The sequence below is a fragment of the Cetorhinus maximus genome, chromosome 24 (genome assembly GCF_964194155.1).
Source record: "Cetorhinus maximus chromosome 24, sCetMax3.hap1.1, whole genome shotgun sequence".
Taxonomy (NCBI): Eukaryota; Metazoa; Chordata; class Chondrichthyes; order Lamniformes; family Cetorhinidae; genus Cetorhinus; species Cetorhinus maximus.
Window position 1 is genome coordinate 19,050,428 of NC_135902.1, and position 72,089 is coordinate 19,122,516.

Genomic DNA, 72,089 nt, shown 5'->3' on the forward strand with positions numbered 1-72,089 from the left:
TGAATGTGATTCTGCAGAGGTAAATATACAAAACTAAACATTGGTTTAACTTCACTTTGGCTTAGTCTGTTTGGGGAAAAAAAACAAATTTTGACAATACTTTGGGACCTTGCAATTTAAAGTATCTGCGAGTTTCCATTTCCACCAGGAGATTTAATGTAAAGATCATTCTGGGTTTCAGTGTGCCATTGCCATTGGGAATGTCACTGTTAAAATTATGTACTGTATGTTGGAAAATATCAAAGGCAAAAGGCTGTCAAAGAAATCAGATCTTGAGCTGAGGGAGGAGAGGTAAGCAAGGGGCAGGGACCATTAACATTTGAAAAGCAATCTAAATACCTCATTTTAACCAATAGATCTATGCCACAAGATTTCACTTTTTTTTAAACAAAACAAATTTTATTGTATATAAAAGAATTAAATAAATTAACAAGCAAGGGGCACAGGGAGGGGAGAGAGGAGAGGGTGTAAAGTGAATGGAGGTTAGTTGGAAGAAGAATCATAGCCCAGAATTCTGTCCTCGTCGGGCAGGCTCGGCAGGGGCGAGTGGCAGTGGTCAGGAAGCCAACCGCTGCCCGTGATCAGGCCGCAACCGCGATTTCACGCTGGCAGGCCAATTAAGACCCGCTCAGCATGAAACGCATGCCGCAGCACTCAGCTGCTGTGTGGGGGTGGGGGAGGAGGGCAAGCGGGGAACTTCACACATGTATGCGGGTGCACGCAGGAAAAGTTCTCTGAGCACAGAGCTGCCACATGGAGATGAAAATTTTTAACATTAAAAATAAAGAATTTTAGAATGTAAAAAAAAGTTCCCTCATGTGACTCTGTCACATGAGCATGGACATGTTATTAATGAAATGTTTAAATAATTATTAATTTTTAATAGCTGTTGGAAACCTCATCCCAAACCTCATCCTAAAAAATCCAAAGGCTGCTTGGCTTTTTCGCCTGCCCACCAACCATAAGGCTGGACAGGCAGTGAAAAATTTAATTCAATTATAACTTTAATGCCCTTAATAGGCTTGTTAATTGTCTGCGGGTGCGCTGCCGACTCCCGTGCATGCCCGCCGACCGAAATATCGTGCCAGTGCGTGATGATGTCAGGATGCTCACTTGACGTCATCGCGTTTCATTTTACACTCAAGCAGGTTGGGCACACGCTCGCCCGACGAGTGAAAAATTATGGCCATAGAATCATAGAATAGTACAGCACAGAAAGAGGTTGTTTGGCCCATCGAGTCTGCGCCAGCTCTTTCTAAGAGCAACCCAGTTAGTCCCACTCCCCAACTCTTTCCCCATATCCCTGAAGAACCAGATCATTCCATAACCACCCTTCCTGCAGACTATAGACAATCGCAGTCCTTTTTAAACATTACATTAAAGTTATATCTCTGAAAACAACATTTTGTTCTTAATGCTCTGGAAATCTTATGCTGCCTTCCAGAGTATGATATCCTCAAGCAGTCACCGTGAGTGACAACCACATTAAATTTTTAAGTTGCAGGCTGTTTCCAGATGACTTCTGCCAGACCAATCAATATGCAATGGATTCTGAAAGTTGAGATGCTTGGCGTGGCAGGGCACTCAGGTTATCTCCTTTGGTAATAGTGCCAGGCAGGCAAAAAAAACTGCTGAGCAAATTTTCTAGGTTTGACAAAAGATATTGCCTGTATTTATACAGCACTTTTTACGATTTCAGGGCAACATTAAGCACTTCAGTCAAGTATTTTTGAATTGTAATTGGTGATGATATACAGGAAAATCCACAGCCAATTAGTGCACGCAAGCCTCAAACAAGAAGATATTTGCCAGATAATACATTTTTGTGATGCTTGAGGGCTAAATATTGGCCAGGACACAGGAGAACTCCCCTACTCTTCTTCAAAATATTGCTATGGGATCTTTTGCATCTACCTGAGAGGGCAAACTTGGCCTCAGTTTAACACCTTATCTGAAAGATGCTACCTCCAATGGTGTAGCACTCCCTCAGTACTGCACTGAAGATTTTGTGCTCAAGTTTCTGGATTGGGACTCAAATTCATACCCTCTTGACACAGAGGTAAGAGTACAATCACTGAGCCAAGGCTGACACTTACAAGAGTACTTGGGGTTATTGATCATATTGATGCGTTAATATGAGCCTTGAATGTGAAATCTCACCATTTCATCAACTGAAAGGGATTTAATTCTTCGAAGATTTAATTGGTATGTACTTAAGAAAAAAGCTTTAGTCACATCATTGCCAAATATGTAGAAAGCTACTATGACTCCTTTATCCCAATTCAACTCTTCTGTCCTTGTTCAAGAGTAAGTGACAAAATGTGATAATGGTTACCCAATCCTCCCTGCATTTTGAGACCACTGCAATGGAACATTGGTGCAGCTGAGGAACACTGCAATCTGCACACACATCAGGACTGAGCAAGCAATTGGTATGCTGAAGATCTGGTGAGCCATTGCAGTATACAGCAAACGCTGGGTCTTCTAGACAGAAAGGCAGAAAATGCAGGAAATAATCAGTAGGTCATACAGCATCTAGAATTGACATCTGTAAATAAGCTTGCAGATTGACATCACTGAGGAGAATAAATAGGCAGAGACTGAAACCTGTGACGCAGAATATCAAGAACATGAAGAGCAAGCAGCATCATCACAATCAGAAGAAGGTAGGAAGCTGTGAAGTAACCTGCTCTGTGATCCCCGCTGCCAGGTATGATCCAATCATTAACATTGTATCACTCTAATCACCAAGGTAAATTCTCTCCATCTTAAATTGCACCACTCATTTACATTCACAGTTCCAGTGCAGTTTAACTTATACTGATGCAAACACAACCCAAGAAACATTAATAACAGCAATAGAAAGTGCAGGAATACTCAGCAGGTCTGGCATGAACTGTCATGAGTAAAAAACAAAGTTAATGTTTCAGGTCAATGACCATCCATCAGAAAGAAACACTAGCTAGAATTCACCACCATGCCTAATCCTGTTCACACGTCAATTTATCCCTTGGCCAATTCTTAGACTTTTTCCAAGAACCCGTGATCTGAGAAATGGACAACTGCTTACATCTGCAACAAATCAAGGGATAGAGTGGATCTCTGTCGAGGTTGCTGAATTCTGGGATGGATCCACAGTCAGCTATATCTGTAGGAGTGACTATTGGATATGCAGAGTTACTCTACTTATGAAGGTATCTGAGGGGACTGACTGTATTATAGTCCTCCAGTTTTGGCCTCCTGTGCATACCTGATTTTCATCGTCTCACCAGTGGTGGCTGTGCCTTCAGTTGCCTAGTTCCTAAGCTCTAGAATTCTCTTGCTAAATATTTCCATATCCCTACCTCTCTCACCTTTAAGTCACCCCTTAAAACCTGCTTCATCATCTGTGCTAATATATCCTTAAGTGGCTCCATGTAATGTAAGGAACATATCATTCTATTTCTGTTGGACTGTTGCAAAGAACATATCGTTTTATTTTCTGTTGGACTGTGGATTAGAATTACAATGGCTGCAGGTTGAAAGATATGTCAACTGGAACAGGATGAGAGATATATACTATGTCATATATACAATATATATACATATACATGCAATATATACAGTCCTTGAACAGAGTGTGCCATGAAAGACAGGATGGTGCCAGAAAGGAGTCCTGGACCAAGGGAGCTGCCAGACAACAGCATTTTAATTGGCTCCTGACCAGGTGACCATGTTTTGTATGACAGCAGAGCAGAGTAGCGCCTAGCCTGAAAGTAACAAGACCTAAATCCTCTTTCTCCTGTGTGTGGAAGATTCCAATAATTCCAAAATAATAGCTAGCTGTTTTTTTTCTCTTCGTATCTCTATAACCTGCTCTCTCTCTCTCGCTCTCTGAAAACCCCTGTTAAGAGGCAAAGGGGAAAATCACTGTAAGAGACATTCAAAGGCAAGTACTCAACCAGTGAACTAAGTTCTGCAAGACCACCTCATGTCATCAATAAGAACTTAAAGGAATTTAAAAGACATCGATCAAAATAAACCCACCGAATCCTGTATTCTGGATTGGTGCTATTGAACTGTTTTATCCCAGCCTTAAAATCCATGTTTTGTGCATCTTGTGTGTATGTGTATGTGTGTGTGTCTGTGTGTATATAGGGATGTAAGAAGGGGGTAGAGTTTAAGTTAAAGTGTTAGAAGTTAGCAGTTCATATTTCTTTCTTTTGCCACTAGTTAAAGACAATTTGTTCAATAAACAGTTAATTACTTATTAAGTTTACAAACCTGGTGCTCGTATTCTGTTAACCTAAATTAAACAGTTAGGTAGAATTGGGGCAATCTGGTGGTTTGGTCAAACTTTTCACATTGGTTGCGGCTCAAGGAACAATGGGGCTTGATATTATAGTGCACTATCTTCGGTGAGATGTGACAGTAAAACCTTGTTTGATTCCTCTCCTGTGATTCACCTTTGGATGTTTTATTATGTTAAAGGTGCTATATAAATGAAAGTTGTTGTTATGAAGAGAAGGTTACTTGGATGCTTCTGCTATCCCTTTATAGCAAGGGAACTCAATATTATTGACCAGATATGTGAGAGAGCAGACCCAGTGAATTCACTGAGACCCTCCAATGCTCGGTATTATATCCAATATTTTCTAAACCCTTTGAGTTACTGCTTTGGACAAATTGGATATGATAATCTTCAATATCCCCATTTCCATTCAATCTCCCTAGGACTGCATATCAGAGACACTAATTCACCTGGGGGACTTCTTGCTGTGGGAATATTTACAGACATTGGTGGCATTCATACCAGAAACATGCATGTCACACAAGTGCAAGGTATTGACTATCTCTGGCAAGAGAGAGTCTAATGCTCCATGATGTTCAGCAACATTACCATCAGTGAATCTGCCACCATCAACATCCCGTGGGATACCATTGACCAGGAACTGAACTGGACCAGCTATATATGGCTACATATGGCTATATATTGCTACAAGAATGGCTCGGAGGCTGGGAATTCTGCACTAACTCACCTACTGTCTCCTCAAAGCCAGCCCACCATCTACAAGGCACAAGTCAGAAGAGTGATAGAATACTCTCTACTGGCCTTGTCTCCAGGGAGCAGACTCGGAGGGAGGAGCACCGGAGCGGTGAGTTTAAATCTAACTTAACTCGGGGATTCGTGGCCTTGACTCCAGGGAGCAGACTCAGAGGGAGGAGCAGTGGCCTGGTAAGTATAAATCTAGCTTACCTCGGGGATTTGCGGCCTTGTCTCCAGGGAGCAGACTCGGAGGGAGCAGCACCGGAGCGGTGAGTATAAATCTAGCTTACCTCGGGGATTCACAACCTTGTCTCCAGGGAGCAGACTCAGAGGGAGGAGCAGCGGAGCGGTGAGTATAAATCTAGCTTACCTCAGGGAATCGCGGCCTTGTCTCCAGGGAGCAGACTCTGAGGGAGGAGCAGCGGAGCGGTGAGTATAAATCTAGCTTACCTCGGGGATTTGCAACCTTGTCTCCATGGAGCAGACTCGGAGGGAGGATCACCGGAGCGGTGAGTATAAATCTAGCATACCTCGGGGATTCGCGGCCTTGTCTCAAGGGAGCAGACTCGGAGGGAGGCTGCATAAAGCAGTGGGAAGAGGCCCTGGATTGAGACACCTGCCTTTGTCTTGTGCCGAAAGGTTTCACATCTGAGTGATACGAGCATTGCTCATCTGAACAAGGAGCCATAGGCAGGCAGTTGTTCTTCAGAGTTTATTGGCAATAGTGAACATTCTGTAGAAGGGATTAACACCCATGCCCAGGCTGTGCAACGATATCTTAACCTCCCTAACGCTGCCGCGACATCTCGATGTTACCCGGACATCCACAGTGAAGGCGGAGGCAGCCTGCTGACTGCTATACCCTGTCTGTGATGACCTTGACGGGTGTCCTCTGGAGGGCAGAAACATGGAGGGCCTCAGCCTGCTTTCAGGGACCTGCTGTGTGTGTGGCAGTGGCACTCTCCTCAAGCCTGAGGGCCCCTGGAGTCCTTGAGGAGAAGGGTTAGCTGGAGTGAGATCAAGCTGCCCCACACTCCTCTCTTGTACACACTGTTGCAGGCTAACTTTTTCATTAGCCCGTGCAGCAGTGCAGGTGTGATGTCCTGGTCAAGGTCTACATGGTGGCCGCCATCCTACCAGTGTTGACCTCAGTGCATTGGCATGCCAGCGCTATCACCTCAGCCTGAAGGCAGATGGACTCCTCCATTGTGCCTTGCAATCTGAGGAGTGCAGCGGACATCCTTTCCTGGTGTTCCCGAGCTTGCCTTTGCAGCTCCAGCAACTGTGACATGACCGAGTCCAGCAAATTTCAGGCCTCCAGCAGTCCTCTGAGTGCTGGAAACCTCGGAAGTCCCTGCTGCTGCCTGTTGTGGATCAGAAAGTGTGATGTGATCACCAGATTGTGATCCTGAGGCTACTCTAAAGTTAGGAGCCACCAAAGTGTGTGCCTCTGCGCTGGTGGAGGATATGGGTGAGCGCTGTGACAGGACTTCAAGGAGGGTGCCTTCAGATTCCTCTTCAGATATTTCTTCGGGGCTTGATTGGACGCTCTGGATCATGGGCTCTGTTTGCTGTTTAGCAGATGTGCCTGTGAAAGCAAAGAGAGATAAATAGTGCATGGCAGTGCCCTGTGAAACAGGACATGTCACTCACAGCATGGTTGTCTGATGGATGTTGCACTGCTGGATCCTCGCTTGGTGGAGCACCGCAGACCTCACCGTCAGCACAGGAATGGTCCAGATCCTTACTGGCCAGCTGGATGGCTCTGTTGCAAAGTTCGTGAAGACCTTGATTTCAGGCATTCCTCCACTGGTCTGCATTCTCTCCCTCCTGTTGTGTGCCAGCTTGTCCTGCAAATACAGAGATGGAGAGTATGTAAGCAGGATGCCTGCCAGGCCAGATGATAAGTGTGCTTGCCACATGTGGGTGGTGATTGGTCCCATGGATGGGATGAGGACAATGAAGGTATGTGTGAGAAAGTGAATGATGATGTACCTTGAGCCGGCAGTGAGTGGGGGCCCTGTGAATATGTGATGGATTTGTGAGTTAAGAATGATGAGGAGAGTGACTTACCCTGGCGGCACAGAGAAGATCATTCATCCTCTTATGGCACTGGGTGGCTGTCCTCTTTTGCAGGGCGTTAGCACTGACCACTACTGCCATCGCCTACCAAGCCGGAAATAGTGAGGTTGCTGCCCATCCTGCGGCCAGAGTAGGGGTAGAGGACATCATGCAAGCCTCCACTGCATCCAAAAGATGCTCGAGGGATGCATCATTGAACCTGGGGGCTGCAGTCTTTTTGCCCTACAAGGCCATGTCTTCTTACAGCAGTCGTGGGCTGGAAGCACTGAGATGTGTGTGCACGGCTGCATTTTAAATATGGCGCCCGGTGTGATGAAGCGAGATGATGGTGTGGCTGGCGAATGAGAGCCATAATTAACGTGGCTGGTTTGGAACGACACGGCGTGAAAGGCCGTCATTGCGGCCGGCAGGTAAAACATCATTTTACCCACCCGCTGCCACCCTCTGCCTCTCCTCATTACCATAGTTTCCCATCTCTAGCATCTGCCTGGTGAATCCACACTGGTCATTCTCTATGGCTTTATTATCCTTCCTAAAATGGGATGCCCAAGCTTTACACAGTATTCTAAACATTGCCTTGTACAAATGCATCACTGCCTCTCTATTCTTGGAACCTGTGTCCCTACTTATAGAACACAAATGCAATTAGTTTTCTCTCCTAGCATTCAAACTCCCAGTGAACCATGTATTTGACCTGATGGACTGAAGTGAGTGGTCTGCCAAGGGCGGGAGCAAATCTGCCCGCCTCTCCAACCAATCAGGCATGGGTGGAAGTGGCCAAGGAAGTGAGCAGCGGGACTATTGTTCCTCAAACCTGGAGACGGTGCCCCAGGAAATTCAAGCACCTCAGTAGGGAAGGAAAGGTGAGTGGCATAAGTTGCACACTCCAAATTTCTCAACATTCAGGAAAGTTTATGAAAATGATTCCAGGGATGAGGGACTTCAGTTACGAGAAGAGACTGGAGAAGGTTATTCTTCTTGGAGAATAAAAGGCTGAGATGAGATTTGATAGAGATGTTCAAAATCATGAGGGGCCTGGGCAGAGTAGACAGGGAGAAACTGTTGCCAGTGATGGAAGAGTCATGAGCTTCAGGACAAATTGGCCAAAGAACCAGAGGTGACATGAGGAAAGACATTACTACACAGCGAGTGCTTAGGATCTGGAATGCACTTCCTGAGAATGTGGTGGTGGCAGATTCAATCATAGCTTTCCAAAGAGAATTGGATCATTATATGAAGAGAAAAAAATTGCAGTGCTATGGGAAGGAATGGGGGAGTGGGACTAGCTGAGTCACTCCTATAGAAAGCTGGCACAAATATAGCAAGTTGAATGGCCACCTACTGTGCTATAACTATTCTATAATTCTATGATTCTACCAGACAGCTCCACAACGGTTCCACTCTTGCCTATAAACCCGCCTGGGTTAAACCTGGAAATGGGTGGGAATATGTCAAGCCACATTTTGGGCTTTAACCCCAGCCAACGCCCAAACCCAAACCCATCTTCCCCTGCAGTTAAAACTCTGCCCAATGTTTCAGGTCAATAACCATTCATCAGAACTGATCAGCTTCTACCGAAAGGTTCCCAATCTGAAATGTTAACTCTGCTTCTCTCTCCACAGGTGCTGCCAGGCCCGCTGAATATTTGTTGTATTTTATGTTTTTTATTTCAACTATTGGCACTTCTGACTGGCCTCACATTTTCTGCCCTCAATAAACTTGATCTCATCCAGAACTCTGCAGCCAGTATCTTAACTTGCGCAAAGTACTGGTCACCCATTAACTCTGTGCTTGTTTACATATGATTGCCTGGATCTTCCAAACAGCAGCAATAAACAGTCGGATTGCCACTGCAAAGAAGTGTTGGAGCCCTCTGGTGTCTCTGTGTGATACAACATTTTAAGATGCCAGAGGACAAAGACTGAATGGTTCACAATTGTATCTGTGTTTTCTTGATCAGCAAGTCTGAATACTCTGCTGATTGCTGCTTCTCACTACAATATATTTTCAATATCAACTATGCAAAAAATTTTATCATGATATTTCGATACCTCAAAAACTCATAAAAGGACCCTTTATGGTAAAAGCCCTTTATGCTGTTTCTCTGGAATGTCAATGGGTTTTTTGCCAAAGTTACAATGGATGATTGGGAATCCCCATCCCCAGAGAAATTTTAGTCCCACAGTGTGACCATCTTCTGCTAGATTTTAAACAGGAAGGCGCAGCATTGGGTGAACCTAGGATGGAGTAACGATTTGTAAAACCTTTCTTTGAACACTCTCTTAGTAACAAATTGGGATTTCATTCCCAGACTTTGCAAGGGGAATAATACAGGTGATAGTGAGTCAACACCCTGTTTTACACCACTCCTAGTTTTTAGTTTCTTACATTTACTTTGATGGGGCCCAAGATCCTCAAGTCTCTGGTACATCAACATAGCATGTCATCAGAATTATGTCTACTTTAAGGCGTAATAAAAATTTAGACTGCAATATATATGCTGGTTTAAATTCAAAAGAGAATTTTGAGAAGTGTACAGTATTTAATTTTATGGTACTAAACCTTAAAAGTGACTTCCCCATCCTCAACACCACCCCCCCAGCTCACCACACCAACACCCCCATCCCCATCCCCCAACCTCCTTCTCCCCAACCTGCCCCCCACTCCTCCCCCAACCTCCGCCCACTCCCCTCTGACCTACCCCCACCCCCTAACCCCTAACCTCCCCCCCGCCCACACAGACGCACAGCATTCAATTAGTTCTAAAATTACAGGGATGTCCCTTAAAATTTTTCAGCCAAGAACATTCTTAGTTGCTGTGCTGCTTCTGACCTTTGGGCAGCTTAGTGGTTTTCTGGTGGGCTTTTCAAAAAAATAAATCAGAACCATGAAGCATCAGCACTGAACTAGTGAAACTGAACTGACAGCCCAGCTTTAAAAAAGTCAAAACCTTCAGCCTGACAGTTCCTATTTTTTTAAGCCGTCTTTCAGGTCTAAAGCTCTGGCTGCTCAGTGTGGACGAAGAGAACCCCATTTAAAACACCATGCCTGGGCCCATTGAACCCCCGGTTCCAAGTGTTCGGCATTGTTTGCAAACCCCTCTCCCAGGCCCTGAACACATCCCGTGCCCTAGCCCTGAACGCGCACCTTTCTCTTGTTTCTTTCCTCTTTCCCCTCATGCCCTCTACAAACTCATTTTGTCCATGAGTCCCACATCCTGCTCCCTTGACCCTTTCCCCATTAAACTGCTGACAACCCAACCTCCCTTCCTGGTCCCCACGTTAGCCAATATTGTTAATGGTCTCTGCTTTCAATCTGCCATCATCACCCCTCTCCTCAGAATAATAGTCTTTGATTCCAGCATCCTTGCAAACTACTTCCCATCTCCAATCTCTTTTTCCCCTTCCAAGTCCTTGGACTTGTTGTTGCCTCCCAAATCCAATTTCCTGGAACTCATATTTGAATCCCTCCAATCAGGTTTTCTCAGTGCCAAAACAGTTTTTTATCAAAGTCACAAATGACATCCTATATGACTGTGACAAAGGTAAACTTGCCCTCTTCATCCTTCTTGATCTATCTGCAACCTTTGACACAGTTGACCATACCATCCTTGTCCAATGATTCTCCACTGTCATTAGGCTGGGCAGGACTTCTCTCACGTGGTTCCATTCTTTTCTAATCATTGCCAGAGCGTGCAATAGCTTTTCTTCCTGCTCCCATATAAGAACAAAAGTACTCAAGAAATAGGAGCAGGGGTAGACCACATGGCCCGTCAAGCCTGCCAGTCAATACGATAATGGATCATCTTGGCTTCAAGGCCACTTTCCTGCCTGCTCCCCATATCCCTTGATTCTTTGAGAGGCCAAAAATCTGTCTATTCCAGCCTTAAACAATGGAGCTTCCACAATCCTCAGGGGTGGAGAATTCCAAAGATTCACAACCTTTTGAGTGAAGTAATTTCTCCTCACCTCAGTCCTAAATGATCAGCCCCTTATCCTGAGACTGTACCCTTGTGTTTTAGATTCCCCAACCCGAGGAAGCAGTCTTTCAATGTCCACCCTTTTAAAGCCCCTTCAAAATCTAGTATGCTTCAATGAGATTGCCCCTCATTCTTCTAAACTCCAGAGAATAGAGGCCCAACTTACTCAGCCTCTCATTATAGGACAACATTCTCATCCCAGGGACCATGAAGTGAACCTTCGCTGCACCACCTCTCATGCAAATATATTATTTCCAAAATATGGAGGCCAAAACTGCACAGTACTCGAGATGTTTCTCACCAAAACACTGTACAATTGTAGCAATACTTCTTTATTCCTGTACTTTAGTTCCCTTGCAATAGAGGCCAACATGCCATTTGCCGTCCTAATTTCTTGCTGTACCTGCATGCTGACTTCTGCATTCCTTGCACAAGCACACCTATGTCTCTTTGAACATTAACACTTACACGTTTCATAGCTTTTTTAAAAAATTCTGCTTTTCTATTCTTATGACCAAAGTGAATAACTTCACACTTCCTTACTCCGTCTGTCATCTTGTTGCTCACTCACTTAACCTGTCTATATATCTTTTCAGCCTCTGTGTCCTCCCCACAGCTTACTTTTCCACCTAGCTTTGTATCATCAGCAAACTTAGATACATTACTCTATGTCTCTTCATCTAAGTAATTAATACAGATTATAAATAGCCAAGGCTCCGGCACAGATCCTTGCAGCACTCCACTACTCACTGCCTGCCAACTTGAACATGCCCTGTTTATGCCCACTCTCTGCTTCCTGTCCATTAACCAATCCTCTATCCCTGCTAATGTATTACCCCAACTCCATGAACCCTTATATTGCTTATTAACCTTTTATGTGTCACCTTATTGAATGCCTTTTAGAAATTGAGGTATACTATATCTACTGGTTCTCCTTTATCTACCCTGCTAGTTGCATCCTCAAAAAACTCTAATAAATTTGTCAAACAGGATTCCCTTCTAATGACTTGTTCTAGTCATATTATGCATTTCTAAGTGCATTGTTAGGCCTTCCTTCATAATAGATTCCAGCTTTTTTCCAACAACTGATATTCAGCTAACTGACCAAAAGTTCTCTGTCTTATCTCTCCCTGCTTTCTTGAAAAACGCTGTAACATTTGTCAACTTCTAATCTGATGGGGCTGTTCCAGAATCTAAGGAATTTTGGAAAATCATAGCTAGCACATCCACTATCTCTTCAGTTATCTCTTTTAGAACCCTAAAATGTAGGCCCATCAGGTCCTGGGGATTTGTCAGATTTAAATCCCTTAATTTTCTCCAATACTTTTTCTCTGCTGATATTAATTTCCTTAATTTCCACAATCATTTTTAGCCCCTAGGTGACCATCTATTTCTGGTATGAAACATGTGTCTTCTACTATTCAAAAATATTTGTTCAATGCCTCTGCCATTTCTTTATTTTTCATAATTTCTTCTGTCTCTGCTTCTAAAGGACCAATGTTTACTTCAGTGGTGGTGTAGTGATAATGTCATTGGCCTAGTAATCCAGAGGCTCTGCCTGAGGGACATGGGACCAAATCCCACCATGGCAGCTGGTGCAATTTAAATTTAATTAATAAATAAAATAATTGGGAACTAAAATGGCCACAAAACTATCGGATTCTGGTACAAAGCCATTTGATTCACTCATGCCCTTTTCCTACCAGAAAATTCTGACATTGATTCTACATTCAATTGCACTACAGTCAAGGCATCATCTGACATCAAACGGTGTAATTTGAGGTGAGTCTTGATCGCAAAAACAGTGCTTATTGTCATCAACTAAGTTCTCAATTAACATCCTGATCCTCCTACTCCAGGAGTCAATCAATGAGCTTAAAAGTCTTCAAAAGCCATCACAGCTTGTTAAACTTGTGGAAGCAAATATTCCTGTTCAAAAGCGATCATTAGGCATTATAGGCATCAAGTGCATTCATTAGGCATCAAAGGAGGCTATCTGTGCAGCTTCCAAATGTTATGATGAAAAAAATAAACTAATCTTACCGCTTATTTCCAAAATTTTTCCCAAGAACTTCCCTCACCCATTCCATTTCAGCTGTCATGTTACCCCTTCCTTCTGATCATTCTCCAGTGCTTCTGCTGGGCCGACTACACCAGGGTCACCAACTCTGGGAGAAAAATAAGGGACGCTTTGCCTGGGGGCAAATAATTAGTCAACAATGTAAGTAACAAAGTAAAGTGGCAACATTAAGAAATAGTACTGCAGTGGAATTAAACTTAAAAGTGTGTAATGAAATAAGAAAGCTACCAATTCACCAAGGCTCCTCAACAATACCTTCCAAACCAGTGATCTCTACCACCCAGAAGGACAAGGGCACAACAGGTGCATGGAAACACCATTACCTGCAAATTCCACTCCAAACCACACACATTCTGATTTAAAACTGTATCACTGTTACTTCACTGTTGCTGGGTCAAAATCCTGGAACTCCCTGCTGCTGTTCTTGAGTACCTGATTGCCGAGGTCTGGGAGCTGACAGGCAATGTGGCTCAGGACAACAAGACCCGCATCATCCTCCATCACCTGCAGCTCGCCATTCACAACAACGAGGGAGTCAACAAGCTGCTGGGAGGAGTCACCATAGCCCAGGTGGGGTCCTGCCACCTAGGTATGCTACTGCCCAAGAAGACTAGACATTCCAGCAAGGTTTATGTCTGAAGGGGAAAGATCAGAAAAAGGTAAAACATATCATGAATAAAAAATTTAGAAAGAAAAAATATACTGCCAATGCATGGCTAAAAACCACAATCTTGTGGTACACCTCCCGCCCCTCAGTTCTTCCCTGATCCCACTTCCCCTGCTGGAAGTCAGCAACACCCAGCTCTCAGATTGGCCCAGACCCTTCCCCTCACCCTCAGACCTGCCAGAAATATGCCAGCCCCCTTCCTTGTCTTGGGGAATACACATTTAAGTATCTGAATGAAGGAGGCCACACACTAAAGCTGGAAAACTCAGATGCCAGATTAAAGACATATACTGGCAAAAACATACGAGTGAAAGGTATATGCAAGTATCCAGTACAATATGAAAGCCAGTCTGCTAACCTACCCCTGGTAGTGGCAGCAGGGGAGGGTCCAACTCTACTTGGTAGGAACTGGTTTAAGGAAATAAAGTTGGAGTGGACTGAGATTTTTCAATTCAGAATGAAAGATCTGCAAGAATTATTACAGAAGTATGCCCCTGTGTTCAGGGAAGAGCTCGGGAAGATTCAGAGGTTGCAAGCTAAAATCCACGTGGATCCTGGAGCAACCCCCAGATATTTGAAGGCGAGGCCAGTCCCCTATGCATTGCGAGAAAAGGTGGATATGGAATTGAGCAGGCTGGAAAGGTTGGGAGTCTTACAACCTGTACAATTTTCCGAATGGGCGGCGCCCCTAGTTCTAGTATTAAAGCCTGACCAGATGCCGCGAATATGCAGGGACTACAAGTTGACCGTTAACAAAGTAGCCAGACTTTATAGGCACCGTATATCAAAAATTGATGAATTGCACTCCATGCTGGCGGGGGGGACTGCATATACGAAACTTGACATGAGCCCCGCTTACCAGCAAGTCGAGCTAGAAAAGGCCTCTTGTGATTTTGTGACTATCAACACACATAGCGGGTTATATTAGTATACCAGGTCACCCTTCAGAGTGTCCTCGGCTTGCGCCATTTTCCAACGGACTATGGAAAATTTACTTCAAGGTCTACCCCATATGGTGGTTTATCTCGATGATGTCCTAGTAACAAGGACTAACTGATGAAGAACACCTAGCTAACTTGGAAGTGGTATTGAAGTGTTTCTCAAAGCCAGAGCACGCTCAAATAGGGAAAAATGTATTTTCCAAGCAAAAGAAGTGATTTACCTGGGTTGTAGCGTCGGCTCGCAGGGCCTTCACCCAGCAGAAGACAAGGTGACAGCTATTCGTGAGGTGCCAGTCCTAAAAAATGCCACAGAACCCAAGTCCTTCTTGGGAATGGTTAACTACTATGGTCATTTTCTCCCAAATTTGTCAACAGTACTGGCTCCATTATACGTGTTACTCAAGAAAAGCCACAGTGGGACTTGGCAAGCCCTACAACAATAGGCTTTTACAGCAGTAAAGCAGTTACTACATTCATCAGCCCTGTTGGTACATTTTGACACAAAGAAGATTTGATTTTAATATGCGATGCATCGCTTTACAGAGTAGAAGCAGTACTCTCCCACCAGATGTTGATGGCTCCGAACGGCCCATTGGCTACATCTCAAGAACACTCTGTGTGGCAGAACAAAGATACTCACAAATAGGGGAAAAAGGCTTATCCATTGTATTTGGCGTTAAGAAATTCCACCAACACATCCATGATCACCACATCACCATATTATCCGACCACAAGCCACTACTAGGCTTGTTTGGGGAAGATAAGGCAATACCCCCAATCGCCTCAGCATGCATCCAAAGATGGGCGCACATGCCTTGTTATTAAGCTTTCTGGATTCATAACCAGTGAATGCCAAACAGTCAGAGAATGGACAGACCGTGATCCAGTTTTGTCTCACGTCAGGGAACAAGTCTTGCAGGGATGGTCTAACAAGCCAAAGTCGGATGAAATGGTCAAGTGCTGCATGCAGTGCCAACAGGTGCAGAAATTGCCTGCTTCTGCTCCACTGCATCCTTGCGAATGGCCAGGAAGGCCATGGGTCTGCCTCCTCGTTGACTACATGCGGCCTTTTTTGGGCACAATGTTCCTCTTACTTATCGATTCCCACTTCAAATGGATGGATGCATATGAAGTGCGATCACCCACATCTACCACCACCATAGACAGATTGTGTCAGAGTTTTGCGATACACAGTTTACTAGAAATAATGGTGTCTGATAATGGAACAGCATTCACTAGTGGGGAATTCCAAAGGTTTACAAGCTTCAATGGCAAAACACATGTTAAGACCTCACCATACCACCCTGCATCCAATGGATTGGCCAAGCGGGTAGCCCAGGCCTTCAAGGCTGGAATCAAAAAGCTAGAGGGGGACTCTATAACAATGAAGTTATCACATTTCCTGCTTAGCTACAGAACCACGCCACATACGACCACTACTATTGCCCCTGCAGGGTTATTAATAAAGAGACGTCTCAGGTCACGGTTAAGCCTCATAAGGCCAAATTTAGGAGGAAGGGAAGAGAGAAGTCAGGAGGCCCAGAAAAATGAACACAGTGACCACAGTCGTGAAAGAAGCTTCATTGTAGGAGAAGCAATTTTTGCAAAGAACTTTGGAGATGGGCCCAAATGGCTATCAGATGAAGTCAGTGCAGTGACAGGACCCCTGTTCTACCATATATCAGTTGGTCGGATAATCAGGAGACATGTAGATCACCTCAGGAAAAGGGGAACAGATCCACAAGAAAAGGTGCACCAAACATTCCCATTGGAGTCTACGCCACAGGTAGAGTGATCTCCTCTTGCTTTGAAGCACCTGCAGAACCCGTTGAGCCTGAGGGAGTCCAAGAGGCAAACTTACAGGTTCCTACTGGGGTGTCTCATGGATAGATAACTCCTGAGAGGGAGGCCTCAGATAAACCATCCAAAGTCATAGAACTACAATGGTCGGCACATTTGAAAAAGCCTCCTGAGAGACAGGATTTGTAAATAGTTCATTTTTGTAAATAGCTAATCTATTGTAAATTGTGCTTTCAAGTAAAGGGGGAGGGATGTGGTAACCTGAGGTGTAATACACCTTTAAGAGAATGTGAGCAGATTGACCACGTAATTGTAAGACCCAATAGCTGCATAGCATGGGCTACCATGTTAATGTTAGTCTAGAGTAGGGTCTGGTTCGGGACGCACACATCATGTTAGTGCTCTGTTGTTTGTATAAATAATTAGTGGCCAGAATTTTTCCGTCGGCAAGTTGGGGGCGGGTCCCGCTCACCGACGTGAAAATGACGCGGGTTCCCCTCGACGTCATCCCGCCCCATTTAAATATTCAGGAAGGAGGGCAGACAGCGAAATCAGCTGTCTGCCCGCCGACCTGTCAATGGCCAATTGAAGACATTGACAGGATAATTAAGGCAATTAAAGGCCCTCCCGTCCAACCTTAAGGTTGGCGGGCAGGCCAGGAGCCCCAGCGGGCTTCTGAAAAGACATGAAACCTCATCCACTGGCAGGATGAGGTTTCATGTCAGTTTTTAAAAAGTTTAATAAAGTTTTAGTCATATTTATTAACATGTCCCATTCGTGTGACATTGTCACATGAGGGGGACATGGTGACAATTTTTTTATTTTTCTATTTTTTAAGTTTATCAAACTGTCAGCGATCTCCCTGAGACAGCACTCAGTCTCAGGAAGCAGTGCACTCTTTCGCGCGCATGCGCCAAACAGCGCACTTTGACAGTTGGGGAATCCCTCCCCCCCCCCGGCACAGGAAGCGCATAGCGCTTCCCGTCAGGTGGCCCGCTGGGCGGGCCTTAATTGGCCTGCCCACTCAAAATGGCGGCGGGGCTCATTTTGGCGGTGGAGGTCAGCTGGCCACCTGCCGCCGAGCCAGTGGGGCCCGCCCGCCCATCGAGGGCTAAATTCTGCCCAGTATGTGCTTCATTTCTTATTGGCCTCTGCGTCTGGAGCATATTGTAATCGACTTACCTGCTGACAGATAAGCATGCAACCGGTTCGTGAGCAAAGCAACCCCTTACTAAAACATAACACCCAAGCTTTCTTCCACCCCCAGCCTCTCCCTCTCTCTCTCTCTCTCCTTTCTCTAACTCCCCCAGTCCTTCTTTATCCCTCCCCCAATCTTTCTTACACTCGCCCCAGTCTCTCTCTCCCTTTCTTCAGTCTCTCTCTCTCTTTCTACACCAGTCTCTCTCTCCTTCTCCCAGTTTTCGCTCTCACTCTCCCCAGTCTCTATCTCTCACTCCCCAGCCTCTTTCTCTCTCTCCCAAAGTCACTCTCTCCACCCCCAAGTCTCTCTCCCGCCCGTCTCCCTCTCCATCCCCCTGCTTTCTCCCACCACCAGCCTCTCCCTCTCTCTCCCCACTTCTCTCTCACTCCCCCAGTTTCTCTCTCTCCCTGATTCCCCAATCTGCCTCTCTATCCCCTTCTTTGCCCCAGTCTCTCTCACTCCCCCAGTCTCTTTTTCTCCCTCCCTGTCTCTAAGTCTCCCCCTCAGTCTCTCTCTGCCTCCCCCTCCCCTGTCTCTCTCTCTCTCTCCCTCCCCCCCCCTTCCAGTCTCGCTCTTCCTCCCCCTCCAGTCTCTCTCTGGAGGGGTGGGGGTGGGGGGGTGGGGGGTGGTGGGGGTGGGTGAGGTGGGGGTGGGGGGAGTGGGGTGGTGAGTGGGGGGAGTGGGTTGGGGGGTGGTGGTTGGATGGGGAGGGGGGTGGTTGGGGAACTGGGGAGGGTTCAGGAGTGGGGCATGGAGGGTTTAAGGGGTGGGGAGAGGTTCAGGAGGTGGGTTTGAGGGGAGATTAAGGAGGAGGGTGGGTGTTTCAAGGAGGGGACTGGGAGCCTAGTTGGGGAGGGTGGGAGTTTGTCAAGTGTTTGGGGGGTGTAGTCGGTCGGGGAGGGGGCGGTCAGTGGTGGGGGTCCAGCGGGGGTTTGTGGGCGGATCGGTGCCATAGTTAGCCAGGAGTTAGAAGTGGTTTTAATGCTTCTAACATTTCCTGGATAACTTTCTGCTAAGAAAATGAAAGCAAAATACTACAGAAGCTGGAAATAAAAACAAAAAATGCTGGAAAAAGTAGGTCAGAATCATATTGGACTCTCTCCACAGAAGCTGCCAGACCTGCTGAGTTTTCCCAGCATTTTCTATTTTTATTCTGCAGAAAGTTAGAACAATCCAAAGTCTCCGATTTAACTCAGAATTTCAGAGTGTTCCAGGTGCAGGGTAATTGCCCATCAGAGGTTTAAGCTTCCTGGGCAATTCCTGTGCAGTCCTTGTCTGGTGGACTTCCAGGGTGACCTCAGTGCATCTTCCGGGGCACCTCTGGGGTATACGTCCCAATTAATTTTAAAATCTGTTAATGTGTCCTGATTCAACATACCTTTTATATTATGATACTGATTTCATGTTACTTTACCCTTCAGGACAAAAATCACCCAAAAGTTGGGAGATGGAGGTGTTCACACCACATAATAATCACTACAGTGAGTGTGCACTGATGTTAAACAATCTACACACTGGAGACTTAGACAAATATGATGTCTGTTAACTGCTAATACTTCCCACAACCAATTTTGAGGTATCAGTGATGCCTTTGCTGATGCTATTGGTAATGTTTCGGCTTCATTCCATGTCAGTTGAACACCAATGATGTCAGTTGAATGCTTCTGATTGCTTTGAAGTTTAGGAATTGATGTGCTTTGAGCACTGTGTGACTTCATTTCAGGTCAGTGGTTTCACTTGATCACTATTAGATGTCAAATGATGCCTGAGAGATCTCATTGGAATGCAGATCATCATAGATGAATACAAATAAACACTGTTGTACACAGAATGTAGTCAACATTTTCGCATAGGGAATGCAGAAAATCTTCTGTCCTTCCCCGGTCTGGCCTATATATGACTCCAGACCGACAGCAATGTGATTGACTCTTAACTGCCCTCTGAAATCTATTGAGTTGTACCAAACTACTACAGAAAAGTCCCACCGGCAGGACAGACCCAGCAGTGACACTGCGGTATACAGTCAGGAGAGAGCGGCCCTGGGAATCCTCAACATTGACTCTAGATCCCATGATGCATTAGCACAAACATGGACATGGAAATCTCCTGCTGATTACCACCTACTGTCCCCCCTCAACTGATGAATCAGTACTCATCCATGTTGAACACCACTAAAAAGTACGGAGGGTGGCAAGAGCACAGAATGTACCCTGGGTGGGGAAATTCAATGGCCATCACCAAGCAGCACTATTGAGCAAGCAGGCTGAGTCCTGAAGGACATATCTGCCAGACTTGAAAGCTAGGAAGGGAACCAACAAAGGGAAAAAGCTACTTGACCACATCCTCACCAATCCACCTGTCACAAGTGCATCTGACCATGACAGTAGTCCTTGTGAAGATGAAGTCTCATCTTCACACTGAAGGCTGAATTTTACATGGCCCTGCTGGACTTTTCAGCGGTGGAGTGGGAGGGGTGGTAGGGCATGTAAATTAGGGTGGGTGCCAAACCCGCCCACCCCCGAGCTCACCTCCATAATACTATTTGAATAATTTATATTTAAATAAAAAATCAAATGTCAATTGAGCTTGTTAACAAAACTAAACTAAAATGACTAATAACTAAAATGACCCTGATAGTATGCTGTCCATGGCATAAGATGGCTGGTGTGGGCAGCCAGGCGGGAGCAGGCAGGCTGCCTTTTTAAAATATTTATTAAAAGCAAGGGAAGAAAGGTGAGGTACTATCTTTGGGATTGCCTTTTGCTCATTGGGGGGGCAGCCCCCAAAGATAGTAACACCCTTTCTTCCTACACGTCTGCTCTATAACCCCCAAACACCTCCCTCCCTAAACTGCCCTAACCCCTCCTACCCAAGATCCTGGACTTACCTGGCTCTGGGATCCATGGGCCTTCACCTTGGAACTGCTTGCAGTCCCGGCAGTGCCCGCTAATGTGCTCTTGACGCTGCCGGGACTGCTGGAGCTGCCAGCCAATCTGAGTGGCCGGCAGCTCAAGACAGTGGGATTTCCTTTCCAGTGAGGGGTGGAAGTCCCATTGGCAGCCTACTTAACCCAACCGCAGTGCATAATGGCTGCTGCAGGGCGGGCTGGCATGCAGCAAGTTAGCTCCACATTGACTTTGCTTCTGGGGAGACAAGCCGCTGCTGCCCAACTGCACCTCCACCCCCATCGCATATTATGCTGCCCTGAAGATACCTTCATCATATTGTGCGGCACTGTGCCAAATGGGATAGACTCAGTACAGATTTAGTGGCTCAAACTGGCCATCATATGGACTGTCGACTGTCAGCTATGGCAGAATTGTATTCAATCATAATCTGTAATCTCATGGCCTGGCATTTCCCCACTCTACCATTACCATCAAGCCAGGGGATCAATCCTAGTTCAATGAGGAGTGCAGGAGAGTATGCCAGGAACAGCACCAGGCATAGCTAAAAATAAGGTGCCAACCTGGTGAAGCTACAAAAAAGGACCATATGCATGCTTGACAGCAGAAGCAGCATGCGATAGACAGAGCTAAATGATTTCTATAACCAATGCATCATACCTGAGCACTGCAGTCCTGCCACATCCTGTCATGAACGGTGATGGACAATTAAACAACTAGCCGGAAGAGGAGGCTCCACAAATATCCCTATCATCAACGATGGGGGAGCCCAGCACATTAGTGGAAAAGACACTGCTGAAGCACTTGCAAACATTTTCAACCAGATGTGCTGAGAGGATGATTCATCTCTGCCTCGATCCTCCTGAGCTCCCCAGCATCACAGATGTCAGTTTTCAACCAATTTAATTCACCCCACGTGATATCAAGAAGGGGCTAAAGGCATTGGATATTACAAACTCCAGCAGAAAACCTCAAAACTTGTGCTCCAGAACTAGTCACGCTCCTCGCCAACCTTGTTCAGTCAACTACAACAGTAGCATCTGCCTGGCAATGTGGAAAATTGCCCAGGTATGCCCTGTCCACAAAAAGCAGGACAAGTCCAACCCTCAATCTACCCAATTACCACCCCTCAATCTACTCTTGATCATCAGTGAACACTGCTAACAAGTGGCATTTGTACTGCAGTAACATGCTCACTGATGCTCAGTTTGGGTTCTGCTTCGGGCCACTCAGCTCTTGACCTCATTACAACCTGGTTGGTCCAACTTTGGTCCAAATATGGATAAAAGAGGTGACCTCAGTAGGTGAGGTGAGAGTGGCTGCCCTTGACATCAAGACAGCATTTTACTACATGTGGTATCAAGGAGCGCTGGCAAAATTGAAGTCAATGGGAATCAGGGGGAAAACTCTCCACTGGTTGAAGCCATACCTAGCACAAAGGAAGATGGTTGTGGTCATTAGAGGCCAATCATCTCATCCCAAGGACATCACTCCAGGAGTTCCTCAGGGTAGTGCCCTAGACCCAACCATCTGCAGTTACTTCATCAATGACCTTCCCTCCATCTTAAGGTCCAGAAATGGGAATGTTCATTTGGTTGCACAATGTGCAATACCATTTAGAGCCATAGGACCATAGAAAAGTTACAGCACCGAAGGGGGCCATTCGGCCCACCTTGTCCATGCCAGCCCAAGGACACCCAGGTGCCCTTTCTAATCCCACCTTCCTGCACCCGGCCCATAGCCCTGCAGCTTACAACACTTTAGGTGCAGATCCAGGTACTTTTTAAAAGAGTTTAGAGTTTCTGCCTCTACCACCAACTTGGGCAGCGAATTCCAGACACCCACTACCGTCTGCGTAAAAAAGTTCTTCCTCATGTCCCCCCTACACCTTCTGCCACTTATCTTGAATCTATGTCCCCTGGTTCTAGAATTCTCAATCAAGGGAAACAATTTTATCCTGTCCACTCTATTCCCCTCATAATTTTGTACACCTCAATCAAGTCACTTCTCGGCCTTCTTTATTCTAAGGAAAATAACCCCAACCTATCCAATCTCTCCTCGTAGCTACACTTTTCCAACCCTGATAACATTCTTGTAAACCTCCTCTGCACTCTCTCCAGAGCTATTATGTCCTTCCTGTAATGTGGTGACCAGAATTGCACATAATACTCCAGTTGTGGTCTCACCAGTGTTATATACAATTCCAACATTATATCCTTACTTTCATATTCTATACCTCTGCCAATGAAGGAGAGCATTCCATATGCCTTCTTTACAACCTTGTCTACTTGAACTGCTGCCTTCAGGGACCTGTGTACTTGTACACCAAGTTCTCTCACTTTATTTCATTTGTGACTCTTCAGATACTAAAGCAGTCGGTGTCCATATGCAGCAAGACCTGGACAACATTCAGATTTGGGCTGATAAATGGGAAGTAGCATTCACGCCACATAAGTGTTAGGCAATGACCATCACCAACAACAGAGAATCTAACCACCTTCCCTTGACATTCAAAGACATTACCATCACTGAATGCTCCACTATCAGCATCATTGGGGTACCATTGACCAGAAACTGAACTGGACCAGCCATATAAATAGTGTGCCTGCAAGAACAGCTCAGAGGCTGTGAATTCTGTGGCAAGTACCTCACCTACTGACTCCCCAAAGCCTGTCCATTACAAGGCACAAATCAAAAATGTGATTGACTTCTTTCCACTTGCCTGGATGAATGCTGCTCCAACAACATTCAAGAAGCTTGACACCATCCAGCATAGATCAACTTGCTTGATCAGCATCCCATTCATCACCTTAAACATTCACTGCATCCACCACCGATACACCACAGTATCAGCAGTGTATACCATCTACAAGATGCACTGCAATGACTTGCCAAGCCTCCTTCGACAGCACCTTTCAAACCTGCGACCTCGAGGAAGGACAAAGGAAGGAGACTCATGGGAACACCACCAGTACATTAGATGGACTGTAAAGGTGACACGCCACCACCTTCTCAAGAACAATTAAAGATGGGCCACAAATGCTGACCTTGCCAGTGATGCTCATCCCATGAAACAATCAAAAAAAAATCCCAATCCAAGTGCCCAGTTTTGCTAAGGCTTTGACAGCAGGAGATGGAATGACATATTCCCATCATTAACATATTATTTTAACAGGCCCTGCCTACAATTTAATGGCTATATTGAATGTGATAACACTCCTGTGAAGAATCTTGGAATGTTTTATCACATTAGAACGGTTAGATAAATACAAGCTGCTGTTCTCCACCAACATTTTTAGCATGAAATCTTGGAAAGAGTGGCAGAGGCACAGGGTTACTGGTTTTCTGGCCCTTCTATTACCACTTACCACCTGCTGCTGCCAGATATCCAATGGTAACAGTCAAAAATTTAGCCAAGAACAACAGCTTACGTTTATACAGCACTTCAATGTAGTAAAATGTCCAATGGTGCTTCACAGAAGCATTATAGAAAGCACATTTACATTGAACTACAGAAGAAGATTTTGGGGTCAAAAGCTTGATCAAAGAGGTAGGTTTTAAGAAGCAACTTAAAGGAGGAAAAGGAGGAAGAGATCGGAGATGTTTAGGTTGGGAATTCCAGAGCCTACGGCCTAGGCAGCTGAAAGCATGACCGCCAATGGTTAAGGGACTGGGAGTTGCACAAGAGGCCCTGGAGATATAAGCTTACAATCTAAGAATAGCTGTTTGAGTGAGGTAGTCAATCCTTAGTGGAATATACCTCAGAAACAACTAAAGCAGAAACAGAAGCATAAATCAGTAACATCAGGTGAGAACAGAATAAAACTGGAGAAAGAAAATACATAATGGATGGATAATTTTAAGAGGTTATCAGAATATAATCACATGAACAACTGATTCGACAACATCAGTTTCCATCAGTTGGTTAGGTTAAAATTAGTCCTAAATTGAAAACATGAAATAGATATTTTAATGAGGTCTGTTTCAGGCAACCCTAAACCTTTGAGTTCAAGCTCTCTGTGAAGACTATTGACAAGGAATGTCAGTGAAATGCAAGATTGATGGTCTTTGACTGCATGATCCTGAAGCTGGCAGACAGGCAGGTAAGAGTTCGAAAGCCTTTCAACATGTCTCAACAAAGTGTCACTCAGTCCCCATCCAGTAGTGTATTGGAGCTTGATGAGGGCATGTGGTGCTGATAATTTGTGTAAATCCCAGAGCCCAACCTCAATTAAAGAGAAATGAAAGGCACCAGAATGCCCACAGTCATGGTTCAGCAAGGCTCGAGGCAATTAGAACAAGTTATTGCTAATGTGGTGTCACTCAGGGCATAGTGAGCTCCCCATCATTTATTGCAATCCTGCGGGTAGTACATGCTTTTTAACACAGTGCAGCCTAGTCACTGTCAGCCCATTTACTGGAACCAAATCACCCATCATTTTGGTGCATCAGACAGTTTCAGGTCATGCTAGTTCGTTAAAGTAAGGGATACGATTGGTGGCATCACAATAGTGTAAAAGCTGGCTTTCCAAACACAAGCTCATTACTTAAAGATTTACAACCTGGAGTAAGAGACTTAAGCCAGAAATCACAACCTCTCTCTTCGTTTCAGTCTTTTCTGAGTTCCTCTATTTCCTCAATGCAGCTTTCTCCCTTTCTCCTCTTTTTGATACTTCTCCATTCCAACTAGCCCTTCATACACTCTTCCCTGTCTTACATCCTGATGGTTATCATATCAAACGTTAGATTTTTCAATCTATTTTGCCCACATCATGGGCATGAAGTGGATGGAACCAATTGGAAAAATGCGTGGAGAGGCATTTAGTTGGAGTTTGATATTGATCCCTGACCTGCCCACTGGTTGGTAATGAATTAAAAGAAGATGCCAATGACATATTTTAGAAGCCTACACAATTCACTAATCTTTGCACCAGTAAGGTATTTAATTGTCTAGCTACCCAAATGCCTGGATGGGTGTTGCTGCAACAACACAAAGAAGCTGATGCCACTTGATTTACATTTCATCCCCAGTCCAATTCCCTCCCTGCAGCATGGGTGCATCATGGCTGCAGTGCGTACAATCCACCAGATGCACAGGAGCAACTTGAATGATTGCAATAGGGGAAGGGCAGACATCTGGAGATCACTTAGGCTGACTTGAGCAAGTGGTTTTCCTGGTAGGGCCATCTTTAAACAGGTTGCTAAAAGGGGGTTGGGATTGTGTGGTGTCTCAGCAAATGCTGGGATGGTGTCCCCATAATATAGTCACGATCAGAATATATTTATTCTCTTACTTCCTGTAATCAGTATGTTATGTATGAAAGAAGTGTGTCTTTTCTTACCTTGGAGTGTGTATTCCAATTTTTAAAATCAGCAGCAAGCTTTTGTGAGTTTAAAATAAAGAACGTTATTTATTCTCATACACTTAACCCGAATTAATGCAATGCCATACACTCGATCTCACACACACACACATACACACATGCACACGTGTACACATGTACACACACACACACACGCACACACACACACACACACGCACACACACAAAGAACGCAGTATACAAAATAAGGTAGATGAGCTTGTGATGCAGATTGAAATTGGCAGGTATGATGTGGTGGGCATTGCAGAGACATGGCTACAGGGGGATCAGGACTGGAAGCTAAATATCCAACGATATACATCCTATCGAAAAGATAGGCAGGTTGGCAGAGGGGGTGGAGTTGCTTTGTTAGTAAGGAATGAAATTAAATCGATAGCAAGAAACGACGTAGGGTCAGATGATGTAGAATCTGTGTGGGTAGAGTTGAGGAATCGCAAAGGTAAAAAAACCATAATGGGAGTTATGTACAGGCCTCCGAACAGTAGCCAGGATGTGGGGCACAAGATACACCAGGAGATAGAAAAGGCGTGTAAGAAAGGCAAGGTTACAGTTATCATGGGGGATTTCAATGTGCAGGTAGACTGGGAAAATCAGGTTGGTAGTGGATCCCAAGAAAAGGAATTTGTGGAATGTCTACGAGATGGCTTTTTGGAGCAGCTTGTGGTGGAGCCCACTAGGGAACAGGCAATTCTAGATTTAGTGATACGTATTGAGGCAGATTTGATAAGGGAGCTTAAGGTGAGGGAACCTTTCGGAGGAAGTGACCATAATATGATAGAATTTACCCTGCAATTTGAGAGGAAAAAGCTGGAATCAGATGTAAAAGTATTACAGTTGAATAAAGGCAACTACAGAGGCATGAGGGAGGAGCTGGCCAGAATTGACTGGGAGATGAGCCTAGCAGGAAAGACAGTGGAACAGCAATGGCAGGAGTTTCTGGGAGTAATTTGGGAGACACAGCAAAAATTCATCCCTAGGAAGAAGCATACTAGAGGGAGGACGAGGCAACCATAGCTGACAAGGGAAGTCAGGAATAGCATAAAAGCTAAAGAGAAAGCATACAATGCGGCGAAGAGCAGTGGGAAGCCAGGGGATTGGGAAGCCTACAAAGGCCAACAGAGAACAACTAAAAAGGAAATAAGGAGGGAGAAGATTAAATATGAGGGTAAACTAGGCAGTAATATAAAAGAAGATTGCAAGAGTTTTTTTAGATATATAAGGGTAAGAGAGAGGCAAAAGTGGACATTGGGCCACTGGAAAATGACGCTGGAGAAGTAATAATGGGGAACAAACAAATGGCGGAGGAACTGAATAGGTACTTTGCGTCAGTCTTTACGGAGGAAGACACGAGTAAAATCCCTAAAATTCAAGAGAGTCGGGGGAGCAGAGGTGAGTATGATGGCCATTACCAAGGAGAAGGTGCTAGGAAAACTGAAAGGTCTGAAGGTAGATAAATATAAATCACCTGAACCAGATGGATTACACCCCAGAGTTCTGAAGGAGATAGCTGAAGAGATAGTGGAGGCGTTGGTGGTGATCTTTCAGGAATCACTGGAGTCAGGGAGGGTCCCAGAGGACTGGAAAATTGCTAAAGTAACCCCCCTGTTTAAGAAGGGAGTGAGGCAAAAGACAGGAAATTACAGGCCGGTTAGCCTGACCTCGGTCGTTGGTAAGATTTTAGAGTCCATCATTAAGGATGAGATTTCAGAATACCTGGGAAGTGCATGGTAAAATAGGGCAAAGTCAGCATGATTTCATCAAGGGGAGGTCATGCCTGACAAATCTGTTAGAATTCTTTGAGGAGGTAACGAGTAGGTTAGACAAAGGAGAGCCAATGGATGTTATCTACTTGGACTCCCAGAAGGCCTTTGACAAGGTGCCGCACAGGAGGCTGCTCAGTAAGATAAGAGCCCATGGTGTTAGAGGCAAGGTGCTAGCATGGATAGAAGATTGGCTGTCTGGCAGGAGGCAAAGAGTGGGGATAAGGGGGTCCTTCTCAGGATGGCGGCCAGTAACTAGTGGAGTTCTGCAGGGGTCAGTATTGGGACCACAACTTTTCACTTTATACATTAGTGATCTAGATGAAGGAACTGAGGGCATCCTGGCTAAGTTTGCAGATGATACAAAGATAGGTGGAGGGACAGGTAGTATTGAAGAGGCGGGGAGGCTGCAGAAGGTTTTGGATAGGTTAGGAGAATGGGCAAAGAAGTGGCAGATGGAATGCAACGTGGGGAAGTGTGAGGTCATGCACTTTGGTAGAAAGAATAGAGGTATAGACTATTTTCTAAATGGGGAGAGAATTCAGAAATCTGGAATGCAAAGGGACTTGGGAGTCCTAGTCCAGGATTCTCTTAAGGTTAACTTGCAGGTTGAGTCGGTAGTTAGGAAAGCAAATGCAATGTTGGTACTTATTTCGAGAGGACTAGAATATAAAAGCAGGGATGTGCTGCTAAGGCTTTATAAGGCTCTGGTCAGACCATATTTAGAATATTGTGAGCAATTTTGGGCCCCATATCTCAGGAAGGATGTGCTGGCCCTGGAGAGGGTCCAGAGGAGGTTCACGAGAATGATCCCAGGAATGAAAGGCTTAATGTATGAGGAACGTTTGAGGACTCTGGGTCTATACTCGATGGAGTTTAGAAGGATGAGGGGGGATCTGATTGAAACTTACAGAATACTGAAAGGCCTGGATAGAGTGGACGTGGGGAAGATGTTTCCATTAGTAGGAGAGACTAGGACCCAAGGGCACAGCCTCAGAATAAAGGGAAGACCTTTTAGAACAGAGATGAGGACAAACTTCTTTAGCCAGAGAGTGTGAATCTATGGAATTCATTGCCACAGAAGGCTGTGGAGGCCAGGACATTGAGTGTATTTAAGACCGAGATAGATAGGTTCTCGATTGGTAAGGGAATCAAATGTTATGGGGAGAAGGCTGGAGAATGGGGTTGAGAAACTTATCAGCCATGATTGAATGGCAGAGCAGACTCGATGGGCCGAAAGGCCTAATTTCTGCTTCTATGTCTTATGATCTTATTATGGTCTTATTGGATACAGGTAGAGGTAGTACACTTTTACAGATTACAATTAACTCATTCTCTAATTTATGATCTCCGGTCTCTCACATGGCAGGCCTGTGATTTCTTGAATACGTCTGATGAGGATGAAGTTGAAGTGAGGGTCATGGGAAGCAAAAGGTTCACAGCAGGTTGCAAGGTTTCTTGTAGCTGAATTCTTAGGGGGTTGATTCTCAAGTGAACTTTGAAACTGGAACAGATTAAGTACTTTGGTTGATTGTTGGCTTGCAGCTGGTTTCAGACTGGCTGAAGACTGATGGTTTGGATGGATCTGCTGGGCCCTGGGGTAATGAGGGTGCAGTTCCTGAAACCATTTTTGATCACATGACCACTGGATTAACATGGTTGAGGCCATCCCATCTAGGTTGGATGGAGGATGCCATTGTGATACAATGGGAAGTTGATAGTGGCCTTTGAGTTTTGATCTTCCCTTTGGTCCAGTATAAAAAATGGAGACCATCAGGGACCTGGGGTGGAGGGTGCTGCATTCAGCAGTCCAATACAACTGTAGGATGTGTCGGTTCATGGACTCCCAAGACACCTGCATGTTTTGCGGCCTTGTAGAAACCATGGACCATGCATATGTAAGTTGTTCTAGGCTGCACCCCTTTTTTAGTTTCTTAAAAAACCTTTTGCATGAGTGTTGTTTGCTCTGCAGTCTCACGCTCATGATCTTTGGGCACCTGCTGCAGAGAGAGGTGGGGAGGGAGGATGTCCTCTTGAACCTGCTCCTGGGCCTGGCCATGCTGGCCATTAACAGGTCTAGGTTGCGGATGATCAAGGGGGTCATCCGGCCTGACTGTCTGCACCCCTGCAGAACCAATTTTTCCAATTGATTCCATCCACTTCATGCCCATGACGTGGGCAAAATAGACTGCAAAATTTAAAGTTTGATATGATAACCGTCAGGATGTAAGACAGGGAAGAGTGTATGAAGGGCTAGTTGGAATGGAGATGTATCAAGAAGATACATTCGCGGCTGAGTGTTCTTGGAAAGGGAGCATGCAGTGTCCGCTGGCATGATTGAGGCCTTCAATGTCTAGTGGGTGCTGCGGGGACTGAAGTGATTTATTGACCCCCAATAATCATGTTTTATTTTGAATTTGTAAGTTTCCTTTAAGATTTTGTTTTTCTTTTTGCAGTATCCCTTTAAGGGGCTGCCTTTTGATTTGTCCCTTATTTTGTTAATTTAGTTTAATTGGTTCACCAAAATAGTATAAAATATGGAGACAGGCAGTCTGAAAACTCCATGGTCTTTAGGTGTTGACCCAGTCTTAAACAATGAGATGTGTGAATTCCACAAATGACTGTCAGGTACCTTCAACTATGTCCATATTGAATTAGATACTCACCAGAGAATTGAGACCATCTGTAGTCTAAATGCCAAATGTAATGTGATTTGCACCAGCCATCTTGACAGCTTATTTGTGTCCAATTTTTCAAAGTATTGACTGAAAGTGCATAATATGATTTGCCTTTACTGGACATGACAATATAGTCAGCACACAGGTGGCATGGACATCTTCCATTCCAGTGGAGGATCCTCCAGCAGTGAGAAGAACCAGAGAAGGAGGGAGAGATGGCCAAGGCCAACAATAATCTGCTAGTCAAAGTTCAGTAATGATGGTGCAGAGCATTCATCAGTTGTGACATCCTAAGCCTGAGAGAGATTTCAAGTGCTGGCAGCCCTTTAAACAGATCGCAAGAACCTACTCCCGCCTCATGGCCTGCCCCTGCAGACAACGACCCTCCATCCCTGCATGCCAATTTGGCATTGATACCTCCAGCCGACCACTAATCAGCTAGCTGCCACGCAATTGTGATGGAAGCGGAGGTTGGAGCAGGATGGCCTTCACCATCCTCCTCCAATTCCATCCTGCTACCTGTTAAAATCCTGCGAGCCAGTTGGTAAAGGACGAAACCTGAGCCAATCTTTACTCAACAAAAGCAAAATACTGTGGATTCTGGAAATCTGAAACAATAAAAAAATGCTGTAAATACTCACCAGGTCAGGTGGCATCTGTGGAGAGAAACAGAGTTTATTCAATTTAGATTTATGCACAGAGTGAAACATTACAAGTACATTACTCCTAACTCCACCACAGTGGCAGTAAATGTCTCTTTGTACGTGCTCAAGTACCAACCCAATCATTACCCTCCACCTGCATATAGTTAACCAAAAGTGACATATAGTTAACACAACATCATTGGGCTGCGTTAAATTCCATTCATTGTCTCTGGATTAAAATTTTAGAAATCACTCCCTAACAGCACTGTGGGTGTCCCTTAGCCACACGGTCTGCAGAACAAGGCTCACTTCACCTTCTCAAGGACAAAAAGGAATGACGAATAAATGCCAGCATTGTCAGCGACACCCACATTCCATGAATAAATGTTAAAGTAAAATGTGTGCCCAGTGTGAATAGGAAGTATGCTATTTACAAATGTGATTTAAAGTGTTCCGGAGTAAGATTCTTAGCAGCATTATTATTGGAAAGTTATTTCTCAACTTTGTTTCTCACTCTTCACATTTCCCTCATTTCCCATTCACCAGGAGGCTGAGGGATTGGTTTTCTCATGCCTGTGCTCAGGCCTGTTCAATCACCTGAAAGGTGTAAATAGAGGACAATCAGGCTGAAGGGTCACGTGCCTCTGAGGAAGTTCATCAAGGGACCTACTTCTGCTCCCTTATATAGTTTAAACTTAGTGATGAGGTATTCATTAGATACTCCAGACTTGGGGCTGGAGGCCGGAGCACTATTGTGAATACTGGTTATGTAAGGAACCAGCACATGAAACACGGTGACAGAAATTACGCAAAGCTCTCTCAGTCCTTCTGCAATGAGCTCAAATGTAAGCAGCACCAACTGGTGACTTGAAACAGTTCATGTGCAGTTCAAAACTGAGTGCAGAAATAGTTTTCCTGGAGGGACAGTGGCCTCGGCATTTGTCTAAGTGATTATTAAACTTGTTACCTGGCAACAGAATTGATAAGGGAAAGTATCATGATCCAAATATTTGAGGAGCTAGATGAAAATGAGAAATTATCCAATGAGAATTCTCCTTCAAAGCATTTCCTCTCTCCAAGCCGTATTCCATACTCCCTATAGACTACCCACCAATTACCCTGTGCGTTTCTACAACTATTTGCACTCTGGCCAATGTGGTCCTAACTTCAGTCCACTTTTCCATCACCATTTCACAGGATATCTGACAAGACAATCTGGAATCTGGAAATACATCTGAAAATGACCTAGACGTCGATAAATGGAGGCCCCAGAACTCCTTGGCCACAGTCTCCTCCTGCTGTTGCTCTTCTCCAGCAGTTACAATCTATTAATTTTAATTAACTGAATTAATTTTAAGGAGCAGAAAATCCTCGAAGGAGAGTTCCTCTAATGGTGCTGCTGGGGAATTAGCTTCCTGCCAGGACTCCAATTTCATAGGAACAATGCTTCAGTGGCAATTGACTCAGTCATTGCTGTTTGTGAGAGCTTGCTGTGTGCAAACTGACTGCCACATTTCCTACATGACAATAATGACTACACATCAAACAATCCTGCATTGTCCTGAGGTCATGAAAGGTGCTATAAAATTTATTTATTTCTTTGTGCTGATTTTAAAACTGGGGTAGAGTGTGTGAAAGAGAATGGGCTGTGTGTTCTCCATAGAGATACAAGAATTATCAACCCAGTCATTTTCACTGCTTGAGATTCACTGTGGGAGCAGCCTTGGGAGTTAATGAGTTACTGCAGTCACAGCTAGATAGAATTGCTTTATCTCTTTACAAATGAGAAAAATATCACAATAATTCCAGCCTATTCTTGATGAGTTTCCACTTGTCAGTCAACAAATTAAAATAGAAGACAAGGACCAAGGAAATGAAAGGAGAATGGAGGGTCAAATAATAGGCACAGTCTACATGAAAGGGTTCATAAATCAAGATTATTGCTACCTTGTAGAAACAATTGCCCAATGGGTCTCACTCTTACTTGAAATTCAGAAGGTTGTGGGTTCAAGTCCCATTCCAAGATGGGTATGAAAGATCCCATGGAACTGTTTGAAGAAGGACAGAGAAATTCTGGCCATATTTTTTCCTCGACCACCCCAAAACATTTTATCTGATCATGAATTTAACTGCTGTTTTTTGGGAGCTCACTGTGCACAAATTGGCTGTCATATTTCCTTTATTAAAACTGAGACTAATCTTCAAATGTACTTCGTTGGCTGTAAAGTACTCTGGCACAACTGAGGTTGTGAGAGATGCTATATAAATGCCTTGTGATACCAAACTGTCACAGGTGACACATGGGTGCAGTGTAATGGGCTAATAGAATAGATATGCAAATGAGTGATGTAGACTATGATGTACCTGTGAAATCGGTAGTCATGTCCTAGAGACCCTGTATTGCAAACAGGCTCTCAGAGGAGATGTGCCTACTCAGTAACCCACCTTGTATGTAGTGTACATAGTGTAAATAAACTGGTTTTCATAAATACCTGAGTCTCGCTACAGTTCCTCTTCATAAGACATGTCCATCAAACATAGTGGCAGCAGTGGTGAAATCAATCTAAGCAAGAGTTTATGCCATACAATGAACAGCCACAATCAACGATGGCAGTGATGCCTGGATGGACCGACCACTATTAAGCAGAGAAAATAACAGAATTACTGCAGCTCACAGGGTCTCCCAGAATATACAATGCAAACAGGCACCTCACACTTCCTAGGGGAAGTGCAAGATCATTCCCAAGACTTCTGGTCCATCACTTTAGAGGTTAAAAAGTTTCCAACCCACTTCAAGGTCAATATGGGTGCAGGGGTATCCATACTGGCTGATGGCTCAACACAGTTCCTGTCCAGCCATCAAAAATTAAACTCCAAGGTGCGGAGGAAACTAACCTACATGTCAAGGGTCAGATCATAACCACTCTATGCCACAAGAAGGGACAGATCACAGATATCCTTTATATTCTGCGTAATCCAAGTTATCCCTTTACCTCAGCAGGAATGCATGGATACAAGCGGGCATCCTACAGAAAGTAGATGAGGTCCTTCCACTGGACAAAGGACAGAATTCCACCAGGAATTTCCATGACTCTTCCAGGGGCTGGGTAAGCTAAAAAACAAATATCATATTTCTCTGCTCCCAGAAGCCATGCCAATGTGCTTGATCACCCCCAGGAGGGTACCACATTCTCTACTACCGTAGACTAAAAGGAACTTGACTGTATGTTGCACAGGTTACCGGTCACATTACACCGGTTACACAATCAACCCAGTGGTGTTCTGTCCTCGTTACAGTTCCCACACCCAACAGTCAACTCAGGCTCCGCGTGGACCTCACGCAATTAACCAAAGTGGTCCAGAGGGAAGTCCACCCAATGGCATCTGTAGACAACAGCATGGTGAATCTTGCCAATAGCGCCCTTTTCACCAAACTCAATGCTAATAGTAGGTTTTGACCAGTAGTGCACACTGCTGACAACCTTTATCACACCATTTGGCTGGTTTTGTTTCAATCACCTTCCTTTTGGCATCTCATCAGCCCCTGCGATATTCCAGTGCACCATGTCCAAAATCCTTGAGGGCAAACAAGGTGTCATCTGCCATATGGACGACATCCTCTTCCATGGCTCCACAAGAACAGAGTATGATCACAGGGTACGAGAGAAGTTCTTAAGATCCTCCAGAAAGCAGGTGTCACACTGACTAACAGGTGTAAATTCGCCAAGACCGCCATAAGATTTCTAGGACATATCATCCAAAGACATGGGATTATGATGGACCCACACAAAACAAAGGACATTACCAACTTTCCCCAACTGACGTAGATCACAGATGTCCAGCAGTTCCTAGGGATGGTAAACTAGTTAGGCAAGCTTATCCCAGACTTAGCCACACTCACATAACCCCTATGAGATCTCCTATGGAAAGGCCAGCAATGGCTCTGGGGCATTGAACAACACAACGCCTTTCAATGTATTCAACACTGGCTAGTCTCTTTGGATGTCCTTGCAAACTACGACCCCACATTGTCCACAGTCGTGGCTGCTGGCACTTCCTTCGCTGGCCTCAGCGCTGTTCTTATCCAACTGCAGAAGATCAGCAACAGGAAACGAGTGCACTTTTCATCCACAGCCTTAGTGGAAACTGAACAAATGTATGCCACCATTGAGAAAGAAGAACTGACTGTTAAATGGGCCAGATTCAGATTACCTGATTGACTTACCCTTCCATGTAGAGACAGACCACAAGCCCTTTATATCCTCCTGAATTCCATGGAGATCATTAAAATGCCTCTTCACATTCAACGATTTGGCCTTCACTTGATGAGTTATGAATACAAGACCATTTACGTTCCAGGGAAGTCACAAACCATGGCTGATACTCTCTCCAGAGCTACAGTAGTCAAAGCTGTTGCCTTGGATTTCACACTTGTCTCAGAAGTGGAAGCAATCTCCTCGACTGTGATGAACATATTGCCCATCTCTGCCACGAAGCTTCAAGGTGTCCAACATACGCCAAATGTGCTCAAGTACAGAAACTCTGCCTGCAAGGGTGGTCTAAATATAGTCCTGCAGACCGCTCATCTGTAAATACCACAAGCAACACAACCACTTCACCATGGTGGATGACCTCTTCGTTTTTAACCACCGCTTGGTCATTCCTCAGCCCATGCAAGAAGACACCCTCCATGGAGACCACCTAGGCATTGCCAAGTGCAGAGCACAAGCACTGCACTGTGTGGTGATCAGGCATCACATAGGCTGTTCAAGATTTCGTCCAATCCTGCCACACCAGCTGCATTAATAACCAGACACCCACAGAACCCCTGGGGCTATTCAGTTTTCCACACTGACCTTGGCAGAAGTTGGGGCTCAACCTCTTTGATCATCCAGGCAAGACATACTCAGTTACCATAGATTAATATGATGAAGAGTCATACGGACTCAAAACGTTAACTGTGTTCCTCTCCGCAGATGCTGTCAGACCTGCTGAGTTTTTCCAGCTATTTTTGTTTTTGTTTCAGATTTCCAGCATCTGCAGTATTTTGCTTTTACAATAGATTATTACTCTAGATGGCTAGAAATAGTCAGACTCCATGCAATCACAGCAGAGTCAGTGATAAGGGTGCTACACCCATGGCTTCCCCAGTGAAATAATCTTGGAATTTGCTCCCCAGTTTGCCAATGACAATGGGATCACCCATATTACTAGCTCCCCTCTTCATACTCAAGCCAACAGGGAGACTCTGAAGTCTAAGAATCCAGACTAGCATTCATCCCTGTCGTATTATCGAGCCACACCTCTGGCTAATGGGTTCTCTCCAGCCGAATTGTTCATAGACCGATGTCTAAAACACATGTTCCTCGACTGCCTAGGATCAGCCAACCTCTGCTGATCACCAGAGGGTGAGAGAGAGGGAGTTAAGTCTCCATGAAAAACAATATAACAGTGGTATAATTCCCAAAGCCAGGCTAAAACCCTACCACCCTTAACTCCAGGCCAGAGAGTTTTGATCCATGACCACAGGGCAGAAGGTCTCACCCTTACCAGAATGGAGCAGCTGAGCTCATACTTGATCCAGTCACTGTCTGGCACTTCCAACGAAATAGGAGAATTCTCATTGCACTGGTACTCACCAGACCACAAGTCTTTGATTACCATACCATGTGGGATGAAGACTTTAAGAATACTTCAAGTGCCACGAGAGGTGCTGACCCACCCCCAGACCCATGCCCAAACAACCAGCCCTGTGGAGCAGTTACAACAAATCAGTCCAGAAGAGTGGTGAAGGCTCCACAGAGACTTAACCTCTACCAGCAGACTCTGTGGGTGCGGGAGGAGGCAGTGGAAAGGAGGTGCCACAGCCAATGTAATGTAAATAGTTTAAAAAGAAATGTGATGTAAATAGTTTGGACATGGTTAACACTCTTATTGAAAAAGTAGATAGTATACTTGGGGGGGACTTGTAGTGTAATGGGTCAATAATGCTAATGAGTGATGAAGACTATGATGTACCTGTGATATCAGTAGCCATGTACTAGAGTCTCTGTATAGCAGACAGGCAGCTCTCAGAGGAGATGTGTCTAGTCAGTATTATATGCATATTGTTTATAATGTAAATAAATTAGTTTTAATTAAATACCTGTGTCTGGCTACAGTTCCTCTTCACAAGGTACAAGGCCTAGCACATCCATGAAACAAAGTGGGGGCGGTTGGCGAATGTTTGAAGGGCATAAGAGATTCAAGATCAGGACAACAGAGGGTGGCCATAGTTTTGTCGGACTGTGTTTTGCAGAGATTGCGATCTGGTCTATGAGGGTAGAGATTGTGGGTTACACTGTTTAGGCCACATTCCCAAATCACAATAAACTAGGTTACGATTTTAACTGTATTTTTTACAGTGTTTCATGATTGATCTGTTTCACCAGTAATGGCTAGTGTTTATTTTTAGCGAATTTACTACAAGTCCATCTCTGGGCTGGTACTTGCATCTTGTTAACTGAACACAAAATGACCTACTAATGGGAGGTGGTCACATTATAGTAATTACACTCCAAAGTTTCTGTCGTTTCCTTTGTTATTCTTAAAAGGGATGATTCTCCAGGGCTTGGAAAATAAAAGTAGCCAGTTATTACCACATCAACTTGAGTTGTTTCTTCAGATATAACATGGATTTCTTTATCAAGCCTGAAATATTGAGAGGCAATAGAACAAAAAGGCATGTTAAAGGAATGAATGATTTTTCAACATTTCTCAAATAAAGTCTTTAACTGAAATCCCACTCTGGGTGTGTCAGCAATACCAGCTCATTTTCAAGATTTCCCATGTAGGTGCATTAATGTGCAGGGGCCACTCCTAAAAACAACCTACAACTGTAGTTCTCAAACTGGGGTCTGCAGAACCCTTGGAGGCAGCAAACACTTTCCAGAGGGTCCACAACACAGACAAGGCCTAATAGGTGGATGACCATAGCCAAGAATAAGTGAATGAGCGGCAGTTGGAAGCATGTTCTGCTCCTGCTGTGCTCCCACTGTTTGTGTTCCTGCTTTCTCTCCATTCTCCTGCTCACTCTCCATGTTCCTGTCTCTCCGGTCTCCTTCTCTCTCCATGCTCCTGCTCTCTCCAGTCTCCTTCTCTCTCTATGCTTCTGCTCTCTTTCCATGCTGCTGCTCGCTCCATGTTCCTCTTCAGTGAGAAGCAAGGCACACCCATCTCACTGATATCTGCAAGTAAGAAGTTGCTTTCATAAAAGCATTATTAAAACACTCTTTACATGCAGCACCTTCTATTATGAGTATTATAATTTTGGTGGAGGGTCTATTTATATATTTATAAAAAGGTCCTCCACCACTGGCCTGCACATCCTTTTGGCTGCTCCCTCTCTTGTGTAGGATCCATGGGGCCGGTTCATAGGTTTGAAAGAATGCTCCAGTCGACAGCCAACCCATAGAACTGGTGTAAGATCACCTGATTGACAGTCTGCATTTTTAATCTTTATTTTGATGTAACTTGAATAGTGAAAGGGCGAACCCCAATATCACTGAATGAGACCACAGAAACATCAAACCCAAACATTAACCTATTGCCTCTTCTTTCAGATGTTGATTATCTAACTGTTTGTTCATTTTCAAACTTGGTCTGCTTTTAAACCCTTAAAATGCATAAAGCTAAAGAATGCTGTTGGCAATGAAGCATAGTACACTTGTATTCCTCTGATTGTTATTAAACCATTTCAGATAAACCACTGATCAATTTCTGAGCATATCTTGTGAAAGGCTGGTGCTTGGGTTACCAATCGCCATTCTCAGCTGGAGGCGGATGACCAATAGTAGTCCATGTATGGAAGGATAGAAGATGGAAAAGCCAAAGGGGGAGATATATCAGAGAATAAAGAAGTCATGATTCAGCTTTGTTTGGGCCAATTTTATGGGCTTAATATCCAATTTAGGTTGAGGCCTGATTGTGCAGGCTCCCAGGTCACTGCTAAATTGTTCAGGGCCTTACTTGGGTGGCTGGCATTCATTCTATTCTGCCTTATGGAAAAAAGGCTGTGTCTGCTGCCACCACAACTGCAGGAGGCGCATTCACCAGCCACGAAGTCACAGTGCCTGTGATGTCGCTGCCAGCCATAGGTAACTGCCTGCATCAAAGAATAAGATCATATTGAGAAATTTAAAGATATCTAAACAAGTGCAGCATCAATAAAATGTGTATTTTTTTCACCACGGTTATGTTTTCACAGAATATTTAACACCAAAACACCAGTTAAAAATTCTAGGACCCTGATTGTGATTTGCTCATTGTGCTGCTCTGTGCTTCAATGGCTGCCCACTTCCGACTCTGCACTGCCTCCCTCTCAATCATCACCCTGTATGTTCGCAGTCTACAGGCAGTGAGCGGGGTGGTGAGCGATGAGGGCAAGGGTTGGGAGTAGGGCGGTGCACAAAACAGTGAGTGGGGTGGTGAGCAAAGCAGCGAGTGTGGTGTTGACAAAAGCAGTGAGTGGGGCGGTGAGAATAGCAGTGAGAAAAATGGTGAGTGGGGCGATAAAAAAAGCGGTAAGCAGGGGTGGTGAGAAAAGCAGTGAGTGCAGCGGTGAGAATAGCGGAGGGCAGGGGTGGTGACAAAAGTGGTGAATGGCGCATTGAGAAAAGTGGTGAGTGGGGCGGTGAGAAAAGTGGTGAGTGAGACGGTGAGAAAAGTGGTGAGCAGGGGTGGTGAGAAAAGTGGCGAGTGGGGCAATGAGAAATAAGTGAATGGGGTGTTGAGAATAGTGGTGAGTGGGGCAGTGAGAATAGCGGAGAGCAGGGGTGGTGAGAAAAGTGGTGAGTGGGGCGGTGAGAAATAAGTGAATGGGGTGTTGAGAATAGTGGTGAGTGGGGCGGTGAGAACAGCAGAGAGCAGGGGTGGTGACAAAAGTGGTGAATGGCGCGCTGAGAAAAGTGGTGAGTGGGGCGGTGAGAAAAGTGGTGAGCAGGGATGGTGAGAAAAGTGGTGAGTGGGGCATTGAGAATAGCGGAGAGCAGGGGTGATGACAAAAGTGTGAATGACGTGCTGAGAAAAGGGGTGAGTGGGGCAGTGAGAAAAGTGGTGAGTAGGGGTGGTGAGGAAAGTGGTGAATGGGGCAGTGAGAATAGTGGTGAGTGGGGTAGTGAGAAAAGTGGTGAGTGGGGTGGTGAGAAAAGTAGTGAGTGGGGTGGTGAGAAATGCAGTGAGTGGGACAGTGAGAATAGCGGTGAGTGGGGTGTGATGTGAAAAGTGGCAAGTGGGGCAATGAAAAAAGTGGTGAGTGGGACGGTGAGAAAAGCAATGAGTGTGACAGTGAGAAAGGTGGTGAGTAGTGAGGTGAGAATAGAGGTGTGCCAATGTGGTGAATAAGTGGTGAGTGGGGCAGTGAGAAAAGTGGTGAGTGCGGCAGTGAGAATAGTGGTGAGGCAGTGTGGTGAGAAAAGTGGTAAGTGGGGTGGTGAGAAAAATCGTGAGTGGGGCAGTGAGAAAACAGTGAGTGGGGTGGTGAGAATAATGGTGAGTGGGGCACTGAGAAAAGTAGTTTGGGAAGGTGAGAGAAAAAGTGAGTGGGGCAGTGATAAAAGTAGCTAGTGCGGTGGTGAGGAAAGCAGTGAGTGAGGTGGTGAGAAAAGTGGTGAATGGGGTGGTGAGAATAGTGGTGAGTGGGGTGGTGAGGAAACAGTCAGTAGGGTGCTGGGAAAAATGGTGTGGGACGGTGAGAAGATGGTGAGTCAGTCGGTGACAAAATAACGAATGCGTTGGCGAGAAAAACAGTGAATAGGGCAGTGAGAAAAGTGGTAAGTGTGGCAGTGAAAAAAGTGGTGAGCAGGGGTGGTGAGAAAAGCAGTGAGTGGGGCGGTGAGAAAAGTGGCGAGTGGGGCAGTGAGAATCGTGGTGAGTGGGGTGGTGAGAAAAGTGGTGTAGGGCGGTGAGAAAAATGCCGATTGGGGTGGTGAGAATAGCGGTGAGTGGGGAGCTGAGAAAAATGGTCTGGTGGTGAGAAAATTGTCAGTGGGGCATTAAGAAAAAAGTGAGCAGGTAAGCAGACGTGGTGAGAAAACTGGTGAGTGTGGCGATGAGAAAAATGGTGAGTGGCATGGTGAGAAAAGCAGTGAATGCGGCAGTGAGAAAAGCGGTTAGGGAGTCAGTGAGAAAAATCATGAGTCGAGCGGTGAGAAAAGCGGTGAGTGGGGCAGGGAGAAGGCAGTGACTGGAGGGTGAGAAATGTGGTGAGCGGGGGTGTGAGAAAAATGGTGAGTGGGACAGTGAAAAATGTGGTGATTGGGGCGGTGAGAAATCTGATGAGTAGGGAGGTGAGAGTAGTGGTGAGTGGGATGGTGAGAAAGGCAGTGAGTGGGGCAGTGAGAAAAATGGTAAGTTGAGTGGTGAGAAAAGTGGTGAGTGGGGCAGTGAGAAAACTGGCGAGTGGGGCAATGACAAAAATGGTGAATGGGGTGGTGATAAAAGCGGTGAGTGCAGCAGTGAGAAAAGAGATTAGTAAGTCATTGAGAAAAGTCGTGTGTGGGGCGGTGAGAAAAGCGGTGATTGGGGCAGGAAGAAGGCAGTGAGTGGGCGTGAGAAACGTGGTGAGCGTGGGAAAAAAGTGCTGAGTGGGCCGGTGAGAATAGCAGTGACTGGGGTGGTGTGAAAAGCAGTGAGTGGGACAGTGAGTAAACTGGCGAGTGGGGCGGTGAGTGTAGTTGTGAGTGGGGTGGTGAGAAATCGGTGAGCAGGGCAGTGAGAATAGCGGTGAGTGGGGAGGTGAGAATAGTGGTGAGTGGGGCGCTGAGAAAAATGGTGTGGGGTGGTGAGAAAAAAGTGAGTGGGATGGTGACAAAATTATCGAGTAGGGTGGTCTGAAAAGCAGTGAGTGTGGTGGGGAAAAAAGTGTTGGGTGGGGGTGGTGAGAAAAGTAGTGAGTGGGGCCATGAGAAAAGCGGTCTGTGGGGCAGTGAGAAAAATGGTGACTGTGCTGGTGAGAATAGCGGTGAGTGGGAGAGTGAGAAAAGTGGTGAGCGGGGCATTGAGAAAAGTGATGAGTGGGGCAGTGAGAAAATTGGTGAGTAGGGTGGTGAAAAAAGTGGAGGCTGGGGCAGTGAGAAAAATTGAGTGGGATGGTGGGAATAGCGGTGAGTGGGGCACTGAGAAAAATGGACTGGAGAATTGGGAAAATTGTGAGTGTGGCTTTAAGAAAAAAAGTGAGTGGGACGGTGACAAAAATAGCAAGTGGGGTGGTGAGAAAACTGGTGAGTAGGGTAGTGAGAATAGTGGTGAGTGGGGTGGTGAGAAAAGCAGTGACTGGAGCAGTGTGAAAAGTGATGAGTGGGTCAGTGAGAAAAGTGGTGAGCAGGTGTGGGGCACTGAGAAAAATGGTGTGCGGCAGTGAAAAATTGATGAGTGGGGCATTGAGAAAAATGTGAGTGGAGGGGTGACAAATATATCGATTGCGGTGGTGAGAAAAGCGGTGAGTGGCGTGGTAAGAAAAGTGGTAAGTGGGGCAGTGAGAAAAGCAGTGCGCAGGGGTGGGGAGAAAAGTGGTGAGTCGGGCAGTGAGAAAAGTGGTGAGCGGGGGGTGGTGTGAAAAACGGTCAGTGGGACGGTTAGAATACCTGTGAGCAGGGTCGGTGAGAAAAGTGGTGAGTGGGGTTGTGAGAAAAGTGGCAAGTGCGACAGTGAGGAAAGAGGTTGCAAGGCGGTGAGAAAAAATGTGAGTGGGGCAGTGAGAATAGCAGTGAGTAGGGGGAGAGAAATGTGGTGAATGAGGGGGTGAAAAAAGTGGTGAGTGGAGCAGGAAGAATAGCGGTGAGTGGGGTGGTGAGAAAAGTGGTGAGCGGGGGTGGTGTGAAAAGCGGTCAGTGGGGCGGTTAGAATACCTGTGTGCAGGGTCGGTGAGAAAAGCGGTGTGTGGGGCAGTAAGAATAGCAGAGAGTGGGGCGGGGAGAATAGCGGTGAGTGGGGTGGTGAGAAAAGCAGCGAGTGGGGCTGTGAGAAAATGGTGAGTGGGGCAGTGAAAAAATTGGTGAGTGTGGCAGTGAGAAAGCTGGTGAGTAGGGTGGTGAGGATAGCGGTGAGTGGGGTGGTGAGAAAAGCGGTGAGTGTGGCAATAAGAAAAATGGTGAGCATAGTGGTGAGAAGAACGGTGAGTGGGGTGGTGAGAAAAAAAGTCAGTGGGGCGGTGATAAAAATATCAGGTGGGGTGGTATGAAAAGAGGTGAGTGGGAGAGTGAGAATAGTGGTGAGTGGGGCGCTCAGAAAAGTGGTGAGTTGGGCAGTGAGAAAAGTATTGAATGGGGTGGTGAGGAAAGCGGTGAAGTGGGGTGGTGCGAAATCTGGTGAGTAGGGCATTGAGTAGTGGTGGTAAGGAAAGCGTTGAGAAAGGTGGAGAGTGGGGCAGTGAGAAAAATGGTGATTGGAGTGGTGAGCACAGCGATGAGTGGGGCGCTGAGAAAAATGATCTGGGGCGGTGAGAAAATTGTGAGTGGTGTGTTAAGAAAAAAAAGTGAATGGGGTGGTGACAAAAATAACAAGTGGAGTGCAGAGAAAAGCGGTGAGTGTGGTGGTAAAAAAAGTGGTGAGCGGGGATGGTGAGAAAAGTGCTGAGTGGCGTGGTGTGAAATATGGTGAGGGGGACGGTGAGAAAAGCAGTGAGTGGGACAATGAGAAAAGTGGTGAGTGGGACAGTGAGAGAAGTGGTGAGCGGGGTGGTGAGAAAAGCGGTGAGTGGCGCGGTGAGAAAAGTAGTGAGTGCAGCAGGGAGGAAAGCGATGAGAAAAGTGGCAAGCAGGAGTGGTGAGAAAAGTGGCGAGTGTAGAGGTACGAAAAGTGATGAGTAGGGCGGTGAGAAAAGTGGTGGGTGGTGCTGTGAGCAAAGTGTGTGCGGCGGTGAGAAAGGTGGCGAGTGCGGCGGTGAGAATATTGATCAGTGGGGCGGTGAGGAAAGTGGTGTGTGGGGTGCTTAGAAAAGTGGTGAGTGGGGCAGTGAGAAAATGGTGAATGGGCTGGTGAAAAAAGTGGTGAGATGGGCGGTGAGAATATCGGTGAACAGGACAGTGAATGTTGAATGGGGCGGTGAGAAAAATGGTGAAGTGGGGTGGTGAAAAAAGTGGTGAGTGGGGCGGTGAGAAATCTGGTGAGTAGGATGGTGAGAGTAGTGGTGAGGAGAGCATTGAGAAAAGTGGAGAGTGGGGTAATGAGAAAAATGGTAATTGGAGTAGTGAGAATAGCAGTGAGTGGGGCACTGAGAAAAATGGTCTGTGGTGCAGTGAGAAAAGCGGTTTGCGGGGGTGGTGAGAAAAGTGCTGAGTGGCACAGTGTGAAAACTGGTAAGTGGGGCAGTAAGAAAAGCGGTGAGTGGGGTGGTGCGAAAAGTGGTAAGTGGGGCAGTGAGAAGTGCGGTGATTGAGGCAGTGAGAAAAACCGTGAGTCGGGTAGTGAGAGAAGTGGTGCATGGGCCAGTGAGAAAAGCGCTGAGCGGGGTGGTGAGAAAAGCAGTGCGTAGGGTGGCGAGAAAATGGTGAGTGGGGTGGAGAGAATACCAGTAAGTGGGGCGCTGAGAAAAATCGTGTGAGGCGGTGACAAAATGGTGAGTGGGGCATTGAGAAAATAAGTGACTGGTTCGGTTTCAAAAATGGCGAGTGGGCTGGTGAGAAAAGCGGTGAGTGGCGCGGTGAGAAAAGTGGTGAGTGCGGCAGTGAGAAAAGTGGCGAGCAGGCGTGGTAAGTAATGTGGCAAGTGTGACGGTATGAAAAGTGATTAGTAGGGCGGTGAGAAAATTGGTTAGTGGTGCTATGAGAAAAGTGTGTGCGGCGGTGAGAAAAGTGGTGAGTGGGGTGGTGAAAAAAGTGATGAGATGGGCGGTGAGAATATCAGTGAGCAGGGCAGTGAGAAAAGAGTTGAATGGGACGGTGAGAAAAGTGGTGAAGTGGGGCGGTGAAAATAGTGGTGAGTCGGGCGGTGAGAAATCTGGTGAGTAGTACGGTGAGAGTAGTGGTGAGGAAAGCATTGAGAAAAATAGAGAATGGGGCAGTGAGAAAAATGGTGATTGGGGTGCTGAGAAAAATGGTCTGTGGTGCAGTGAGAAAAGTGGTGAGCGGGGGTGGTGAGAAAAGTGCTGAGTGGCACGGTGTGAAAAGTGGTGAGTGGAACGGTGAGAAAAGCAGTGAGTGGGACAGTGAGAAAAGTGGTGAGCAGGGTGGTGAGAAAAGCGATCAGTGGGGCAGTGAGAAAAGTAGTGAGCAGGCACGGTGAGAAAACTGATGAGTGGGGCGGTGAGAAAAGTGGTGAGTAGGGTGGTGCGAAAAGTGGTGAGTGGGGCAGTGAGAAATGCGGTGAGAAAAATGGTGAGTCGAGTAGTGAGAAAGTGGTGCGTGTGCCGGTGAGAAAAGTGCTGAGCGGGGTGGTGAGAAAAGCAGTGAGTAGGGTGGCAAGCAAATGGTGAGTGGGGTGGGGAGAATAGCGGTCAGTGGGGTGCTGAGAAAAATCATGTGAGGTGGTGACAAAATGGTGAGTGGGGCATTGAGAAAATAAGTGACTAGGGCAGTGTCAAAAATGGTGAGTGGTGAGAAAAGCGGTGAGTGGGGCAATGAGGAAAGCGATGAGAAAAGTAGCGAGCAGGAGTGGGGAGAAAGGTGGCGAGTGTGGCAGTATGAAAAGTGGTGAGTAGGGCGGTGAGGAAAGTGGTGAGTTGAGCAGTGTGAAAAGCGGTGATTGGGGTGGTGCTGTGAGAAAAGTGTGTGCGGCAGTGAGAAAATTGGTGAGTGGGGCAGTGAGAAAAACGGTGAATGGGGCAGCAAGAATAGAGTTGAGTGGGGCAATGAGAAAAAAGTGAGTGGGGCAGTGAGAATAACAGAGAGTGAGCCGATGACAAATGTGGTCAGTGGGGTGGTCAATAATGTGGTGAGTGAGGCCGTGAGAATAGAGGTGAATGGGGCACTGAGAAAAATGGTGAGTGGGGTGTTGAGAAAAATGGTGAGTGGGGTGTTGAGAAAAATAGTGAGTGGGACAGTGAGAAAAGTGATGAGTGGGACAGTGAGAAAAGTGGTGAGTGGGGCGGTGATAAAAGTGGTGAGTGTGGCGGTGATAAAAGTGGTGAGTGGGGTGGTGAGAATAGCGGTGAGTGGTGCACTCAGAACAGTGGTGAGTGTGGCGGTGAGAAAATGGTGAGTGGGGCAGTGAGAAAAGTGATGAATGGGGCAGTGAAGAAAGTGGTGAGTGTGGCGGTTAGAAAATTGGTGAGTAGGGCGGTGAGAATAGCAGTGGGTAGGGCGGTGAGAAAAGCGAAGGGTGGGGCGCTCACAAAAATGGTCTGTGGCGATGAGAAAATTGTGAGTTGGAGGTTGGGAGAAAAAGTGAGTGGGACGGTGACAAAAATAGTGAGTGGTGTGGTGAGAAAACTGGTGAGTAGGGTGGTGAGATAAATTATGACTGGGGCAGTGAGAAAAGTGGTGAGTGAGGCAGTGGGAAATGTGGTGAGTGGCGCAGTGAGAAAAGTCATAAGTGGGGCAGTGAGAAAAGCAGTGGGCGGGACAGTGGGTAAAATGGTGAGTGGGGCAGTGACAAAAGTGTTGAGCGGGGGCGGTGAGAAAATCAATGAATGGGGTGGTGAGAAAAGCAGTGTGTGGGGCAGTGAGAAGAGTGGTGAGTGAGGTGCTGAGAAAAATGGTGAGCGCGGTGGTGAGAAAAGTGGTCAGTGCGCAGAGAGAATAGTGGTGACTGGGGCAGAGAAAAATGGTGAGTGGGGCAGTGAGAAAAGAGGTGAGTGGGGTGGTAAGAAAAGCCATAAGCGTGACAGTGAGAAAAGTGGTGAGTGGGGTGGTGGGAAAAGCGGTAAGTGAGGCAGTGAGAAAAATGGCGAGTGAGGCGGTGAGAATAGTGGTGAGTGGGATGGTGATAAAAATGGTGAGCGGGGATGGTGAAAATGCAGTGAGTGTGGCAGTTAGAAAAGTGGTGAGTGAGGCAATGAGGAATGTGGTGAGTGCGATGATGAGAATAGCGGTGAGTGGAGAAGTGAGAAAAATGATGAGTGAGGCAGTGAGAAAAATGTTGAGTGAGGCAGTGAGAATAGTGGTGAGTTGAGCATTGAGAAAAGTGGTCAGTGGGACACTGAGAAAAGCGGTAAGCAGGGTGGTGAGAAAACTGGTGAGCAGGGGTGGTGAAAATGTCATGAGTGGGGCAGTTAGAAAAGTGGTGAGTGAGACAATGAGGAATGCGGTGAGTGGGGAGGTGAGAAAACTGAGTGTGGGATGGTGATAAAAAAGGCGAATGTGCTGGTGAGAAAAGCAGCGAGTGGAGCAGTGAGAATAGTGGTGAGTGGGACGCTGAGAAAAATGGTGAATGGGGTGGCTAGAAAAATGCAAAGTGAGGTGGCATGAAAAATGTTCAGCGGGGTGGTGAGAAAAGTAGTGAGTGGGGCGGTGAGGAAAGTGGTGCGTGGAGCGTTAAGAAAAGTGGTCGATGGGCGATGAGAATAGTGGTGAGTGAGGCAGTGACAAAAATGGTGAGTGGGGCAGTGAGAAAAGGGGTGAGTGGGGCAGTGAGAAAAACCATGAGCGTGACACTGAGAAAAATGGTGAGTGTGGCGGTGAGAAAAGCGGTGAGTGGGGTGGTGGGAAAAGCGGTGAGTGAGTTGGTGAGAAAAATGGTGAGCGGGAGTGGTGAAAATGCTGTGAGTGGGGCAGGTAGAAAAGTGTAAGTGAGGCAATGAGGAATGTGGTGAGTGCGATGATGAGAATAGCGATGAGTGGAGAAGTGAGAAAAGCGATGAGTGAGGCAGTGAGAAAAATGGTGAGTGAGGTGGTGAGAATAGTGGTGAGTTGGGCAGTGAGAAAAGTGGTCAGTGGGATGTTGAGAAAAGTGGTGAGCGGGGTGGTGAGAAAAATGGTGATCAGGGGTGGTGAAAATGCTGTGAGTGGGGCAGGTAGAAAAGTGGTGAGTGAGACAATGAGGAATGCGGTGAGTGGGGAGGTGAGAAAACGGTGTGTGCGGTGGCAATAAAAAAGGTGAATGTGCTGGTGAGAAAAGCAACGAGTGGAGCAGTGGGAGTAGCGGTGAGTGGGGCGCTGAGAAAAATGGTGAGTGGGGTGGCTAGAAAAATGCAAAGTGAGGTGGCATGAAAAATGTTCAGCGGGGTGGTGAGAAAAGTAGTGAGTGGGGCGGTGAGAAAAGTGGCGAGTGGAGCATTAAGAAGTGGTCAGTGGGTGATGAGAATACTGGTGAGTGAGGCAGTGAGAAAAGGGGTGAATGGAGCAGTGAGAAAAACCATGAACGTGACAGTGAGAAAAGCGATGAGTGGAGTGGTGGGGAAATCGGTGAGTGAGGCAGTGACAAAAATGGTGAGTGGGGCAGTGAGAAAAGTGATGAGTGAGGCAGTGAGAAAAACGGTGAGTGAGGCAGTGAGAAAAGGGGTGAGTGGGGTGGTGAGAAAAACCATGAGTGTGACAGTGAGAAAAACGATGAGTGGGGCAGTGGGAAAAGTGGTGAGTGAGGCAGTGACAAAAATGGTGAGTGTGGCGGTGAGAAAAGTGGTGAGTGAGGCAGTGAGAAAAATGGTGAGTGGTTTGGTGAGAAAAGTGGTGAGTGAGGCAGTGAGAATAGCGGTGAGTGGGGCAGTGAGAAAAGTGGTGATTGAGGCGGTGAGAATAGTGGTGAGTGGGGCACTGAGAAAAGTGGTGAGTGGGGTGGTGAGAAAAATGGTGAGTGGGGGTGGTGAAAATGCAGTGAGTGGGGCAGTTAGAAAAGTGGTGAGTGAGGCGATGAGGAATGTGGTGACTGTGGCGATGAGAATAGCAGTGAGTGGTGCAGTGAGAAAAGTGATGAGTGAGGCAGTGAGAAAAATGGTGAGCGAGGTGGTGAGAATAGTGGTGAGTTGGGTGGTGAGAAAAGTGGTCAGTGGGGCACTGAGAAAAGCAGTGAGTGGGGGTGATAAAAATGCCATGAGTGGGGCAGTTAGAAAAGTGGTGAGTGAGGCGATGAGGAATGCGGTGAGTGGGGAGGTGAGAAAACGGTGTGTGGGGCAGCAATAAAAAAGGTGAGCATGCTGGTGAGGAAAGGAGCAAGTGGAGCAATGAGGATAGTGATGAGTGGGGCGCTGAGAAAAATGGTGAGTGGGGCGGCGAGAAAAATGGTGAGTAGGGGTGGTGAGAAAAGCAGTTATTTGGTTGGCGAGAATAGTGGGGAGTGGGGCAGTGTGAAAAATGGTGAGTTGGGTGGTAAGAAAAATGGTGAGCGGGGGTGGTGAAAATACAGTGAGTGGGGCAGTTAGAAAAGTGGTGAGTGAGGCGATGAGGAATGTGGTGAGTGCAGCGATGAGAAGAGCGGTGAGTGAAGCAGTGAGAAAAGCAATGAGTGAGTCAGTGAGAAAAATGGTGAGTGTCACAGTAAGAAAAATGGTGAGTGGGGCAGTGATAAAAGTGTTGAGTGGGGGCAGTGAGAAAAGCAGTGAGTGGGGCAGTGCAAATATTGGTCAGTGGGGCAGTGAGGATGGCGGTGAGTGGGGCACTGAGAAATATGGTGAGTGGAGTGGTGAGAAAAATGGCGAGTGAGGAGGTGAGAAAATCAGTGAGTGGGATGGCGAGAATTGTGGTGAATGGGGCATTGAGAAAAGTGGTGAGTGGGGCGATGAGAAAAGTGGTGAGTGGAGCGGTGAGAATAGCAGTAAGTGGGGCGATGAGAAAAGTGGTGAGTGGAGCGGTGAGAAAAGAGGTGAGTGGGGTGGTGAGAATAGCAGTAAGAAAAGTGGTGAGTGAGGCGTTGAGTAGGCCAGCGATAAAAGTGGTGAGTGGGGCAGCGAGAAAAATGGTGAGTGGTGCGGTGAGCGGGCTGGTGTGAAAAGCAGTGAGTGAGGCAGTGAGCGAGGTGGTGAGTGGGACAGCCAGTGAGGTGAGCAAGTGGGTTGCAAGCATTTAACAAGCACTTATCAACTATGTCAGTGGCACCATGTAATCACCTAGAAGTCGAGTGGGTGCTGACCTTCTGTTCCAGGCACACAATGTTGCGGTCAGTGGCACCGACTTCCTGTTCCAGTGCGGTGGCAGGAGTTACAGTGAAAAAAAATATGCATATTGACAGCTTGTTCTTGACTCTCAGCACTGATTGGTTATATTTCCCATTCTCATGACCAATTATTTTATCCCAAGGAGAGGCATGAGATATGTATTAAACTCAAGAATTGAAATAGGAGCAGGAGTAGGTCATTCGGTCATTCAAACGTGCTCCACCATTCAATATGGTCATGGCTGACCTGATTGTGGCTCTAACTCCACTCTCCTGTCCATCCCCCCAAAACCCTTGACTTGCTTGTCAATCAAAAATCTGTCTAACTCAGCCTTGAATATATTCAATAACACAGCCTTCACTGCTCTTTGGGGAAGAGAAATTCAGACACACAAGACCCTCTGAGAGAAGGAATTCCTCCTCGTCCCCATCTGACTGAGAGAACCCTTAATTTTAAACAATGGGAAACACCCTCTCAGCATCTACCCTATCAAACCCCCTCAGGATCTTATATGTTTCAATAAGATTGCCTCTCACTCTTCTAAACCCCAATGAGTATAGGCCCAACCTGCTCAGCCTTTCCTCATAAGACAACCCGTTCATCCCAGGAATCAGAACCTTCTCTAAACTCAACTATGCTACACCATTGCGGGAGGCAGAGGGGAAAGTGGGGAGCAACGTCTACACTTAACACTGCCTATAGGCACTGAGAAAAAGAAATTGAATTTATATGATAACTATCAAAATCTCTATCAAAGCGCTTTCCAACCAACATAGTACTTTTGAAGAGTAGTCACTGTTGTAATGCAAAAATGCAATAGCTAATTTGCACACAAGGTCCCCAAACAGTAATGTGTTAATGACCAGATAATCTGTTTTTATTGATATTGTTTGAGAAATAAATGGAGGATTTTGGACCCTTGTAGGCCCAGCCCCACTAGTTAAAAAAGCAGGAACCAAAACACTTTAAAAAGGAGATCCCCAACAGTTAAACAAAATCAGAGAAAAATATGGGAGTTTGTGGATAGTGAGACTGTCTCATATTCCTACCTCTGCAGTAAATGTCTCTGGCTTCAGTCACTCAGTCAATAACTCAGAGTCATTGGGCTGGAGTGTGGGTTAGAGACAATGGAGAGGGAGGAATGTCGGGGTAGTTTTAAGCAGAGCATAGTACGACTCTAGAAGAAAGCACAGGTTCAGGAAAAGGAGGTGCGACTGTCAGGGAGCCAGATAGCAGTGACTTAGGAGAGGCTGAAAAGGAGATCCTGCAAGCAATGTTCTTGTCTAACAGGTATGATGAACTCACTACCTGTGAGGGCAAGTTGAAAGACTGTGGCGAAGATTGTCATTTGTGTTATAATGATATAAAAGCACCAATCGCTCATAAGGGATTGTACAAACACATTGTGGATTCATTTATTAATTCTAGGCATGTGTGAACATATATACATTAGTAGAAAGCTTGAAGACATTAGCAGCAGGCCTGTGAGTGCTGTGTTTTGCTCCAGGCGGAAGTGAAGCTGAGGCTGGATCACTTGACACACTTCCCTTAAAGTGATGGTATGCTGCCATCCCTTAAAGGCATATTACAACAAGGCATCTTGGTTCAAAAGGCTGTCCAAGGTGGGGGCAAGAACAGAATCAAAATGTGGTCGTGATAGGGAACACTATAATTAGGGGATAGATGGCATGTTCTATGGGCATAAATAAGAATCCTGAAGGATGTATTGCCCGCCCTGTATCAGGGTAAGAGATACTGTGAGATGCCTGAGGAGGAATTTGGAAAGGAAGGGGAATAATCCAGTGCCATGATCCACGTTGGAACAAACAACATAGGCAGGAACAAGGAAATGGTCCTGCTGAGGGAGTATCACGAATTAAGAGCTAAATTTAAAAGTAGGACATCAAGGGTAATAATCTCTGGATTATTGCCTCAGTCACACATAAATTGACAAAGGGCAGAAATTTTCGTTCAGCAGGCGGGCGCATGCCCAAGCCGCTCAAGCGTGAAATGACGCACGTTGACCTCGTCCAAGTGTGCCGACATCAATGCGCAGTCGCGCGATAATCCAGGCGGCAGCCGCGTGCCTGCCTAAAATTAAAAGGCCTGTTAAGGCCATTAAGTAAGCCATTCAATTAAAATTTTCGCTGCCCGTCCAACCTAACGGTTGGCAGGCAGGCAAAAAGGCTAAGCGGCCTTTGCACTTTTTTGGAAACCTCATCCACAGGTGGGATGAGGTTTCCAAAAGCAAATAAAAATAAAATAAAAACTTTAATTTTTCATTAATAACATGACCCTGCTCATGCAACAGATTCACACGAGGGGACATGTTTCATTACATTTTTATTTATTTATTTTTTAATATCTCTTCATCTCCCTGAGGCACAGAGCTGCATCAGGGAGATTATGCAGCGCTCACTCACGCGCATGCGCGAAGTTTGCGCTTTGGCCCACTCGCCCTTCTCCCCATCGCCCCACAAAGGCAGCACTCAGTGCTGCCGTTCGGTTTTCACACTGGGCAGGCATTAACTGGCCCGCCTGCATGAAATCGCGGTCCGGTGCCGATCGCGGGCAGCGGTCAGCTTCCCGACTGCTCCCACCCGCCCCCACCAAGTACCCACGCAAAGGGCAAAATTCTGCCCATAGAGACAGACAGATCAGAAGAATGAACACATAGCTAAAGGGTTGGTTTTGGGAAAGAGGTTTTAATTTTATGGGGTACTGGTACCAGTACCAGCACAGGAAGGAGCTGTACCTATGGCACGGGACCTACCCTAACCAGATGGTACCAGTGGCTTATTGGGAAGGGTAAGTAGGGAGATCTCGAATGCTTTAAACTAGTAAAACAGGGGGAGGGTTATACAAGAAATGAAATAAGCTTAAATATAACAGAATACAGGAAAGGTGAACATAGGACAGACCAAGCTAAGGGAGTACATAAATGGCCAGGGAATATAAAGATTTATTAAAAGGTGGTTAAAAATACAATGAGAGGAACTGCTATTAAAAATTAGTTAAATTGTCTGTTCAGCAATGCACACAGTCTCTGTAATAAAACAGGGAAACTGGAGGCAGTGATATGTTGTAAGGAACCAGATATATTCTGGATTACTCAGGCATGGCTACTGAAAAATCAGGACGGCGAATTAAACATTGCAGGGAATAACATTTAAAAAAAGAGGAGATGGAATTGCTGTAGTTATTAAAGGTAACATAATAGCAGTAGAAAAAAGTAACACAACCATCAGGAAGACAGAAATAGATTTATGTGGATAGAGATAAAAGATATTAAATGATCAATCACAATAATAGGTGTCGTTAACAGACCACCTAATAATGGAAGAGAGGCACATAAGGAAACTTGCAAACAAATTAGGGAAATGAGTAACAAACAGAATAACAATCATGAGAGATTTCAACTACCATGAACTTAATTGGTCAAAAGAGGTGGGTAAAGGGGATAAGGGAATGGAGTTCCAAAGATGAAAAAAGAAAGACTTGCATTTTTATAGCACTTTTCACAACCACCAGACAACTCAAAGTAATTTACAGACAATGAAGTATTTTTGAAGTGTAGTGTCATACCGAGTCCATCCTATAGCTTTTAAAACACAAACTGTAATACATTTGAATCTTCCAGAACTAACTTTTCTTTTAAAATTGGCTACAAAAGATGGCTGCCAAGGGGGTCACCTAACTCTCGGTCCACGGATTCCAAAAACAGGAAAGAGTACATGCAGCATAATGCCCAGCATTGGAGCTGCATTGAAAACGCAGCCTTCCAATAAACTGCCACTCTGCCTTGAAAGCACAAAGGGATCTTCCTGATTAAAGAGGTGTAAATACGTATATCCTGAGACCATCCAAACTACATTCCTGACTGAGATGTGCTGTTCTGAAACCAAGACAATGATTGTCTCAAACCCCCAAGGTGGATGCCTGCAAACACAAAGAGACAGGTTGTGGTTAATTAATTTAAGCTCAACACATTATTTGGTAGACAGCTGGACCATATGGTAAGGCAGCCAGTCATCCTTTATTAAAAAAAGGCACAAAGCGCTGTCTGCCAAACTACTCAGAACAACTGCAGAAACAGCAGCAGCAGAAAAGGTAACAACATCTATGCCTTGAGACCTGGAGACAGCAACATCATAAGGCCTCCAGCAAGCCTGTTCCTTTTCAAGCGTACCAATACAGAAAACCAACCTCTTAATCATAAGACTACAACCAGTTAACTTTGTGACCTGTGGAAAATCCACCTCTTTGAGGGAATTCTGCAACAACTTTGATATATAACTTTGGCTATTGAATTCACCTACACTTCAAGAATGGAAAATAACCTCTTCACTAGGTTTGCACTGTACAAGTCAGTCGCGTGACTTATGGACGTAACTTGTAGAAGTGCACTATCCTTTTTAACTGTATTTTCTTCGAGTGTGAGTATGAGTGGCTGTGTGAGTGACGTAGCATTAGATTTTTGGGGTGAACACGTGAATAAATAACTCTCTTTATTTAAACACATGAAAATCGTGCTGCTGGTTATTCAAATTTACCATACACTCAGGGGGTAAGAAACACACACATCTTCCTTTTCAAAAACACGCTGATTACGGACAGTAGGGAAGGCAACAGAAGTTTCAGTTCTCTCTTATCCCTTTCCATAATAGTAGTTACTGTTGAAATGTAGGAAACATGGCAGGCAGTCAATTTACACACAGTAAACTCCCACAAATGACAATGTGATACTGACCAGATAATCGTCCACCCAAGCAGGCAGATGGGGCTTTGGTTTAACGTTCCATCCAAAAGATAATACCCGCAACAGTGCAGCATCAGAGTGTAAGATTTGATTTTGGTGCTCAAGTGCTGGAATGGAATTTGAACCCAGAATTGCAACTCAGAGCCAAGAGTGCTACCAACTGAGCCACTGCTGATAGAAGCTCCTTTCTAATCCTAGATATAAGAAGTCCAACAACAGAAGGTTTGTTTCATATCTTCACACACACTTCTTCCCCTTTAGGGGATAGTGAGGAAGTGTTAGAATGATTAGCAGGCTGATTATCAAACTGTTGGAACTGCATCATGAATGCTCCTTCCAAGGCCAACAGTCCTGGAGTGAGACTTGAACTTAGAGCTTCTGCCTTGAGCAGTAGCGGCACTACCCACTGCACCAGTAGATCTGGTAATAGGGAATGAACCAGAACAGACAGAAGTAAAAGAATGAAAGCATCTAGGCAATAGTGACCATATAAGGTTTAGGACAATAATTGAGAAGGTTTTGAAAAAAGAAAGCTGTGTGTTGACCCAACAGAGGTCTTTAAATTATGAGAAGTTTTGATAGCAGATGCAGAATGTTTCTACCTGTCGGAAAGAGCAAAACTAGAGGCTATCAATATAAGATAGTCACCAAGAAATCAAATAAAGAATTCAGAAAAAACTCCTTTACCCAGAGTGCTGAAAATGTGGAACTCACTACCATGGGAAGTAGTTGAAGAGAATAGAATAGATACATTTAAAGGGAAGTTAGACAAGTATTTGAGGGAGAAGGGAATAGAGGGTTATGCCAATAGTTAGTTAAGGAATGCTCGGGTGAGACCCGAGTGGAGCATTAACATTGGCATGGGCCGAATGGCCTGTTTCTGTGCTGTATATTCTATCTAACTCTATGTAATATGAAAATGATGAACTTTTTAAACTATTTAAGTTTCTCGAGAAAACAGCCCAGCCTGTTCAATCTTTCCTGTTGGTTATAACTTCTGAGTTCATCCTTGTAAATATTTTTACACCTTCTCCAGTGCCTCCAGATCTTTTTTATAATATGGAGACTAGAACTGCACATGGCCTAACTAAGCATGGTCTACACAGGTTCTATACATGTTTCTGTTTTTCAATTTCATTGCTTTAGAAATGAGCCCTCGTAATTTGTTTACGTTTATAATGATCTTTTGTGTTGCTACTTATAATGATTTGTGAATGTGGATCCCTAGATCCCTTTGCTCCTGAACTCTATTTAGGCTTTTATAAACCAAAATATATGTGGCCTCCTTATTCCACCTACCAAAATACCCCACCACACACTTAGCCATGTTAAACTTCATTGGTCAATTTCATGTCCTTTCTGCAAGTTTATTAACGTCCTCTTGTCTTTTCTTTGTGGAACACTGCTTCCTACCTCTGCCAATCTGAGTAACGATACTCTCTTTGAAGCAGATTGTGAGCTACAGGATATTACAACCTAGCCAGTTTGGTTTCAATATGCACTCTCAATACCTGAAGCAAAAGCAAAGTACTGCAAAAGCTGGATATCTGAAACCCTAGACCCTCCTGATGAAAGCTCATCAACCTGAAACATTAACTCTGGATGCTGTCAGACCTGCTGAGTATTTCCAGTATGTTTGGTTTTTATGGGCAGGAATTTCCAGTCCTGCCCACAGCAGACATAATGGTGGGTGGGAGGGGAAAATATTGCAGGAGCCATAAAGTCAATTTTCATGTCGGCATGAAAACAGGTTGCAATCATGCACTCCCGCCATCAATGGTGGCATGTTTTTCCCGCCACACCATGATGGGAATTCCATTTGAATATATTAGAAGATCACGAATGCACATTATCATGGCAGCTTGTCAGAATCACGCCCCGACATTGGATCAAATGGCTATGCCAAGATCTAATTAGACCAGCGTGATTTACAACATATAAGCGACAAGCACCCAGCGACCTCCACTTCACTCATGACTTCAAGATCTGTTTGCCTACCACGCAGCACCTCACACCACGTCGCTGTCAAGGGGGCATAAAGGCAAGGCCGTATATACCAGACTGGCAGTAAAGCACGGATGGGTTGCAATGTGTTACAGGGCAAGGAATCAACTTTGTGGGGGGGCAGGGGGGTGGGGGGGGTGGTGCATGGTGGAGAGGGGAAGACAAGACAGGGGCGAGGAAGGGTTTGGAGAGCAAAGGCTTGACTGGCGGGAGGTTTAAGACTGGGGAAGGGTGCAGACACATGACTGTGGGGGTGGGTGACCAGGGAATGGTACATTCAGAAACATGACTTGGGGGTAGAATGGGAAAGGTTGCACTCGGACACATGACTTGTGGGGGAGAGGGTGCTGTTGGGGAGGTTAGCGTCCATTGGGCCAGAAACAGGGGAGAGTATCTTACAGAAGAACATAAGCAAATCAGGGCCAGAATTGCGGGAGAGTCTCTTACGGAAGGACATAAGCAAGTTGAGGTCAGAATTAGGAGAGAATCTCTTATAGAAGGAGTCAGGGCCAGAGTGGCGCCTAGACTGTAACTAAGCCCTTGAATCCAGTCACTCACTAGTCAGCAACAGAAAGAGTACCTTTGGAGACTGATGCTTGCTCATGTCTTTTTTTCAATGTTCCTGCAGAGTATCCCAGTCACTGATGCAAGAAGGATTAGTTGCACCCCGTCCTCAATGGACTCATGGGCAGTGTACATTCAGTCTGACAAAGCGCCTTAATGAGATCCATCTGCAGCAACGGAAAAATGCCTTATGTGTAACTTCGATGGTGATATTGCTAGGCGAGATGTGGACGAAGGCAGGCAAGGACATACAACATGTGTTAGTGCATGATCAAGGCACTCAGTCCTCAGCATTACTTTAATCCTCTATTACATTGAGACCCTACACTCTCAGTTAGGGATGCAGGGCTCCAGTTAGACTGACCTTTCAATGGGCATAGAACACCTCATGATGACCACCTTCACATATTTGCCTGACAGACAGAAAAGCCTCCTTTTCCGCACCATCAGTTTTCTATATGGTCAGCCCCAGACCTTGCAATCCAGAAAATGCAAACGCACCATGAAGCCCTCAAGGTCCCGCTTTGTTGATAATAAAAAGCATGCATCAGCTGCATTACATCCTATCTCCCAGCCCCTTTCTGCCCTGAGCATTCTTTTCCCATCAAGATAACATATGAGCATCGAGACCATGTTCAATGGTTCCATTGACCGCAACACATCTCCATATGGATGTAGCATCACTGAGCTCGTGTTCAAGTGTTTAGGGGAGGGGAGGCTAAGCAGAATGAATGGACCAACGCTGCATCCCTTCTTTTTGATGATTGCCTTGTGGGCGCTATGCAGACAATTCCAAAGCGGAAACAGTTAAAGCTGTAGCTTTCAGTGCCAGGACAAAATTGTGCCCATGAGGGACAGAGCACTGGCACATTAAGGTAGGAAGGTGCGCACACTTATTGGCCAACTTAGCAGATGTACACTTGGAGAGTCAACAGCTCACAAGGCTAGCAGGAGAACACATGACCTCTCTGAGTATGGGCTTATAGATTGCAAACCCTCACGGATGACAGAGAGTACAGAGTTTAAGGAAAGATTACCCTTCTGCTTGTGCATCTGCATCTCTCCTTCTACACCATACCTTCACCTTTCCAGAATGTAGGGGAGTCGGGGGTCTATGTGAGCCCATATCTTACAAAGGCAAGAATGAACATCACTTGAACCTGCAATGCATGTCAACGAGATGCCTGGCACAAGCACTTCTGATATTGAGGGTGAGGCATCACTGATGTCAGTAATGAACTGAGAAGGGACACACACTGTGATGAGATACCTGCACACAACATTGACCAGAGACACATGGTGTGTGATCAGCAATAAGTGCAGGGAGGGAACATGGTGTGACATCTGATGGAGCACAACACAACACAGCACACAGAGGGGGCATACACAAGAGGAAATGTAGAATGGGTGTAGTTTTAATAACATTGCTGCAAAGTATATACATGTGGTGATCACCCAATGCCACCGTTGTTCTCCTAGTATTTCTTGATCTTCCTAACCATACCGCTATGTCTTGGTGCATCCCCGACATCCACAGTAGAGATGGAGGCGCCCTGCTGACTGCTACGCCCCAGTAGTCTGTGAGGACCGAGATTTGGAGGGCCCCGGCCTGCTCTGGATCTCTTGCAGTGGGGCAGGTGCACCCTCCTCAAGCCTGTGGAGCTAGAGGTGATGGGGTCCCAGGCAGAGGGGATTGGGATCAGTTGGACAATCCCAGAGTCACATGGGTGGATGACCCCAGGTGTCCAGCTGCTAGTCCTCCTCCCTATTGGTGCCCAAGGGACCCTTGGCTGACTCCTTCATGAGAAGGGGCAGCTGGTGTGAGATTGGTGTACCCTGACCCCCTCCCACATAGCCACTGATGGATGCCACCAATACATACAACGACAGACTGCAACTCCTGGCGCAGTGCAGGACCTATGCCCTGTACCAAGGTCTCCATGGCAGATGCCATCCTGCCAGTGTTGACCTTGGTGCGCTGGCATGCCGGCTCTATTACCTCAGACTGAACAGAGACTGACTCCTCCATCGTACGTTGCAATCTTTGGAATGCAGCTGACAACCCTGCCTGATATTCCCATGTCTGTGGCTGCAGCTCCAACATCTGAGTTAGGACTGAGTCCACAGGCTCATCATCTGACTGGGACTCAGCACAATCCTGGCCTCCATCAGTCCTCCAAGTGCTGGTGATGTTGGATGTCCCTGCCTTTGCCTGCCTTGGGTCACATTCTGTGCTGTGCTTACCAGATCGTGCCACAAACACAGCTCTAGATTAAGTCCCACCAAGTTTTGTGCCTCTGCGCTGATGGAGGGAGTGGGTTAGCGCTGTGACGGGTCTTCAATGGTGTCGTCCTCAGGATCCTTATCCGAGGTGTCGAGGGGGCTGCAGGGGGGGTTGGCTTCTGGTGTCCCTGGAGTGCTTGGTGGGGGTGCCTATGAAAGAGAGTAGAGATAATTAGCGCATGGCAGCCAACTCAAAAACATGACAAAGCACTCACAGTATTATTGTCTGAAGGATCCTCAGGTGCAGGGTCCTCACTTGGGTCTGGGCCGCTGACTTCACCATCACCGCAGGCACGGTCCTGGTCCTCTTTGGCCAGCTCAACAGCGCGCTGCTCATAGGGAGTGAAGACCTTGAGCTCAGGCATCTCCCCACTGGTCTTGGACCTCTCCCTTTTATTGTTTTTTAAAATTTATTTACGGGATGTGGGCATCGCTGGCTAGGCCAGCATTTATTGCCCATCCCTAATTTAGGAGGTAGTGGTGAGCTGCCTTCTTGAATCGCTGCAGTCTCTGTAGTGTAAGTACACCCACTATGCTGTTAGGGAGGGAGTTCCAGGATCTTGACCCAGTGACAGTGTAAGAACAGCAGCGATATATTTCCAAATCAGGATGGTGAGTGGATTGAAGAGGAACTTCCAGGTGATGGTGTTCCCATATAGGAACATAGGAACAGAAGAAGGCCATTCAGTCCATTGCACCTGCTCTGCCACTTAATACAATCATGGCTGATCGAACACTTCAGTGTCTTTTATCCACACTATCCCCATGACCTTTAAGTTATTGTTAATCAGAAATCTATCAATCTCTACCCCCTGACAAGCTAGTTTAAACCCACCCAACAGCACTAACAAATCTCCCCGTGAGTATATCAGTCCCAGGCCTGTTAAGGTGTAGCCCATCCAGCTTGTACAGGTCCCACCTGCCCCAGAACTGGTCCCAATGCCTCAGAAATCTGATGCCTAAACCAGTTCTCCAGCCACGTATTTAATCGATCTATCCTCCTATTCCTATGCTCACTCGCACATGGCACTGGGAGTAATCCTGAGATTACTGCTCTTGAGGTCCTGCTTTTTAATTTCCTTCCTAACTTCCTGAAATCTGCTTTCAGGACCTCATCCCTCTTCCTACCTATATTGTTGGTACCAATGTAGACCACGACGTCTGACTGATCCCCCTTCCCCGAAGGGTGTCCTGCAGCCGCTCAGTGACATCCTTGACCCTGGCACCAGGGAGGCAACACACCATCCTGGAGTCACGTTTACTGCCGTAGAAACGCCTGTCTGATCCCCTGACTATGGAATCCCCTATCACTATTGCCCTTCCATTCTTCTTCCTCCCCCGCTGTACAGCTGAGCCACCCATGGTGCCATAGCCTTGAGTTTGGCTGCACTCCCTTGAGGAACCATCGCATTCATCAGCATCCAAAATGGAAAACCAATTAGCAAGCCGGATAGACTCAGGGGAATCCTGCACTACCTGCCTGGTTCTCTTAGACTGCCTGGCAGTCACCCATTCCCTCTCTGGCTGTATGCTTCTGATCTGTGGTGTGGCCACCTCCCTAAAAGTGCTATCTACATAGTCCCCTGCCTCGCAGATGCACAACAGTGACTCCAGCTGCCGCTCAAGTTCTGAAACCCGGATCTCAAGCTTGTGCAGCTGGTGACACTTCCTACAGATGTGTTTGTCTGGGACACATGGTGCGTCCAAGGCTTCACACATACCGCAGGATGTACACTCCACTTGGCCGAGCTGAACTGCCATCCCGTAACTCTAAAAACTATTTATTACACTTAGAGTAAGTAGAATGAGTAGAATAAATTACTTTTAACTTAACTTTACTACACTAACGCTAACTTCATCTTACTTTGGTTTACTTTATTACTTTATTTCACTTCAACTTGATTTAACTTTACTTCCCTATTGCTAGTGTTCCTTACTGAAATCCAAGTAGCTACTTCTTTATAAATTATACATTTTCTAGTTTTAAGCTATTTAAAAACACTCCCTAAAAGCAGCTTCTTACCAACCAATGAACTTACAGTTTTCGGTGGTGTCACTCCTGGATTTTTTTTTCTCTCTCAAACTCAGCCCACTACCTTAGTGGAGGTGTCCCTCGCAGGTCTGGCTGTCTCTGCTCCCGGAATGTGAGTGAAGGCCCCAAGCCTCGCCCTCTAATTATCCGCTGCCTGGCTAGAGGTGCCCCCCACCGGTCCGGCTGTCTCCGCCCCCAGAAGATGAGTCTGCTGCCCTTGTCCTTTTAGATGGTGGCAGTCCTGGGTTTGGAAGGTGCTGCCTAAGGAGCCTTGGTGAATTTCTGCAGTGCATCATGCAGTCGGTACACACTGCTGCCGCTGTTCATCGGTGGTGGCGGGATTGAATGTTTGTGAATGGGGTGCCAATCAAGCGGACTGCTTTGTCCTGGATGGCGTCAAGCTTCTTGAGTGTTGTTGGAGCTGCACTCATCCAAGCAAGTGGAGAGTATTCCATCATACTCCTGATTTGTGCTTTGGTGGGCAGGCTTTAGGGAGTCAAGAGGTGCGTTACTCGCCTCAGGACTCCTAGTCTCTGACCTGCTTTTGTGGTCACAATATTTATAGGGCTAGTACAGTTCAGTTTCTGGTCAATGGTAACCCCCAGGATGTTGATAGTGGAAATTCAGTGATGGGAATGCCATTGAACATCAAGGAGCAATGGTTAGATTCTCTCTTGGACATGGTCATTGCCTGGCACCTTTGTGGTGTGAATGTTACTTGCCACTTGTCAGCCCAAGCCTGGATATTGTCCAGGTCTTGCTGCATTTGGACGTGGACTGCTTCAGTATCTGAGGTGTCACAAATGGTGCTGAACGTTGTGCAATCATCAGCGAACATCCCCACTTCTGACCTTATGATGGAAGGAAGATCATTGATGAAGCAGCTGAAGATGGTTGGGTTAGGACACTACCCTGAGGAACTCCTGCAATTAAGTCCTGGAACTGAGATGATTGATCTCCAACAACCACAACCATCTTCCTTTGTGCTAGGTCTGATTCCCACCAGCGGTGAGTTTTCCCCCTGATTCCCATTAACTCCAGTTTTGCTAGGGCTCCTTGATGCCACACTCAGTCAAATGCTGTCTTGATGTCAAGGGCAGTCACCTCTGGAGTTCAGCTCTTTTGTCCATGTTTGAACCAAGGCTGTGATGAGGTCAGAAGCTGAGTGACCTCATTACAGCCTTGGGCGAGCTTGTCCTGCATAAAGACAGATGGAGAGAGTGTGCGCAGGACCATGCCAAGGCAAATGATAAGGATAAAAGTAAAATACTGCAGATGCTGGAAATCTGAAATAAAAACAGAAAATTCTGGGAAAACTCAGCAGGTCTAACAGCATCTGTGGAGAGAGAAACAGAGTAACATTTCAAGTCCATATGACTCTTCTTCAGAGCTAAAGAGAAGTAGAAATGTGATGATAATGAAATGATAAGGATGCATGCCTTGTGTGGGCGATGAGTGGAGCCGTGTACAAGATGAGAACGCAAGGTAAACAGGAAATGAGCCCAGATGGACATGTGAAGATGTGTGTGAAATAATGATGTCCCTTGAGCTGGCAGTATGTGAGACTCCTGTCGAGTGTCAGCCTGGGAACGTGTAAGTGACTTGTGAGAGTGAGTTGAGAGTGATGAGATAGTTGACTTACCCTGGCAGAATGGATCAGATCATTCCTCCTCTTCCTGCACTGGATGGTTCATCTCCTCTGTGCGGAGTTGGCGCTCACCACAGTGGTCACCTCCTCCCAAGCCGCAGTTGTGAGGTTGGTGGACCCCTTTTTACCATCATGGGGGTAGAGCACCTCCCGGCAATCCTCAATGGCGTCCAGAAGGTGACCCAGCGAGGCGTCACTAAACTTGGGCATTGCAGACTTCTTTGGTTTGGGGGCCATCTCTTGCCTGGACCAGTGCTGGGATGCAGATATTGAGAAAGATGTACACGGGTGTGGTTTAAATACAAATGATCCACTGAGGTCACGGTGGGGCAGAGGAATTGGAGGCCACCCGCCCCTGATACGAAGTGTTTCCTGTTTATGCATATTTACTGAGGTGAGAAGTGGACAATTGACATGAAAACCCGCCATTGAGGCCAGCGGGATAAACGCTGTTTTTCCTGCCTGCATCACACTTAGTCCGCGGAGGGGAAAATGCCGCCCTATGTCAATATTTGCAGTCTATGCCTCTCCCCTTTAAAAATCTGCGCAAAATTATTTTGTTTCAGACTTAAACAGAATTCAATTCTAAAGTCCTTTTGTGAAAAAAATCCCCAACCGTGACAATTGACCCATAGTCATTTCTGGCAGGTTATTCGTAAATGTAAACAGGTTGAAGCCAGTGAAAGAGGATTGAAAAATTCTTTAGGTAAATATTTATCATTCTCAGGCCACCTATTTCAAGCATTCAAGGAATATGGGTACAGCACAAGATTTTTGATATATTAAATATTTTCAATATGTAGTACTGCAATATGCATAGGATCATTTGAACATAAAATGATACATCACAAAAAAATCCATTCAGCTCATCATGCCTGAGCTTTTTCTTTGCTAAAACTGTCAAAGTAACCCCATTCTTACCCTATAGACCTATATTTTTCATATTATATTGTAATAATATCATACTGTAATGTGGCAACATTTTAATGCTTCAATGTGTTAAGATCCTAGCTGATGTTAATGCTGGACAAGTCAGATCCCAAAGTGAAACCTGGCTTGAAAGATCTGAACTTTTAGGGTGGAATCGTCCCAGATTTGCGCAAAGTGCAGTAGTGGATGGGAAAAAAATTGTTTTACCTGCCGGCCGCAGTGGTGGGTTTTCGTGCCGTATGATCCCATTTCCGCCTCATTAATTGTGCAGCCACAGGAAACATGCTGTCTCACTGGCAGGCGGTTTCCAATTTGCCCACCATACCATTATCTCGCTTCTTCCTCATGCAGGGTACCATCTTTAAACTGTAGCCACGCACAGGCTTCTCAATTCTTACAACCCAGGGCTGCTTTGATGAAGATATGTCCCCAAAAGCCAAGAAGATTGCAGCCCCCAATTCAGTGACGCATCTCTGAGTTTCTGGACACTGTGGAGGCCAACCGCGATGTCCTCTACCCCGCTCTGACCGGAGAAGACCTATCAGCCTCACTACTCCGGTTTGGGAGGCAGTGGCAGAGGGTCAGTGCTAATGCTGCACACAAGAGGTTGGCCATTCAGTGCAGAAAACGGAATAATGATCTCATCCGTGCCGCCAAGGTAAGGCAACCATCTTATCACTCTAAACTCACACACTCACAAGGCCATCAGATATTCACTGGCATCACACACACTGCTAGCTCGAGGGACATCACCACTCACTCTCTCGCACACACCGTCATATCTCCATCTGGCCTCATCTCCTCTGGAGACTGCCTCCTCAGCCTTCACCATCTTGAGGCCACTTGCACAGATCAACATGTGCTCCCCTCAAACACACCCTGGGATAACCCCCTTCCCCAGTACAACCTCACCATGCAGCCCCTTCCCTTGCCTGATGCCACTTCTCCCCCTTCCCCAAGCAAGCCCTATCCCCTTACAGCTGGTCTGGTAGGTAGAGACCTGCCCGTGGGCCTCCCTAAAAGTGATGTGGTGCTGCCTTCAAAGCCTGGCACTGATGACTGCGAATGCGGCCCGAAATAAGGTAGGCAACCAAACCTCGAAGTCCCAAGTAAAGTGCAGCTCGTCAGGTGCACATCATTTATGTACAGTTGTGAAACACATCAGTGTGCAATCACCCTGACATGTCCGGATGATCCAGCATGGGGGTATGATCCTGGCGAGCAGGGCTATAATGAGATGCTAAAGCACTGAAATTAGGTTTCCGATGTGTAGCGGCGGGAACACGCCCCGCCATTGACAGGTGGAGCGGACAATCGTAAACAGGTTACACAACGGTGTGAAACTGATTTATGGCCTTCTCACCATATTGTCCTCCGCCATCCGCCATGATGCCCGACGCCAACAGGGCCGGAAAATTTGGGCCTTAGTCTTTTAGAAACCATGGAGGGCAGTTTCTGTACATATCCACAGGAGTCTGCCAGTGTACTTGAAACACAAAGAATAAAACGTTAATTAAACAAGAAAAAATGAAGTGTGCAAAAAAGGCACACTAGGCAAAAAAGTTGGAAAGATTTCAATACAGAGGCCAGGAAATGATTCAAACTCACACTATTCCATATCTCCCAGCAACTCTTACAGACACAAAGCCCCAGTGAAGATTTACCACTGTCTCAACACCAAGGTTTCTTGCTTGGGTTAGCTCAGTTTCAAACAGTTTTCTTCCGGCGGACTTCTGAGCATTCAGTAGATGCTTTTCTTAAGCTGGTGTTACTCCCTGAGACACCCAAAAACTGCAATCTAAACTCACTATTACTTCAACTTCAAAGCAAACACATGAGTTCCCTAAACTCAGTTCTCAGCAGGCTTGCAGGATTTCTTATTTGAGAGATTAGACCTTCTGCCTGCACTCTCTGGTATACAGGCACTAACTGATCGCTCTTCTGTGTTTCCCTGTCTCTCTGTGTGACTCTGAACTCCTGTCGTTAGGCAACAGCACAGTTTTTTTCTACTTCATTTTTTTTTAACTTCACTAAACTACTAATCCCTTGGTAACCCAGTTCTTCAATTCAAGAGTTGTACCTGGCACCCAGCTCACAAAAGCCTCTAAATGAAACTAAAACCAGGTTTCAGCTTCCTTAACACCCAAATACAAAATATAATTAAACATAAAGCTATACATTGTTCCTAACACCTCTCCACAGGGGAAAAAAGGTATCTTTAGGAGGCATTTTCATTTTCCTTTACAATTTCCTCTTATCATTGACATAGAAACATAGAAATAGGAGCAGGAGTAAGTCATTCGGCTCTTTGAGTCTGCTCCGCCATTCAATATGATCAAGGCTGATCCTCTATCTCTATGTCATACTCCTGCACTCTCCCCATAACCCCTTGACACCTTTAGAGTCCAGAAATCTATCTATTTCCTTCTTAAATATATTTAGTGACTTGGCCTCCACAGTCTTCTGTGGTAGAGAATTCCATAGGTTCATCACCCTCTGGGTGAAGAAGTTTCTCCTCACCTCAGTCCTAAATGGTCTACCCTGTATCCTGAGACCTGACCCCTTGTTCTAGACATCCCCCGACCCAGCCAGAGGGAATATCCTCCCTGCATCCAGTCTGTCCAGCCCGGTCAGAATTGTATATTTTTCAGTGAGATCTTTTCTCATTCTTCTAAACTCGAGTGAATGCAGGCCTAGTCGGCCCAATCTCTCCTCATACGACAATCCTGCCATCCCAGAATTAGTCTGGTGAACATTTGCTGCACTCCCCCTATGCCAAGTATATCCTTTCTTAGGTAAAGAGGCCAAAACTGCGCAATAATGCAGGGGGAGGCGGTGGCATAGTGGTATTGTCACTGGAATGGTATTCCAGAGGCCCAGAGTAATGCTCAGGTTTGTATCCCACCATGGCAGATGGTGAAATTTGAATTCAATGAAAAGCTGGAATTAGAAGTCTGATGATGACGACAAGTCTGATGGGCATTGTCGATTGTTGTAAAAACCCATCTGGTTCACTAATGTCCATTAGGGAAGGAAATCTGCCTTACTTGGTCTGGCCTACTTGTGACTCCAGACCCACATCAAAATGGCTGACTCTTAAAAATGCCCTCTGAATGAGGGATGGGCAATAAATGCTGAACGAATTAGAAAAAAAATACTCCAGATGTGGTCTCACCAAGGCTGTACAGCTGCAGTAAGACATCCTTGCTTCTGTACTCAAGTCTTCTCACAATGGAAGCCAACATTTGCCTTCTTAACTGCTTGCTACACCTGCATGCTTACTTTCAGTGATTGCTATACAAGAACACTCAGGTACCTTCGTACATCAACATTTCCCAATCTATTGCCATTTAAATAATACTCTGCTATTCTGTTTTTCCTACCAAAGTGGATAACTTCACATTTATCCACATTATACTGCTCTGCCATGTATTTGCCCACACACTCAACCTTTGTAAATCGCCTCTTAAAACCCTCCTCATCACTCACATTCCCACCAAGTTTCGCATCATCAGCAAACTTGGAAATATTACATTTGGTTCCCTCATCCAAATCATTGATATATATTGTGAATAGCTGGGGCCCAAGCACTGATCCCTGCGGTACCCCACTAGTCACCGCCTGAAAGAGACCCATTTATTCCTACTCTGTTTCCTTCCTGCTAACCAATTCTCAATCCATACCAATATATTACCCCCAATCCCATGTACTTTAATTTTACACACTCATGTGTGGGACTTTATCAAAAGCTTTCTGAAAATCCAAATGTACCACATCCACTGGTTCTTTCTTATCTATTCAGCTATTTATGTCCTCAAAAAACTCTAGTAGGTTTGTCAAATATGATTTCCCTTTCCTAAATCCATGTTGGCTTTGTCTAATCCTGTTGATATTCTTGAAGTGTCCTGTTATCACATCCTTTATAATAGACTCTAGCATTTTCCCTACTACTGAGGTTAGGCTAACCGGTCTGTAATTCGCTGTTTTCTCCCTCTCTCCTTTTTAAAATTCAATTGCCAACCTCCAATCTGCCAGGATTGTTTCAGAATCTACAGAATTTTGAAGGATGACAACCAGCACATCCATTATTTCCATGGCCATCTCCATGTCCATTATCTCTTAGCTGTTTTACTCTAGCAGTAACGATGTATTTACATCAAGTACGCAAGGGCTTTTTCAGATAAGTCATATTCTACACAAGTCCATTTTGATGCAAGAGGCATGGCTGAGGTATCAATTTTAAACCCTTTTAGTGACTGAGTTTCCTCCTCTGTTACCATGGTCTGGATAGCATTGGCCTCATAGGTAAAGACAGATGCAGAGTATTCATTTAACACCTCAGCCATGCCTCTTGCCTCTATGTGTAAATCCCCTTTTTGGTCACTAATTGGCCCTACTCCTCCTTTTACCACCCTTTTACTATTGATGTGCTTATAGAATACTTTGGGATTTCCTTTTATGTTAGCTGCCAGCCTTTTATCATAATCCTTCTCTGCTTCTCGCACTTGCTTTTTCACATCCCTTCTGTACCTTCTGTATTCAGCTTGGTTCTCAATTGTATTTGCTACCTGGCACCTGTCATATGCGCAAATTTTCTTCTTTAACTTAATTTCTATCTCCTTTGTCATCCGGAGAGCTCTGGATTTGTTTGTCCTACCCTTACCATTTGAAGGAACATACCTTGACTGTGCCCAAGCCATCTCCTCTTTGAAGGTAGCCCATTGTTCAGCTACTGTTTTTCTCACCAACCTTTGGTTCCAGTCTATCTGACCCGGCTCCGTTCTTGCCCCATTGAGGTTTGCTCTCTGCCAGTTGATTATTTTAAGCATGGATTGACCAATGTAATTTTCCAGCGTCAGCCTAAACCTTATGATACAATGATCACTGTCCCTTTAATGTTCCCGCACTGTCACTTGATCCACTTGGCCCACGTCATTCCCAAGCACCAGGTCTAGCATTAAACTCCAACAAAATAGTCTCAGATTCTTGGTATGAAAACTTTGCTAAAAAGATTAAAGGATTTTGGTGCATATGAACAACAATCTGCACAGTTGGATATGTAGATGTCAGAATGTTGTAGAGCCAACATCAAACTCAAAGGGCAGGGCTATGCCCTCGTTGGGCAAGCACGGCAGGCAGGCCCAGGAGCAGTCACGAAACCGACTGCCACCCATGATTGGGCCCCGACTGCAATTTTCTGCTGGAAGGCCAATTAAGGGCCACTCAGCATGAAACGCGGCTTATCACTGGCCGGGAAGGACCAAGCGGTTGGGGGTCTGTCGGCTGCGGGGTCCAGGCGACCCAGCGCCTGGTTTAAAAAAAGGCCCAGGCAGCCCCAGAAATGCTGCAAGGGAAGGATGTCTGGCTGCCATTGTGAAAATGGGCTTGATTGTGGCAGCAAACGCCATTGAGAGAGTGGCGACTCTCATGAGGAGGCAGCTCCAGGGACAGAATGAGGGGTTCCTGAGGTTGCGCTCGGACCTGCAAGCCCTCACACAGGCACTGACCTCAGGTGGTCAGTGTCAGTGTGGGAGATGGATAAGGCACCCAGTATTCCAGCTAGGTGCCCGTCCATCAATTGTGTGCAGGAGGTCCACAGCAACCATACATTGGCGCACGGACTCCTCTCAGGGCACTCTGGATGAAGGCAGCAGATCCTCCACCCCTCCGCCAGTGACTGTGGCATTGGATGAGGCTGCAGCGACTGGGGAGATGGCAGCCATGGCACTGGCCGCTCCCTCCCAGGCGTGGCCAGCACAGGCTCCACTGGCCAGCGGACGACCGCCAAGTTCATCAAGGTCAATAAGACAGCAAGCCAGCAGGCTGTCTCCAATGCCAATGCCAGTGAGGGGGGAGGACCTAGATGTAGCACTGGCAAGCGTAAGTTAAAGGCACCATGAGCACAAGAGGGACTGGTCACAAGTGATCTTATGTTTATTTATGTTTAATTTATGTATACTGGTCTGGGAATGAAGACCAGAGAAATTTATGTAAATAGTTTGGAATTGACAAAATGAGATAAATTTTGTTTTTGTTGTCATAGCCTGAGTATGCTTCATTTTTTTATTTCATTTTTTTTATTCCTTCACGAGATGTGGGCTTCGCTGGCTAGACCAGCATTTATTGCCCATCGCTAATTGCCCTTGAGAAGGTTGAGAAGGTGGCGGTGAGCTGCCTTCTTGATCACTGCAGTTCATGTGGTGTAGGTACACCTACAGTGCTGTTAGGAAGGGAGTTCCAGGATTTTGACCCAGCGACAGTGAAGGAACTGCGATATATTTCCAAGTCAGGATGGTGAGTGACTTGGAGGGGAACTTCCACGTGGTGGTCTTCCCATCTATCTGCTGCCTTTGTCCTTCTAAATGGTAATGGCCGTGGGTTTGGAAGGTGCTGTTGAAGGAGCCCTGGTGAATTCCTGCAGTGTATCTTGTAGATGATACACACTGCTGCTACTTTGCATCAGTGTAGAGGGAGTGAATGTTTGTGGTGCCAATCAAGTGGGCTGCTTTGTCCTGGATGGTGTGAAGCTTCTTGAGTGTTGTGGGAGCTGCACTCATCCAGGCAAGTGGGGAGTATTCCATCACAGTCTTGACCTGTGCCTTGTAGATGGTGAGCAGGCTTTGGGGAGTCAGGAGGTGAGTTACTTACCGCACGAATCCTAGCCCTTGACCTGCTCTTGTAGCCACAGTGTTTATATGGTTAGTCCAGTTCAGTTTCTGGTCAATGCTAACTCCCAGCATGTTGATAATGGGGGGGTTCAGTGATGATAATGCCATTGAAAGTCAAGGGGTGATGGTTAGACTCTCTCTTGTTGAAGATGGTCATTGCCTGGCATTTGTGTAGCGCAAATCTTACTTGCCACTTGTCAGCCCAAACCTGGATATTGTCCAGGTCTTGCTGCATTTGTCACTGTCACCACACCTCAGGAGTTAAGCTCTTTTGTCCATGTTGGAACTAAGGCTGTAATGAGGTCAGGAGCTGACTGGCCCTGGCAGAACCCAAAATGGGCGTCAGTGATGCAGGGTACTCCAGTATGTAATGCTGGACATAGGAGGCTCTGAACTTTATTGTACAGGCACAAATGAAAGGGTCCTTTCAGACATCCAGGATGGAGGAGGCAGCCCTGGCATGTGCTTGAAACTGATCTTTGGTAGCCTAGCTGAAGGAGCCTCCCTGCAGGTTACCAGGGTCTGGCTCCATGCCCTCACCATGCTCATCTTCGGACTCACTACTGGACTCACCACCTGTGGCCTGTGCAGCTGCGTCAAGGTCCCCTTTCTCCAGTGGGTCCCCCCTTGCCAGTGCCAGATTGTGGAAAGTGCAGCATGCAATCACAATTAGTGACACCCACTCTAGGGGGTATTGTAGTGCACCTCCTGAACTGTCCAGGCATTGGAAGTGCATCTTGAGAAGACCTATGGTCCTCTCTACTACTGCCCTTGTGGAGGCATGTCTCATATTGTAATGCTTCTCTGCCTCTGAGTGGCGGAGAGCCATCATGATCCACCTCTTCAATGGATAGCCCTTGTCACCCAGCAGCCATCCATCCAGTCAAGCAGGAGCACTGAAGAGCCTCGGCACCCGGGAGTGTCTCAGGATGTACGTGTCATGGGACCTGCCAGGGTACCTTGCACAGACTTGCAGGATCTGCATCCTATGGTCACACACTATCAGCACGTTCATGGAGCGGAATCCCTTCCTGTTGATGAGGGCACCCGA